Source organism: Staurois parvus, unplaced genomic scaffold, assembly GCF_062004578.1.
Source record: "Staurois parvus isolate SC_StPar_1 unplaced genomic scaffold, SC_StPar_1.0 ptg000449l, whole genome shotgun sequence".
NCBI lineage: Eukaryota > Metazoa > Chordata > Amphibia > Anura > Ranidae > Staurois > Staurois parvus.
Genome location: NW_028318245.1, coordinates 2,638,302 through 2,709,327, shown reverse-complemented (window position 1 = coordinate 2,709,327; position 71,026 = coordinate 2,638,302). Strand labels below are relative to the sequence as shown.

Below are 71,026 nucleotides of genomic sequence, written 5' to 3'. Positions count from 1 at the left end.
TTCACAGTGCCTTCACCTCACTTCCTGAAACCCAAGAGAAACATTGGCAAGAAGATCCTAGAAGTCACCCAGAAGATCATTGATCTGCTGACAGGAGAGGTGAGCGGTGCCGGGAATTCTGGGATATTCTCCAGTAACAGACAAGGGATGTGTCTGGATGGTGACTGTATCATTGTGTGTGTCAGGTTCCTATAAGGTGTCAGGGTGTCACTGTCTATTTCTCCATGGAGGAGTGGGAGTATTTAGGACACAAGGATCTCTACAAGGACGTCATGATGGACAATCAGCCGCCCCTCACATCACCGGGTAAGAGGAGACTTTATTGTAAAGGAGAGAGCAGTACGGAGGATCGACCTAGATCCCCCATCATCTGATAAACACATAGAAACAATGGATTCAGTCAGTGTCTGTGTTTCCTACAGATGGATCCAGTCATGGGAACCCACCAGAGAGATATCCCCGTCCTCTGTATTCCCGGGATTCCACACAGGAAGATCACACCATCCCTCACCATCATCAGGTAGATGGATCCAGTCATGGGAACCCACCAGAGAGATATCCCCGTCCTCTGTATTCCCGGGATTCCACACAGGAAGATCACACCATCCCTCACCATCATCAGGTAGGTGGGACTGAGCAACTAGAACTGAAATACATTGTAGAATTCTACGCTTCTGAGATAATATTCTTCTTAGTTCTCTCTTGTTTCTTTTTACAAATCCATTTTATCATATTTGGGGTTTAGGGTGAAGAACTGAGAGACATAAAAGTTGAGGTTAAAGTGGAAGAAGAGGAGATGTTTGGGGATCAGCAGTCTATGGAGAAGGGTGGAACTCTGTATTCCACACAGGAAGATCATACCATCCCTCACGATGATCAGGTAGATGGAGCAATTAGAGCTCTACTGTGTGAGATGATATTTTTCTATGTAATCTCTTGCTCCTTTTTGTAAATGTATTTGATCATCTTTGGAGTTTAGGGTGAGAGATGTCCCAGTCCTCTGTATTCCTGGGATTCCATACAGGAGGATCACACCATCCCACACCAGGATCAAGTAGGTGGGACAGGTCATGTAGACCTAAATATATATTCTGAACCATGAGAGGACATTCATCTATGTAGTTTCTTGTTTTAATCCTTCTATATCTGATGTTTCTAGCTCCTCTGAGCACCCTTTATTTTTTACCCCACCCCTGTTCTTCCAGGGAAGGGAGTGAATACTGAATGATTCAGTTCTGTTCTTTGTGTCTGTAAGCCCACCCTGGGGGGTGGGTGTGACAGTGGGTCCCTGGCTTCCTTGGCACACAGGAAATGGGCAGTATACCTGATTTATCTCTGCTTCAGCTCAGTAATACCTGCCGGTCTTGTCCCTCCCCCAGCCTGTGACTGGACAGTAAAAAGGGGAAGTGGGATACTGATGAAGTCATCTCTATCTGCCCTCTCCTGCTATCAGCATCTCCCTTAGAAGTTGCCCATCCCCCAGCCTGTGACTGGACAATGAAAGGAGAAGCAACAGACTGATGAGCTTATCTCTCTGTCACTGCTCTCCCCTCCTATCAGTATGTTCCTTTTTAGAAGTTCATAAGAGCTGATTGGCTCACTGTTCTGCTTCTCTCTCTCCCAGTCTGAGCTCTTACGTACAGGTACTGCAAGAGCCTGATACCGGGTCACAATCAGGTACTCGCACTACTTACATTTATCAAAAAAAAACCCACATATTATGATGTAGTAGGTAACGGAAAGCTGCTGTCATTTGTATCTTTTATATCTGCTAAGAGTTGACTTCAACCACTTCCCGTCCGTTTGCTGTTTATAAACGGCACCCGCATTTTCAAGCTGTGTATGCTCCCTGGGAGCATGCAGCACTGCGATCCGGTGCCCGCTGTGTCCTCTGGACACAGTGGAACACCGTTTGTCGTACGGGACTTCTGTGCGAGGTCCCAATCATGTGATCACTGATTGGCAAATCAGTGTCCACATGCAGAGTACTAAGCATGTCAATTCTGACATCATTGCTTACTACGTGGAAAATCTGTGAATGATCACATGGTACAGGGCTATTCACAACAGCCCTGTAGCATGTGACAAGCTGTGACCAATCACAGCTCACACAGCATTTCTCAATGGCTGCAGGAATGCAGCCAGAGAGGAGACATTATTTCTTTTACATCCTATATGGGTGTAAAAGCAATCAGTGTAAAAGAAAAAAAATCTTCATCACCCCCCACAAGTAGTACAGTGTCACCATGGTGACTCTGTACTGCTAGGGTGACAGTATGTAAAAAAAAAAAAACCATAATATAAAAAAATTAAAAATGTAAAACAATTTTAAAAAAATTATAAATGATAAATTTATGGGTATAAACTAATTTGGGTTATTTTTTTTTACTAAAAAGAAAACTGAATAAATTTTGGGCAAGATTTGATGAAATATTATTTGCAAAATTTTATAAGAAAAAAACTTTTTTTCAAAATTTTTGGACTTTTTCATTTATATAGCAAAAAAATAAAAATCCCAATGGTGAATAAATACCACCAAAATAAAGCTTTATCTGTCTAAAATAAAATGCTAAAACATGTCACATGGGTACAGTGTTGCATGACCGTGGAATTGTAATTCAAAGTGTGATAGCGCTGAAAGCTGAAAATTGGCCCGGACAGGAAGGGGGTGAAAGTGGCCAGACTGGAAGTGGTTAATAGATGTTTTCTATTATTTTGGGGTTTAGGGTGAAGAACGGATGAATATAAAATCTGAGGTTAAAGAGGAAGAAGTGGAGACGTCTGTGGGGGGGGATCAGCCGTCCATGGAGGAGGTCCGGATGATTTTGAAAAGTGAACAGGAAGAAATGTCTCCACCTATTGACACAAGTAAGTACATGCACTATGGAAGAAATAGGTCACAGTTTCAGTTTGAGGAAAAATGTTAGAAAATTATCAGATCTTCATATCATCCTCTAGGCAGGTCGAATATGTATTCGCCTAAAAAAAAGGGTTGCTGCGAGGGTTAACATTTCCACCCCCCACCCCATGCTTCCTACAATCCGATTTCTCATACTCATGGTATGCCATGGCCCGGGTCTGGACAGACCACGAGGGACAGAACAATTTTTACTCCCCTCTATTCTCCTATGGCAGGGGTAGGCAACCTGTGGTTCTATAGCTGTTGTGGAACTACATTTCCCATGAGGCATTGCAAAGATTACAAAACTGACAGTTACAGCTATGACTTGCAGAGGCATGATGGAACTTGTAGTCCTGCGGCTCTCAGGTTGCCTACCCCAGCCCTATGGAGATTCCTACCCCGAGGCAACAATTCATCTAGTGTTCATCCATACAATAAAGATTTGATATTTTTGTATAAAGACCAACATATACATTTTAAAACCACTTACAGTTCGTATGTATCCAGCACAGTGGATATTATTTGTTTCCAATATTGTCCTCCAAGACCGCATACGAGAGGGATAGGCCTTTCCAAGCAGGCACAGGGAATGCATCCCCAAAAACATCACTTTAAAAGGAAGTCCTCCTGCTAAGCACATCGTATATGGAGTTTCCCTCATTGCCCTTCAGGTCTGGGATAGATTTTAAGGAGAACCCCATGCCAAAAGTAAAAAAAATGGCGTGGGGTCCCCCCCAAAATCCATACCAGACCCTTATGCAGCCCCGGAAGGTCAGAAAATGGCATGGTTGAGGAGGGGGGAGTGCTCACTCATTTCCCATCCCCCCCTTCCTGAACCATGCCAGGCCACATGCCCTCAACATGGGGGGGTACTTTTGTGGCAGGTGGGGCTCCCCCCATATCGATGGGGACATAGGTCACTTCCTTACAACACTGCATGGTGGTTGTGGGAGTCTGCAGGCTTATTGGCATCTGGAAGCTCCTTTTATCAAGGAGGCCCCCCCGATCCTCATGTGAATGAATAATGGGGTATGCTTTACCCCTAATCATTCACCCAAAAAGTGTTAAAAACAAGTCCTTTTATTTAAAAATAAATAAAGTAGATCCAACATCGCGGTGAATGCCAGCCTCCAACCAAAACAAACAAAAAAAAGAAGAGGTCAATACCCAACGTTGGCTCCCGCCAACTGATAGCTCCCTCCACCTCCCGCCGCTAAATAAACTAATGGGCGGGGCCACCAACTGACATCATTGGCTGACCCTGCCCCCCTTTTTACATTATGACCAAGGGGCATGCCGAGCTGATGACATCATAAGGGGTGGAGTCACCCAGGTTTTTTGTTTTTACTCATTTTTAATAATATTTTGGTGAATGAGTAGAGGTAGAGTGTACCCCATATTTATTCACATGGGAGGGCGGGATCTGCGGCTTCCAGATTCTAATAAGACCCCCTTCCCAAAGACCCCCACAACCACCACCCAGGGTTGTAGGGAAGAGACCCTTGTCCCCATCAACATAGGGACAAGGTGCTTTGGGGGGGTTACGGTGTCCCTGATAACCGCCACACCAGTGCAGTGTTTCCTCAGCCTGCTGCCTGTACTAACCTTGGCCTGTTTATTGACCACATTTCTGCCTGCTGCCTGGACCGATCCTTTGCCTGTTTGCTGTCTATGCCTCTGCCTGCCTCCTGGATCGATCCTATGCCTGTTTGCTGACTATGCCTCTGCCTGCCGCCTGGACCGATCCTTTGCCTGTTGTTATTATTTTTACACAGGATTTATATAGCACCAACAGTTTACTCAGCGCTTTACAATATAACGGGAGACAATACAGCAACAATACAGTTCAATACAAGAGGGATATGAGGCCCTGCTCCTTGGAGCTTACAATCTAGGAGGGAGGGGCTAGTGGTACAAAAGGTAGTAACTGTGGGGGATGGAGTGGTTGGAAAAGTATAAGATTCCAGTATTAGCTGAGGCCAGGATAGGCTTCCCTGAAGAGAGAGGTTTTCAGAGATTGCCTAAAAGTGAGCAGAGTAGGCGATAGTCTGATAAATTGGGGTAGAGCGTTCCAGAGGATGGGGGAAGCTCTGGAGAAGTCCTGGAGACTAGCATGGGAGGAGGAGACAAGGAAGCTAGAAAGTAGGAGGTCTTGCGAGTAGCGGAGAGTACGGTTTGGGTGATATTTAGAGACAAGATCGTTGATGTAATTTGGGTCAGAGTGTTATGATCCGCCAGGTGGTGCCTCAGGCTGCCAACTGACAGACCTACTCAGAGCGTGGGGTCTAAGCCCGGGCTGTGCTTTCACCAGAGCCCCTGATGGTGGGGATGGACTTGAAACAGTCCCGGGCCAGGTCACGACCTCCGAGCAGGCCCACCAGTGGCCGAGGAGACCTTTGGGGACAGGTACCGGGAGAGCCAGATATGAAGAGGATGGCGGCCCCAGCAGGGTAGTAACGGATCGTGGGCCCGTGAGGGTAAGCGGGGTACAGAATCGGTAGGAGAAGAGTAGTCGGGTCACACGCAGGGTCAGCAGGGAAGTCAATCCGTAGAATGGTCAGGGCAATCCGGGTCAAACGCAGGAGCAGGCAGAGTAGTCAGGACAATCCGGGTCAATCACAGGAGCAGGCAGAATAGTCAGGACAATCCGGGTCAATCACAGAAGCAGGCAGCGTAGTCAGGGTCAATCAGGGTCACTAGACGGGTACAGGAACTCGGGATCACAGGAAGACCTTGCGGCAATCTGTGACAGTGCAGGGCATCTTTAAATAGTGCGCCCTGCACTGTCATTGGCCGGCTAGAACGCGCCCCCGGCTGTCATTGGGCGCCTGAGGCGCGCCCCCGGCACCTACTGCGCATGCGCGGCGTCCTGTCAGCCGCGGCTCGCCGGGACCTAGTGCCTGTGTCCCGGCGCGATCTGCCGCCAATGCGCATGCGCGGGGGACAGAGCCGCGATCGCGGAGCACGGAGCCGCGATCCCTGACACAGAGTTATAAATGGCTTTATACGTTATTGTTAATGTTTTGAATTTTATCCGTTGGGCAACGGGAAGCCAGTGGAGGGATTGGCAGAGAGGGGTGGAGGACACTGAGTGGAGGCCAGTGGAGGGATTGGCAGAGAGGGGTGGAGGATACTGAGTGGAGACCAGTGGAGGGATTGGCAGAGAGGGGTGGAGGACACTGAGTGGAGGTCAGTGGACAGATTGGGAGAGAGGGATGGCAGATACAGAACGATTAGTAAGGTGGATGAGCCTGGCAGCAGCATTCATGATAGACTGAAGAGGGGATAGCCTGCGATGAGGTCGGCTAATGAGGAGGGAGTTGCAATAGTCAAGGCGAGATATAACAAGGGAGTGAATAAGTTGCTTAGTGGTTTCCGAGGTTAAGAACGGCCGTATCTTGGAGATGTTGCCGTGGTGAAGTCTTCAAGATTTGGACAGTGATTGGATTTGGGCTGAAAGGACAGATGGGAGTCTAGGATTACACCTAGTACCCTGGCATGAAGGGAGGAACTGATGATTGTGTTATTGATCTTGATGGAGAAGTCAGGGGAGGGGGCACGGGCTGGAGGGAATACTAAGAGCTCGGTTTTGGAAAGATTGAGTTTGAGGAAGTGGAGTGACATCCATGCCGATATGTCACTTAGTAGGTTAGTAATGTGAGAGGAGACTGAAGGGGTGAGGTGAGGGGTAGAAAGATAGATTTGTATGTCAGCAGCATAGAGATGGTACTTAAAGCCATGGGAGTTTATCAAGTGACCAAGGGAGGAGGTGTAGATGGAGAAGAGAAAGGGCTCAAGGACAGAACCTTGAGGGACCCCTACAGAAAGGAGTGAAGAGGAGGAGGAAGCGTTATAGGGAACACTGAAGGAGCGCTGCGATAGGTAGGAGGAGAACCAGGAGAGAGCAGAGTCTCTGAGGCCAAGAGAGTGGTGTTTTTTGAGGAGGAAGGGATGGTCAACCGTATCAAAAGCCGCAGAGAGGTCAAGTAGTAAGAGTACGGAGTAGTGACCATTGGTTGGGATGAGTATGGTGTAGTGGCCATTGGTTGGGATGAGTACGGAGTGTCGCAAACGCGCGCATCAGAGAAGGACGCGGTTCAACCATTTTGGCTTCAACCTCCATCTTGGCAAAGAGATTAACCGTCCTAAAATATCTTTTTCCTTCATCCTCACCCTTCCTTTCTGTTCAACCACCATGACACCTGGTTGTGGGTCACTGGCAGGCTAGAGCAGCAGGGAGCCCAGAGCTAGAAAGCCCCCCTCAGGAGAGCTGGAGTCCCACTGTCCTGAGAACCTGTGTAATTTCACACCTCGTAAAAAGATAACTGAGCCTTCCCCAGAGTTCAAGGCATTCCCAAGAAGCCCACACCAGATAACATTTTTAAAAGATCAATTTTTCCTGTTTCATATCTTGGAATATGAGAGACTTACATAAAAACCAGATATCTCGTCAGATTGGCTAGGAGCAGGCGAACAGTTTGATGGGTCATTCGAATTATCTCGGACCATCAGGGGAGCCGAAACATAAAACTTGTGAACCGTGCAACATATAATTTCATAATTCATATCTAATCCTCAGACTTGTCTGCATAATGATATACCCGCGGGTGGAATGTCACTTGTGCAGCTGGAAAGTTATGGACCAGAATATGAATTATGAAAGATGTTGGCTCCAGTTTAGGGTTCCGCCTGACGATCCCTCCCTCAACAGGGGATTGTTTTTTTTACTTCAGAACCACCCCCTGCTGGGAAACTTTAAAGCACGCTGTCAAGCCTAAGGGGGTTGAGTTGAGGAATTCTCCCATTTTTCCATCGTAACATAGGGAGATCAAAGCACCCTCCTGCTTTGACTTGGATCTGCTAAACCCAGGACTTTGGCAAGTACTTCAACCCTTTCACCTCTCTCTGATATCTCTTTACTGTGCTATGGTTCTCTGTATATTTATATATATATATATATATATATATATATATCTTAGTTACATCTTCTCTGTAAATATTTTATTGCACCTGTTTGAACCTTTTAGTAATGAATCTCTCTTTCTGAAAGTGTTGAACTGTTTCTATAGTTCTTCATTGCAATTTACGAATCCCTGCCTTGGAAGAGAAGCTACTGTTTGTTTAAACCTCTGTATAACCGGTCTGCGGACCGTTTTATACAGACGATTATTTCAATCATTATAGTGTTATAACTGATAACGCGAGTTTTCTCTTTCTCTGTACAAAAAGGAGGTGGTGGCAGTATGGAGGGTTAGTTGCGTAATTAACCCGACCCAGTAACAATCGCTCAGGTTGCAGGTACATAGAATGTAGTCCATTAGCTGGAAAATCTTTGTGCAGGGTGCAGCTGGGCGTGGTATTGTTACGCACATCACATCGCAGTTTGGATTGGCCAGTCCTTCGGTCACGAGTTCGGTGAGAAGGTCTGGGGTCTGACGCCGCGATCGTGACATATTGGTGGCAGCGATTGTGAGATTGTCGCACGTTGGTGGCGGCGATCTTGCGATTGTGACACGGAGTAGTGGCCATTGGTTGGGATGAGCACCGAGTAGTCTCCATTGGTTGGGATGAGTACGGAGTAGTGGCCATTGGTTGGGATGAGTACGGAGTAGTGGCCATTGGTTTTAGCTGTTAGTAGATCATTAGTGAGTTTTAGTAGGGCAGTTTTCAGTGGAGTGTAGTGAATGAAAGCCAGACTGTAAAGGGTGGAGAAGGTTGTTGTCGGTGAGGTGGGAGCTCAGGCAATTGTAGACTAAGCGTTCTAGGAGTTTAGAGGTAAATGGCAGCAGGGAGATGGGTCTTAAGTTGTTCAGGTTGGTGGGGTCCAGGGAGGGCTTTTTAAGTATGGGAGTGATGTGTGCATGCTTTAGAGGGGAGGGGAAGGCACCTGTAGAGAGGGAGAGATTGAAGATGTGAGTGAGGGAGCATAGGATGGAAGAAGAGGGTGACCGTAGTAGTTGTGAGGGGACAGGATCCAGGGGGCAGGTAGTGAGACGGGCTTCTGAGAAAACCTTAGTGACCTCTTCAGTAGTAGCAAGGTCAAAAGAGGAAAGTGTTGAGTATAAGAAATGCTAAGTGGGATGGATGTCTGTGCAGTGGCGATGCCCCTATGAATTGCGTCTATCTTGTATTTGAAATGATCTGCAATCTCGTGAGCAGTGAGTGAGGTACTGGGTGGAGGTGGATAAAGTAGAGAGTTAAAAGTAGAGAAGAGACGACGAGGACTGGATGACAAGGTATTAAGAAGAGTGACAAAGTAGACTTGTTTGGCACCATGAAGGGAGGACTTGTATCTTAAGAAAGCAGATTTATATCGGGTGAATGCTTAGTGGGATTTGGTTTTACAACACAATCGCTCCAGCGCACGACTATGTCGTTTAAGATTTCTGGTGTGGTCAGTCTGCCAGGGTTGTAATGGTCGGGGCCTGATGCTTCATGTTGTTAGAGGAGCAAGTGAGTCTAATGCGGATGAAAGCGAACTGTTGTAGACAGCAGTGGCCAGGTCAGGGCAGGACAGGGGAGAGATTCTGCCATAGAGTTGGTCAGTTGCAGAGTGGAAAGGAGCAGGGTTCAAGTTGTGAAGGTTTCTGCGGTTAATTGTTTGCCGCTTGGAGAGATAGGTGTTTGAAGACAAGGAGACTGAAGGTGATGAGATTGTGATCAGAGAGAGGAAAGGGGGTGTTTGTGAGGTTGTAGGGAGTGCAAAGATTGGAGAAAACAAGGTCTAATGTATTCCCATCAGAGTGAGTGGAGGACTGTATACATTGTGCTAATGCAAAAGATGAGGTTAGGTTGAAGAGTTGGGAAGTAGCCGGGTTGTTGACATTAATGGGGATATTAAAATCTCTGAGAATGATAGCAGGGAGTTCAGAGAAGAGAAAGTAGGGTAGCCAGGCAGAGAAATTATCAAGAAAGTTTTGCTGACTATGCCTCTGCCTGCCGCCTGGACCTATCCTTTGTTTGCTATGCCTCTGCCTGCTGCCTGGATCGATGGTCAGGAAGGGGTGATGGTGCCCGGTGGGCAGGAAGAGAGTGTGTGGAGGCGGCTTATGTCATTGGTAGAAAGGTGCTGACGTTGGAGTCCATATATATTAAAGACTCCGGCATAGTTATCCATTAGAATCGGCAGATCATAGATGGATTCGGCGGGAACATTTTTTTCGGAGGAGCCAAGCTGTGAGATCGCCATTTCTATTTATTCCACTGATTGGGGGAGAAGCTAAAACTTTACTGGTTTTTGAACAACTGACATTTTACTTTTTTTTCCCCATTTCTCTCTATCAGATGGCGCTGATGTCAGGAATTCCTCGGAGAGACGTCTTCTATTACCTGCTGATTGGAAGTCAGAAGATAATGCCATCACACAGGATTCTCCAGGAGTGAATCCAAATACACCCAATATCCATCACAGACCTTCCTGTCCGGAGACATCAATGCATCCCTCTGATCAGGGGGAATCTTCTGACCAATCACATACTAGGAGTGCAAATGTCCATTTAGGATCTCACATTGCAGAGAGATCAACAGATCCATCTAATCCCGAGACAGCTTCCGCACCCCATGAAGGAGCTCACCGAGGGGACAATCTATTCTCATGTTCAGAGTGCGGGAAATGTTTCAATAAGAAAGGAAATTTAATTCAGCACCAGAGAGTTCACACGGGTGAGCGCCCCTATTCTTGTTCAGAGTGCGGGAAATCTTTCACCCAGAAAGGAAACCTGGTGCATCACAAGAAATTTCACACGGGGGAGCGCCCCTATTCATGTTCAGAGTGCGGGAAATCTTTCCATAAGAAAGATAATTTTCTTAGGCATCAGAGAATTCACACGGGTGAGCGTCCTTATTCATGTTCACAGTGCAGGAAAACTTTCACTCATAAAGAGGAACTTATGCAACATCATAAAATTCACAAGGGTGAGCGTCCCTATTCATGTTCAGTGTGCGGATATTCTTTTCTTAGGAAAAATCGTCTTGTTAGACATCAAAGAATACACACAGGTGAGCGTCCTTATTCATGTTCAGAGTGCGGGAAATCCTTCACTCAAAAAGGAGAACTTCTTAAGCATCAGAGAGTACACACAGGAGAGCGTCCTTATTCATGTTCAGAGTGCAGGAAATCTTTTCTTCGGAAAGGAGGCCTTGTTAGACATCAGCGAGTTCACACAGGGGAGCGTCCTTATTCATGTTCAGAGTGCGAAAAATCTTTCACTCAAAAAGCAGGCCTTCTTAAACATCAGAGGGTTCACACGGGTGAGCATCCTTATTTGTGTTCAGAGTGCGGGAAATCTTTCAGTCATAAAGAAAACCTGGTTAAACATCTGAGAATTCACATTGGCGAGCATCCTTTTTCATGTTTGCAGTGCGGGAAAGTTTTCACTCAGAAAGGGAACCTTGTACAGCATCAAAGATTTCACACAGGTGAGCATCCTTATTCATGCTCAGAGTGCGGGAAATCTTTCACTCAGAAAGGAGACCTTGTTAAACATCAGAGAATTCACACAGGTGAGCGTCCTTATTTATGTTCAGAGTGCGGGAAATCTTTCTCTTATAAAGGAGACCTTGTCCTGCATCAGAGAATCCACACTGGTAAACGACCTTATAGTTGTTCAGAGTGCGGGAAATCTTTCACCTGTAAAGGTGGCCTTGTTAAACACCAGAGAATTCATATGGGTGAACGTCCTTATTCATGCTCAGAGTGTGGGAAATGTTTCATTCATAAAGGAGACCTTGTTAAACATCAAAAAATTCACACGGGTGAGCATCCATATTCATGTTCAGAGTGCGGGAAATCTTTCTCTTATAAAGGAGACCTTGTCCTGCATCAGAGAATCCACACTGGTAAACGACCTTATAGTTGTTCAGAGTGCGGGAAATCTTTCACCTATAAAGGTGGCCTTGTTAAACACCAGAGAATTCACACAGGTGAACGTCCTTATTCATGTTCAGAGTGCAGGAAATCTTTTATTTGTAAAGGAGAGCTTGTTAAACATCAGAGAATTCACACGGGTGAGCGTCCTTATTCATGTTCAGAGTGCGGGAAATCTTTCACTCATAAAAGAGTCCTTGTTCAGCATCAAAGAATTCACACCGGTGAGCATCCTTACTCATGTTCAGAGTGTGGGAAATCTTTCACTCATAAAGGAGGCCTTGTTTTTCATCAGAGAATTCATACGGGTGAGCGTCCTTATTCATGTTCAGAGTGCGGGAAATCCTTCACTCATAAAGGAGACCTTATTAAACATCAGAGAATTCACACGGGTGAGCGTCCTTATTCATGTTCAGAGTGCGGGAAATCCTTCACTCATAAAAGAGGACTTGTTAAACATCAGAGAATTCACACAGGTGAACGTCCTTATTCATGTTCAGAGTGCGGGAAATCTTTCATTCAGAAAGGAGTCCTTGTTAAACATCAGAGAATTCACATGGGTGAACGTCCTTATTCATGTTCAGAGTGCGGGAAATCCTTCCTTAGGAAAGATAGTCTTATTGAACATCAGAGAATTCACACGGGTGAATATCCTTATTCATGTTTCAAGTGTGGGAAATCTTTCACTAGAAAAGGAAATCTTGTACAACACCAGAGAATTCACATGAGTGAGTGTCCATATTTATGTTCTTAGTGTGGGAAATCTTTCTATATGAAAGGTAATCTTGGTAAACACCAGAAAATGCAGTGTAGTGTGGGTGGTGGGGGGAGGAGAGCTGTCGGAGAATGTAGTGTGGATGGTGGGGGGAGCAGAGCTGTCGGAGAATGTAGTGTGGATGGTGGGGGGAGGAGAGCTGTCGGAGAATGTAGTGTGGATGGTGGGTGGAGGAGAGCTGTCGGAGAATGTAGTGTGGATGGTGAGGGGAGGAGAGCTGTCGGAGAATGTAGTGTGGATGGTGGGTGGAGGAGAGCTATCAGAGAATGTAGTGTGTATGGTGGGGAGGAGAGCTGTCGGAGAATGTAGTGTGGATGGTGGGGGGAGGAGAGCTGTCAGAGAATGTAGTGTGGATGGTGGAGGAGAGCTGTCAGAGAATGTAGTGTGGATGTTGGGGGGAGGAGAGCTGTCAGAGAATGTAGTGTGGATGTTGGGGGGAGGAGAGCTGTCGGAGAATGTAGTGTGGATGGTGGGGGGAGGAGAGCTGTCGGAGAATGTAGTGTGGATGGTGGGGGGAGGAGAGCTGTCGGAGAATGTAGTGTGGATGGTGGGGGGAGGAGAGCTGTCGGAGAATGTAGTGTGGATGGTGGAGGAGAGCTGTCAGAGAATGTAGTGTGGATGGTGGGGGGAGGAGAGCTGTCGGAGAATGTAGTGTGGATGGTGGGTGGAGGAGAGCTATCAGAGAATGTAGTGTGGATGGTGGTGGAAGGAGAGCTGTCGGAGAATGTAGTGTGGATGGTGGGGGGAGGAGAGCTGTCGGAGAATGTAGTGTGGATGGTGGAGGAGAGCTGTCAGAGAATGTAGTGTGGATGGTGGGAGGAGGAGAGCTGTCGGAGAATGTAGTGTGGATGGTGGGGGGAGGAGAGCTGTCGGAGAATGTAGTGTGGATGGTGAGGGGAGGAGAGCTGTCGGAGAATGTAGTGTGGATGGTGGGTGGAGGAGAGCTATCAGAGAATGTAGTGTGTATGGTGGGGAGGAGAGCTGTCGGAGAATGTAGTGTGGATGGTGGAGGAGATCTGTCAGAGAATGTAGTGTGGATGGTGGGGGAGGATGTAGAAATTATCCTGCCTATGTAACGCCCCTTGTTACCAGAAAAGGACAATTGTAATAGTAATGTGATCCTTATGTATCCATGTATATAAAAAATTCAAATGCATTGAATAAATACCAGTGATTTGGAAAGATGCTGAGTGTATCTTTTTGTGTCTGTTCCCTACTGCAGTAGTTAATAATTTGGAACCCACTAATGAAAATGAGGATAGGAGTTACCTATCTACACGGCTCAACAAAATGAAAGGCAGACTTTGTAATCTGAGTCTGGCATCAAGCCAATGACACTCCTGGGATATGGATCTGGTCATGTAAGTCGCAGAGGGGGTTGTTCCTCAGTTTCAGCTGCTTTGGTGTTCATGAAATTAACAAGTGCAATAGATGGGCAGCAATGAGACGACCCCCAAAACAGGAATGGTTTTACAGGTGGAGGTCACTGACATTTTTTTCCCTACTTATCTTTTCTGATTATTTTTCCCTCGTTTTGCATTTGGCTGGGGTCAGTGTCACTGCTGGTAGCATGAGGCCATACCCGGACCCTACAGAGGTCGCACAGGCAGTCCAACTCCTCCAGGGTGGCACATCAATATGTCCCTTTGCCAGAAGGTTTGCTGTGTCACCCAGCAGAGTCTCAAGAGCATGGAGGAGATTCCAGGAGACAGGCAGTTACTCTAGGAGAGTTGGACAGGGCTGTAGAAGGTCCTTAACCCATCAGCAGGACCAATATCTGCTCCTTTGTGCAAGGAGGAACAGAATGAGCCCTGCCAGAGCCCTACAAAATGACCTCCAGCAGGTCACTGGTGTGAATGTCTCTGACCAATCAGAAACAGACTTCATGAAGGTGGCCTGAGGGTTTGACCTCCTCTAGTGAGCCCTCTGCTCACTGCCCGGCAACATAGAGCTGGATTGGCATTTGCCATTGAACACCAGAATTGGCAGGTCCACCACTGGCACCCTGTGCTTTTCACAGATGAGAGCAGGTTCACTCTGAGCACATGTGACAGAAGTGAAAGGGTCTGGAGAAGCCGTGGAGAATGTTCTACTGCCTGTAACATGGTTCAGCATGACCGTTTTGGTGGTGGGAGGCATATCCATGGAGGGATGCACAGACCTCTATAGGCTAGACAATGGCACCCTGCCTGCCATTAGGTATCGGGATGAAATCCTTGGACCCATTGTCAGACCCTTTGCTGGTGCGGTGGGTCCTAGGCTCCTCCTGGTGCAGTGGGTTCTAGGTTCCTCCTGGTGCGGTGAGTCCTGGGTTCCTCCTGGTGCAGTGGGTTCTAGGTTCCTCCTGGTGTGGTGAGTCCTGGGTTCCTCCTGGTACGGTGGGTCCCAGGTTCCTCCTGGTGCAGACAATGCCCAGCCTCATGTGGGGAGAGTATGCAGGCAGTTCCTGGAGGATAAGGAATTTATAACATTGAATGGCCCCCACGCTCGCCTGACCTAAATCCAATAGAACTCCTCTGGGATGTCATGTTTCAGTCCATCTGACGCTGCCAGGTTGCACCTCGACTGTCCAGGAGCTCAGTGATGCCCTGGTCCAGATCTGGGAGGAAATCCCCCAGGACACCATCCATGGTCTCATTAGGAGCCTCCCCCGACGTTGTCAGGCATGCATACAAGCACGTGGGGGCCATACAAACTACTGAGGACCATTCTGAATTACTGCAATGACATTTCAGCCAAATGGACTCGTCTTCTGCATCATTTCTTCACTTTGATTTTCGGGGTGTCTTTGAATTCAGTCCTCTGTAGGTCGATCATTTTCATTTCCATCAAAAGATGGGGCGCCCTTACATTCCTCACCCATCACCCCGTCCATGTCAGTATAGAGATCCAGCAGGAGATTCCTACCCATTGAGATCTGATGGGTTTTCCGTCTTCCTTACATTGTTTTGAGCCATGTATATTGAGTGGAACAAAAAGACAATTCATGGTGAGACAGGAAGAGCCTGAGTGTGCAGATACAGTAAGTGAGCCTATAAATGGGGAGGAAGTAGTGTCAGGTGCAGGCAGGAAGTGAGGTCACTTAGAAACAGGAAGTGATGTCAGGTATAAATTGGAAGTTCTGGATGAGAGGTGAGTCCTGAGGAAGTAGAGAGGAGATATTGTTGGAACTGGCAGCAGAGGAGGTAATAAGATTATTATTATTATTATTACTACGAGTTTATATAGCGCCAAAGGGTTTGCTCAGCGCTGTACAATAGGGGGGACAATACATGTATCTCTAACAGATGCAGATATACACATATATACTGAATATAATATACAATAATCAATACAGAGATAGGGATGTACTAATCTGCATATTGGGATGATTCGCTGCAATGCTCCCTAGAAATATCACCTATATACTGTACAAAGATATAGATTCCCCTCTATGGAAGCTGGATGTCTCCATAAATAGAACTCCAATAACCTAACAATAATGTTCAATAGAAAATAATTAAAAAACATTATTGAAAAACATACATAAAAGTGTTTTATGTTTTGCCTTTTTACAGTTTTGGGTATTGAATTTTGTTTTTTTAGTTTTTCAGGCACTTGTGGGTTTCGTATTCATTAACACAACACAGACACGGATGTAAACCTTCCTCACTTTTGGGCGGAGGGTTTAAAATGAATCTCTGAATATTGTCCATGAATTATAATGACCAGAGAAGGTGCTATATGATCTGTCTACAGAGATCAGGGTCTATCCAACTGTCCATCCAGAACCTCTGGTTTATAGACAGGATATGTCCTAAATATAGAACCATTTATCCAACCGTCCATCCAGAGCCTCTGGTTTATAGACCGGATACGTCCTAAATATAGAGCCATTTATCCAACCGTCCATCCAGAGCCTCTGGTTTATAGACCGGATACGTCCTAAATATAGAACCATTTATCCAACTGTCCATCCAGAGCCTCTGGTTTATAGACCGGATACCTCCTGTAGCAATATGTTATATGCTGTGTATGGCCTCTAGGGGTCTCACTACTTAGATACTGGTACAACTGTGTTATTGCCTCTCTTTGGTTGTAGTTCTAAGGCAGACACATGTATAATGGCAGCTAGGAGTACCTAATAAAATGTCTCCTACTAACTACAGTGTGTGAGCATCTGAGCAGGATCGACTAACAGAACGTGGTGGCAGCTGGGCACTGGACCTCTGAATAGCAAGTCTTCTGTCTACAAATACAGATTGTGTGACACTAGAACTGTACAGAGAATCAGCAACTGTAAGTACAGAGTCCCTATCAGACTGCACTATGGAGAGTGGCCTGAAACCCCCTCAGAGACTGGATGTCACTTCTTCCAATCTCTCACAGACATGGAGACACTGGAAGGAAGAGTTTACTTTGTATGTGGACCTGACAGTGGCACCCAGAGATGAGCAGAGGGAAGTAAAGCTGTTTTATTACTTGATTGGGGAAAAAGGCAGAGAACTATCAGAGACCCTGCTCACAGACAGCATGGCACTGACAGACATACTGCAAGCATTTGATAAGCACTGTGACCCCAAAAAGAATGAGACAGTGAAGAGATACAAGTTCTTCTCAAGGAATCAGGAGATTGGGGACAGTGTGGACAGATATGTGACAGAGCTGAGGAGACTGGCTGCAACCTGTGGATTTGGGGACATCAGGGACTCCCTTATCCAAGACAGGATAGTGTGTGGCATCAGAGACTCTCACCTCAGAGAAAGATTACTGAGGGAGGAAGAGCTGGCTTTGGAGAAATGTATACAGACCTGCACAGCGGAAGATAAAACTCTACAGATCCTAAAGACTGTCATCTTGAAGGGATGGCCAAAACACAAGCAGCATGCTCCAATGGAGGTTTCTCCATTTTTTCATATAAGAGATGAACTCTCTGTGCAGCATGGAATCATCTTTAAAGGAGAAAGGGCTGTCATACCACAATCCCTTAGAAGAGACATTATAGAAAGATTGCACTCGACTCACTTAGGTGTAGAAGGATGTCTACGTCGTGCACGAGAATATGTTTATTGGCCTGGAATGAATGACCACATAAAAAACTTTATAGCACAGTGTGAAATATGTGCATCGTGCAATGATAAGCAACCGAAAGAGACATTGCAACCACATACAATTCCAAACAGACCATGGTCAAAAGTAGGAACAGATCTGTTCACGTGGAACGACAAGGAATATCTGGTAACTGTGGACTATTTTTCCAACTTCTGGGAGATAGATTACTTACAGGACACAAGGGCCAAAACAGTAATTAAAAAACTCAAGGCCCATTTTGCCAGATATGGCATTCCGGATATTGTGTTCTCTGACAACGCCGCTCAATTTACATCGGAAGAATTCAAAAAATTCAGGGAGAGGTGGGAATTTGAGCACCAGACATCATCTCCTGGATATCCACAGAGTAATGGTAAAGCCGAGTCAGCAGTAAAAACAGCCAAAAGACTCATGCAAAAGGCAAAACAGGCAGGTACAGAGATATACCTGTCTATACTGGACCACAGAAACACACCCACACAAGGCCTAGACACCAGTCCAGCACAGCGGCTTATGAGTAGACGTACAAGGATTCTCTTACCAACTGCAGGTCAACTACTAAAGCCAAAGCTTGTGAGCAATGTTAAAGCCAAACTAACGAAGAATGAAGATAGGCAAGCTTTCTATTATAATAAATCTGCAAAAGATCTGCCTGTTCTCCAGAGCAATGAAATGTACGGATTCAGCCAATAGGCAAATATGACAAACACTGGAAAAAAGCGAAGGTTGTACAGAAATTGGGACCACGGTCCTATGAAATTATAACAGAGGAAGGAAGAAGATGGAGGAGAAATCGGAGACATCTGAGAAAAACACAAGAAGGAGATGATACAGGGCCCTGGGAACAGTATATGGACACTCAAAGCGATGAGACTATGAATACCAGCAACAAAGAAACAGGGACTGCTGAGGAGCATAGGGAGGTCTCTAGGCAGAGAGAGACAGTCCCAGAAAATAGACTGCCAGAATCAGAAGAACACCAAGATTTCTGTGAAGAAACCTCATATATTACGCGAGCTGGCAGAACAATCAGAAAGCCGGCCCACCTCAAGGATTATATTTAACTTATAGCTATGTTCTACTTCACCATTTTGTGTTTGTTATATTTCATTGTCCTTTTATTTAAAAGAGAAAGGATGTAGCAATATGTTATATGCTGTGCATGGCCTCTAGGGGTCTCACTACTTAGATACTGGTACAACTGTGTTATTGCCTCTCTTTGGTTGTAGTTCTAAGGCAGACACATGTATAATGGCAGCTAGGAGTACCTAATAAAATGTCTCCTACTAACTACAGTGTGTGAGCATCTGAGCAGGATCGACTAACAGAACACCTCCTAAATATAGAACCATTTATCCAACCATCTATCCAGAGCCTCTGGTTTATAGACTGGGTGAGGAGGTGAGAAGTATTCTGGGAGGTCACATGACATTAGTGTTGTTCTTTCAATGCAGAGTTTTCCTCTGGTGAAGTCTTGAGGCCATTTCACTATTACAGTGCATTTACCTAGTTTCCGGAACCCTGAGAATATCAATGACAAGAAGATTCCAGAAGACTCCAACAAAATCTGTGTACTGCTGACAGGAGAGGTGAGCGGTGCCAGGAATTCTGGGACATTCTCCAGTAACAGACAAGGGATGTGTCTGGATGGTGACTGTATCATTGTGTGTGTCAGGTTCCTATAAGGTGTCAGGATGTCACTGTCTATTTCTCCATGGAGGAGTGGGAGTATTTAGAAGGACACAAGGACCTCTACAAGGACGTCATGATGGACAATCAGCCACCCCTCACATCACCGGGTAAGAGGAGACTTTATTGGAAAGGAGAGAGCAGTACGGAGGGTCCACCTAGATCCCCCATCATCTGATAAACACATAGAAACAATGGATTCAGTCAGTGTGTGTGTTTCCTACAGATGGATCCAGTCATGAGAACCCACCAGAGAGATGTCCCCGTCCTCTGTATTCCCGGGATTCCACACAGGAAGGTCACACCATCCCTCACCATCATCAGGTAGATGGGACTGAGGATCTAGATCTCAAATACATTGTAGAATTCTATGCTGTGAGATAATATTCTTCTATGTCATCTCTTGCGCCATTTTATAAATCCATTCTATTCATTTTATCATATATGCGCTCTAGGGTGAAAAACTGAAAGTTGAGGTTAAAGTGGAAAAAGAGATGTTTGGAGATCAGCAGTCTATGGAGGAGGGTGGTCCTCTGTATTCCCAGGATTCCACACTGAAAGGTCACACCATCCCTCACCATCATCAGGTAGACGGATCCAGTAATGGGAACCCACCAGAGAGATGCCCCCGTCCTCTGTATTCCTGGGATTCCACACAGGAAGGTCACACCATCCCTCACCATCATCAGGTAGGTTGGACTGAGCAATTAGAACTCAAATGTATTCTAAGCTATGAGATAATACATTTCTATGTAATCTCTTGCGCCATTTTATAAATATATTTTATCATCCTTGGAATTTAGGGTGAGAGATGTTTCTGGGATTCCATACAGGAGGATCACACCATCCCTCACAAAGATCAGGTAGGTGGGACTGGGCATAAGGACCTAAATATGTATTCTAAGCTATGAGATTACATCCTTTTATGTAGTTTCAATGCTTACCTCTACATCTGACGTTTCTAGCTCTTGAACACCCTACATTTTTCACACCCCATTTTTGTTTTTTTATCAATATATATTCATTTCCTCTGTGGCTCCTCTTCCTCTTTGTGTTTTTCCACCAAAAGGAGTGCATAGTGAATAACGTTGTATAGTTCCTAGCTCCCGTAAGTCCAGGCCGACATGATGATTTGCCAGTAGGGGATGGGTCATTGGCTTCCTCAGTACACAGGAAATGGGCAGTAGACCTGATTTAGCTCTGCTTTAGGTCAGTAACACCTGCCGGTTTTGCCCCACCCCCAGCCTGTGACTGGACAGTGAAAAGAGAAGCAGTAGACTGATGAGCTCATCTCTCTGTCACTCTGCTCTCTCCTCCTATCAGCATGTTCCTTGTTAGAACTGCAGCAAAGCTGATTGGCTCACTGTTCTGCTCCTCCCTCTCCCAGTCTGAGCTCTTATGTACAGGTACTGCAAGAGCCTGATGCCAGGTCACATTTAGGTACTTACACTGCTTACAGTTATCTAAAAGACATGATGTAGTAGGGAATGTAGAGCTGCTGCCATTTATGTCTTCATTTATCTGCCTTGAGCTCACTTTATTAGATGTTTTCTATTATTTTGGGGTTTAGGGTGAAGAACGGATTAATATAAAATCTGAGGTTAAAAAGGAAGAAGAGGAGACGTATGTGGAAGGTGGTCAGCCATACACGAAGGCGGTCGGGATGGTTATGAAGAGTGAACAGGAAGAAATGTCTCTACCTATCCACACAGGTAAGTACAGGCACTATGGAAGAAACAGGTCACAATCTCATTTTACTTCTGAGTAGAAGCTTAAGTAAAAATGTTTGATAATTTTCAGATCTTCACATCGTCCTGGAGGAAGGTGCTAAAAGGATTAAATATATGTTTGCCTAATAAAGGGCTAATGTGTGGTGTTTCAAGAGGTAACACTTAGTGCTGTGATGTACCTTCCCCCACAAGTGTCACTTCCTGCTCCTGATGGGATATATGTAGGAGGAGCCTGGACCTCCTGATCTATCAAAGTTTCCCCTTAGCTGGACTCCAGGATGGGTTCTGAGGCTCGGACATTTGATGCTATTTACTGGGATGCCGCTTGAGCTATAAAAAGGTATGAAGAGTGCCACCCAGCACAGCCAAATCCAGTACAACGATTAGAGAGAGAGTGGAAATGCAATCGCATTTTCTGTATCTTGCCCAAAATGTCCTTCTATAGAGTCTGTACAGAACTGTAACTATAACTTTATTCAGTAAATAACGTGGTTAAGAATCTGAAGCCGCTCCTTACCCTTTACATGTTATTTTATTTGAGGTGCTGAGGATTGCCTTTTATGCTAGCAGCTCTCTCTATGTTTTGCGCTCACTTACCTTTATTTTAACTTATATTTCCACCACCATGTTTCACAGTTGGGATGGTGTTCTTGGGGTCATAGGCAGCATTCCTCCTCCTCCAAACATGGCGAGTTGAGTTGATGCCAAAGAGCTGGATTTTGGTCTCATCTGACCACAACACTTTCCACCAGTCCTCCTCTGCATCATTCAGATGTTCAGTGGCAAACTTCAGATGGGCCTGGACATGTGCTTTCTTGAGCAGAGGGACCTTGCAGGCACTGCAGGATTTCAGTTCTTGTTGGCGTAGTGTGCTACCAATTGTTTTCTTGGTGACTGTGGTCCCAGCTGCCTGGAGATCATTGACAAGATCCTCACGTGTAGTTCTGGGATGATTCCTCACTGTTCTCATGATCATTGACACCTTACGAGGTGAGATCTTGCATGGTACACCAGACCTAGGGAGACTGACACTTGTTTGTGTTTCTTCCATTTGTGAATGATTGCACCAACTGTTGTCACCTTCTCACCAAGCTGCTTGGCCATAGTTTGGTAGCCCAGTCCAGCCTTGTGTAGGTCTACATCGTGGAGAGTTTGGAATCTGATGGTTTGATTGCTCCTGTGGACAGGTGTCTTTTATACAGGTAACAAAATGAGATTAGCAGCACTCCCTTTAAGAGACTGCTTCTAATCTCAGCTTGTTACCTGTATGAAAGACACCTGGTAGCCAGAAATCCTGCTGAATGATAGGTGATCAAATCCTTATTTCCCTCATGAACATGCAGATCAGTCATCATTTGTTGTTGCTATTCTGTCTCTCAGTATTACAATACACCAAACATTAGATTTTTAGACCGATCATTTCTTTGTGAGTGGGCGAACATTCAACATCAGCCGGGGAGCAAGTATGCATTTCCTTCACTGTATGTATATATAATATCTCTCTATCTATATAGCTAGAGGAGGGGGGGGGGGGGGGGTCCGGTATTGAGGTGGCTTATGTCATTGGTAGAAAGGGGCTGACGTTGGAGTCCATATATAATAAAGATTCCGTCATAGTTATCCATTAGAATCTGCAGATCATATGTGGACTCTGTGTGAACACTTTTCTGATCAATTTTGGAGGGACAACAGGAGCCCAGCTGTGAGATCGACATTTCCACATATTCCACTGACAGGTGGGGGGGTGAATTCTGAATGAATGTGAATTCTGACATTTCTTCCATTCCTCTCCATCAGATGGCGCTGATGTCAGGAATTCCTCGGAGAGACGTCTTCTATTATCTGCTGATTGGAAGTCACAAGATAATGCCATCACACAGGATTCTCCAGGAGTGAATCCAAATACACCCAATATCCATCACAGACCTTCCTGTCCGAAGACATCAATGGATCCCTCTGATCAGGGGGAATCTTCTGACCAATCACATACTAGGAGTGCAAATGTCCATTTAGGATCCCACACTGCAGATAGTTCAACAGATCCATCTAATCCCAAGGAATCTTCCGCACCCCATGAAGGAGCTCACCAAGGAGACAATCTATTCTCGTGTTCGGAGTGCGGGAAATGTTTCACTAAGAAAGGAAATTTAATTCAGCACCAGAAAATTCACACGGGTGAGCGCCCCTATTCTTGTTCAGAGTGCGGGAAATCTTTTATTCAAAGAAGAGACCTTGTTAAACATCAGAGAATTCACACGGGTGAGCGTCCTTATTCTTGTTCAGAGTGCGGGAAATCTTTTATTCAGAAAGGAGGTCTTGTTAGACATCAGACAGTTCACACAGGTGAGCGTCCTTATTCATGTTTGCAGTGCGGAAAATCTTTCACTCACAAAGGAAACCTTGTACAGCATCAAAAATGTCACATGAGTGAGCGTCTTTATTCATGTTCAGAGTGCGGAAAGTCTTTCACTCAAAGAAGAGACCTTTGTGAACACCTGAGAATTCACACGGGTGACCTTCCTTATTCATGTTCAGAGTGCGGGAAATCTTTCACTCATAAAGGAAACCTTGGTAAACATCAGAAAATTCATACAGGTGAACGTCCATATTCATGTTCAGAGTGCGGGAAATGTTTCTCTTATAAAGGAGAACTTGTTCTGCACCAGAGAATCCACACGGGTAAATGTCCTTATACTTGTTCAGAGTGCGGGAAATCCTTCACTCAAAAAGGAGAGATGGTTAAACATCAGAGAGTACACACAGGGGAGCGTCCTTATCCATGTTCAGAGTGTGGGAAATGTTTTATTCGGAAAGAAGGCCTTGTTCGACATCAGAGAGTTCACACAGGTGAGCGTCCTTATTCATGTTTGGAGTGCGGGAAATCTTTCACTCAGAAAGGAAACCTTGTACAGCATCAAAGAATTCACATGGGTGAGCGTCCGTATTCATGTTCAGAGTGTGGGAAATCTTTCACTCAAAGAAGAGACCTTGTTGAACACCAGAGAATTCACACGGGTGAGCTTCCATATTCATGTTCGGAGTGTGGGAAATCTTTCACTCATAAAGGAAAACTTGCTAAACATCAGAAAATTCATACGGGTGTGCGTTCTTATACGTGTTCAGTGTGCGGGAAATGTTTCTCTTATAAAGGAGACCTTGTTCTGCATCAGAGAATCCACACGGGTAAACGTCCTTATACTTGTTCAGAGTGCGGGAAATCTTTCACTCAAAAAGGAGTCCTTGTTAAACATCAGAAAATTCACACAGGTGATCGTCCTTATCCATGTTCAGAGTGCGGGAAATCTTTTATTTGTAAAGCAGAACTTGTTAAACACCAGAGAATTCACACGGGTGAGCGTCCTTATCCATGTTCAGAGTGTGGGAAATCTTACATTTGTAAAGGAGACCTTGTCCAACATCAGAGAATTCACACAGGTGAGAATCCTTATTCATGTTCAGAGTGCGGGAAATCTTTCACTCATAAAGGAGTTCTTGTTATACATCAGAGAGTTCACACAGGTGAGCGTCCTTATGCATGTTCAGAGTGCGGGAAACCCTTCTCTGATAAAGGAGGCCTTCTTAAACATCAAAGAATTCACACAGGTGAACGTCCTTATTCATGTTCAGAGTGCAGGAAATCCTTCACTGATAAAGGAGACCTTCTTAAACATCAAAGAATTCACACAGGTGAGCGTCCTTTTTTATGTTCAGAGTGTGGGAAATCCTTCACTGATAAAGGAGGCCTTGTTAAACATCAAAGAATTCACACAGGTGAACGTCCTTATTCATGTTCAGATTGTGGGAAATCCTTCACTGATAAAGGAGACCTTCTTAAACATCAAATAATTCACACAGGTGAGCGTCCTTTTTTATGTTCAGAGTGCGGGAAATCTTTCACTAGAAAAGGAAACCTAGTGCAACACTACAGAATTCACATGCGTGAGCGTCCATATATATGTTCTTAGTGTGGGAAATCTTCCTATACAAAGGGTAATCTTGGTAAACACCAGAAAGTCCAGTGTAATGTGGATGGTGGGGGGAGGAGAGCTGCTGGAGAATGTAGTGTGGATGGTGGGGGGAGTAGAGCTGCCGGAGAATGTAGTGTGGATGGTGGAGGGAGGAGAGCTGCCGGAGAATGTAGTGTGGATGGTAGGGGGAGGAGAGCTGTCAGAGAATGTAGTGTGGATGGTTGGAGTTGGAGAGCTGTCGGAGAATGTAGTGTGGATGGTGGGGGAGGAGAGCTGTCAGAGAATGTAGTGTGGATGGTGGGGGAGGAGAGCTGTCAGAGAATGTAGTGTGGATGGGGGGGGGGGGGGGGGAAGCTGTAGGAGAATGTAGTGTGGATGGTGGGGGAGCTGTAGGAGAATGTAGTGTGGATGGTGGGGGGGGGGAGAGCTGTAGGAGAATGTAGTGTGGATGGTGGGAGGAGAGCTGTCAGAGAATGTATTGTGGGTGGCAAAGCAGGGTGAAAAAACAGCCAGATCTCTTAGTAAAAGCAGCACATATTACACTTGGTAGGCACACACTTAACCCCTTGATGGTCACTTCTACCAAGCCAGTGTCAGTAGCACAGTGACAATGTACAGTATTATATATGGTCACTGTAGTTTCACTAGTGTCAGTTTCAGTTATTGTACCTCCCATTGAGGGTCTGAAGTGAAGTTACTGTACTCCTCCTACTTTTAGTACCACTCTGTATTGTGTACAAAATGTAGCACAATTTATTAGCCCGGAGTGCACTAATACACAACCCCACATTCCACAGATGAGGCAGTAACAATGTCATAGACAACAGCCAACCACGGCACAGTGGCTGGAGAGTATAAAAGCAAATTGATTTGGGCCTTTGGCAGCAATCTAAGCAGGAGGGAGTGTTCAATTTTTTAGATTCTGAAATAATAAGCAGTCAGTGTTTTTTCAAAGACAGCAGCCATTAATATTGTGTAGACCCGCTGCCTATTCTGCAGGCAATTTGTACTTAGTCACTATAAGACATGTTATTCTGAAACAAAAAAAATCTGTTTTTAATATCAGAGTCAAGAGCCAGAAATATTTCACAGACTTGCTGCACGCCATGTAAGTGATGTTTAAATTCTGTATAAAATCGTATTCTATTTTGTATGCTTTGCCTTTGTATTGTACGCTGCACTTTTTGTACACACGGCACTAATAATATTTTGATTACGTTTGCATTCCTTCAAGTCCCGGTTGGAAATTAGCCTGTCTACGTAACGCCCCTTGTTATCACAAAAGTACCATTGTAATATTAATGTGATACCTGTGTATTAAAAAAAAATGTCAAATGCGTCGAATAAACTTGTGATTTGGAAAGATGCTGAGTGTGTCTTTTTGTGTCTGTTCCCTATTGCAGTAGTTATTAATTTGGACAATTGAATCAAAAGCTGTTTCCTGGCCAGATGTGGGCTACTCCTTCGTTATTTTTTCATCAATTAAGCAGGTAAAAGGTCTGGAGTTGATTCTAAGTGTGGGATTTGCATTTGGAATCTATTGCTGTGAACCTACATCATGCATTCAAAGGAGCTGTCCGTGCAAGTGAAACAGGCCATTGAAAGGATTCAAAGGTGAAACAAGTCCATCAAAGAGATCACAGCGACATTAGGAGCTGCCAAATCAACAGTTTGGTCTATTATGAGGAAAGGAAAAACGCACTGGTAAGCTCAGCAACATAAAAAGGCATGGATGTCCACAGAAGACAACAGTGGTGGATGATCGCAGGATCCTCTATGGCAGTGATGGCGAACCTTTTTGAGCCCGAGTGCCCAAACTGCAACCCAAAACCAACTTATTTCTTTCAAAGTGCCAACACTGCAATGAAACCTGAATATCGAGCTTTTGGTTTAGAAAAAACAACTCGTACAGTAGTGCAAACTAATTAACAGTACAGGGATGACCAGAGACTGCGGACACAGTACAGGGATGACCAGAGACTGCGGACACAGTACAGGGATGACCAGAGACTGCGGACACAGTACAGGGATGACCAGAGACTGCGGACACAGTACAGGGATGACCAGAGACTGCGGACACAGTACAGGGATGACCAGAACTGCGGACAGTACAGGGATGACCAGAGACTGCGGACACAGTACAGGGATGACCAGAGACTGCGGACACAGTACAGGGATGACCAGAGACTGCGGACACAGCACAGGGATGACCAGAGACTGCGGACACAGCACAGGAGATGACCAGAGACTGGGGACACAGCACAGGAGATGACCAGAGACTGGGGACACAGCACAGGAGATGACCAGAGACTGGGGACACAGCACAGGGATGACCAGAGACTGGGGACACAGCACAGGGATGACCAGAGACTGGGGACACAGCACAGGGATGACTGCTGACCTTTGGGGAGGGAGGGGGAGCGGGTACCTGAATTTGACAGGTACCCGCTCTTACTTCCGCAGAGTTTTTTTTTTTATCTTACCTGTTCCTCGATCCAGCCGCGCGCTGTCTTCCCGGCTTCTGTAGTGTGGGCGCTCGTCGGACAGCCGGATGCCCAGTGCGCATGCGCGAGAAGCGCTGCGCTTTGTGATTGGTCCGGCGGCTTCTGGGATCTGTCATGTGTCCCAGGTACCGCCTTACCATTCACAAGGAGCACTGCTTCTTGTGCATGCGCACTTGGGACCCGGCTGTCACGCACACTACAGCCGGGAAGACAGCGCGCCGCTGGATTCTCCTGGCGTGCCCACAGATAAGGCTTGGCGTGCCGGCTGTGGCACGCGTGCCACGGGTTCGCCACCACTGCTCTATGGTAAAGAAAAACCCATTCACAGCATCCAGACAAGTGAATGACGCTCTCCAGGAGGTGGGCTTATCATTGTCAGAGTCTACAATCAAGAGAAGACTTCACGAGAGCAAATACAGAAGGTTCACCACAAGGTGCAAACCATTCATGAGCCTGAAGAATAGAAAAGCCAGATTAGATTTTGCCAAAAAACATCTAAAAAAGCCGGACCAGTTCTGGAAAAGCATTCTTTGGACGGATGAAACTAAGATGAATCTGTACATAATGACGGGAAGAAAAAAGTGTGGAGAAGGCTTGGAACAGCTCATGATTTACATAACCGATCTTATCTCTAAATATCACCCAAATGTACACTCCGCTCCTTGCAAGACCCCTTACTCTCTAGCTCCCTTATCTCATCCTTCCATGCTCATCTCCCAAGACTTCTCCAGGGCGTCACCCATCCTCTGGAACTTCCTACCCCAATCTATCAGACTATCACCTACTCTACTTGCCTTTAGGCAATCACTGAAAACCTCTCTCTTCAGGGAAGCCTATCCCGTCCTCTGCTAATTCTGGAATCCTCTACTCTTCCAACCACTCCATCCCCCACAGTGACTACCTACTGTACCATACACCCTTCCCTCCTAGATTGTAAGCTCCCAGGATCAGGGCCCTCAAATCCCTCTTGTATTGAACTGTATTGTTACTGTATTGTCTCCCACTCTAATGTAAAGCGCTGAGCAAACTGTTGGCGTTATATAAATCCTGTATAATAATAATAATAATAATAATAATGATCCAAAGCACCAGGACTTAAGTTTTTTTTCACTTTTCAACCCTTTTTGTTTTCCTGTTGCATTATTTTATTAATACAAGTACTTATATAGCGCCTGCTGTGGCTCACTTGCTCTGTGGGCTGCAGTACCAGCTCCTACCAGAGGGTGCTTTCAGCAGCCAGGGTCTCACTCCTGCAATCAAGCTATTACCTGAGGCTGATTGCAGGAGGTGTATTTAAGCAGGACCAGGCCTGCAATCAATGCCTTGGTGTTGTTCCCCCTGAGCCCTTGTGCCTGATATTCCTGCCTGATCCTGACTCTGCCAGAACTCTGCCTGCACCGACCCCGGCTATTCCTGACCTTTCTCCTGCCTGCTCCTTTGTACCTTGTCTACCCGATAGTTACCGACCCGGCCTGCCTGACTACGCTTGTGTTCCCACACATATTGAGACTAGTTTAAGGTTTGATTTTGCACCGTATGTTCTGTGTATTGTGTAACCTTAAATAAATTATATTACTTTTACACCATACTTGAAGCCTGCGTTTCCCTGTGTCAATCCACACATCTCTGGTCATACCTGGATCCCTGACATAACACCAAGGCCAATCCTTGCCAGAAGTGGCTGCACAGGGAAGACATCTTGGCTTGTTGTTGGGGAAGGATGCATCTGGGGGAAGTTGTGTACTTGTCTCTGCTAGCAATAGAAGACAGAGCGTACTGTTGTCAGATTCTGAATAAGCATGCCAGGGATCAGCTGCTAGAGTGCATGCAAGTTGCTCATTCACTAGTAGATCAGGGCACGGAGTTTTCTGAGGTGCAGCCATTGATCCAGGCTTGTGCTGAGTTGGCTTTATCTAGCACCCCTGAAAGCAGGGATTACTTTTTTTCTGCCATTTAGTGCAGACCAAGTAGAGTCATTGGTATGGTTGTTGGAGGATGATCCAGATTGCTTCCTTGAGCATTATTCAGCTTGTCCATCACATGTGATTGTGGATTGTATAAACGCAGTGCAGTCTTTGGTCAGACAGGCTATGTGTAAGCTGAGCTTTGTTCAACCGGTATTACAGACATGGTCAGATTTGTTACACCCAGCCTCAGTCAGCTTGCAAAAACCCAGTCCTGCTTCTAATCCATTTTTTCAAAACTCTATTCCTGCATTCCCAACAGCACCCCCAGTTCCAGCCCAGTATAACCTGCTATCAACCACATGTCCGTACCCTGTTCCCACACGCTGCACCTATCCTACCTTTAACCCTGTAAAAAAGCCCTCTGTAGCAACTGTTCCCTCCTCTGTTCCATCCTCCAGCTCTTCTCTGTCTTCAGCTGCTCCCTCCATTTACAGACCTGCATTTACTTACAGTGCTTCAGTAACTAAACCCAAGAAGAAGCAAAAATTCTTTCCAACCAGTACCATCCTGCCAGTATTCAAATCGGTCAGCCTGCCGTCTGAGAACCCGCCTTCTGTTATCCAGCCTGATGACCCGATCCAGCCTGATGACCTGATCCAGCCTGTGCGCCCCGGCGCCCGTGGTCCAGCCTGGCGCCCGTAATCCAGCCTGATGCCCCGTATCCCACTGTCGAGGCAGATGACCAAGTGCCCGTGGTCCAGCCTAACGCCCCGGAGCCCGCTGTCGAGCCAGATGCCTCGGTGCCCACTGTTCAGCCTGATGCCCTGATAACCCAGCGTACGCTACCCAGCCTGATGATCCTATCCAGCCTGATGATCTGGTGCCCGGTACCCAGCCTAATGATCCTATCCAGCCTGATGACCCAATGCCCGTTATCCAGCATGATGACCCGGTGCCCGCTGTCCAGCCTGAGGAACCGATGTCGGCTATCCAGCCTGATGAACCGGTGCCCGCTGTCCTGTATGATGACCCAGTGCCCGCTGTCTTGTCTGTCCTGCCTGATGACCTGGTGCCCGCTGTCCTGCCTGATGACCTGGTGCCCGCTGTCTTGTCTGTCCTGCCTGATGACCCGGTGCCCGCTGTCCTGTCTGATGACCCAGTGCCCGCTGTCTTGTCTGTCCTGCCTGATGACCCGGTGCCCGCTGTCCTGCCTGACGACCCGGTGACAGCTGTCTTGTCTGTCCTGCCTGATGACCCGGTGCCCGCTGTCCTGCCTGACGACCCGGTGCCCGCTGCCCAGCCTGACGTGCCTTTGTCCGCTGCCCAGCCTGACGTGCCTCTCTGTCCGTTGCCCAGCCTGCTTCTGGAGATCCTCTGTCCAACAACCTGCCTTCCTGCGGTCTCCTGCAAAAAGATAGGTCTATCAGCAGGAGACCCAGCCAGTCGCTTGACTCCGGCAGTGGGATATTCAGCCAGTTACCTGACCCAGGCAGTGGAACATTTTTGCTATTAAGGACTGTGGGGGGGGGTACTGTCAGGAATGGAGTCACCACTGGTGGTGCTGTGGCTCACTTGCTCTGTGGGCTGCAGTACCAGCTCCTACCAGAGGGTGCTTTCAGCAGCCAGGGTCTCACTCCTGCAATCAAGCCATCACCTGAGGCTGATTGCAGGAGGTGTATTTAGGCAGGACCAGGCCTGCAATCAGTGCCTTGGTGTTGTTCCCCATGAGCCCCTGTACCTGCATCCTGTCTGCTTCCTGCCTGATCCTGACTCTGCCAGAACTCTGCCTGCACCGACCCCGGCTATTCCTGACCTTTCTCCTGCCTGCTCCTTTGTACCTTGTCTACCCGATAGTTACCGACCCGGCCTGCCTGACTACGCTTGTGTTCCCGCACATATTGAGACTAGTTTAAGGTTTGGTTTTGCACTGTGCGTTCTGTGTATTGTGTAACCTTAAATAAATTATATTACTTTTACACCATACTTGAAGCCTGCGTTTCCCTGTGTCACTCCACACATCTCTGGTCATACCTGGATCCCTGACACAGAGCCTCTGGTTTATAGACCGGATACGTCCTAAATATAGAACCATTTATCCAACCGTCCTTCCAGAGCCTCTGGTTTATAGACCAATTACATCCTAAATATAGAACCATTTATCCACCTGTAGCCTACAGTGGACTGAATTTAAAGACACCCCAAAAATCAAAGTGAAGAAATGATGCAGCAGGCAAATCCATATTGCTGAAATGTCATTGCAGCAACTCAGAATGGTCCTCAGTAGTTTGTATGGCCCCCACGTGCTTGTATGCATGCCTGACAACATCGGGGGAGACTCCAAATGAGACCACAGATGGTGTCCTAGGGGATTTCTTCCCAGATCTGGACCAGGGCATCACTGAGCTCCTGGACAATCTGAGGTACAACCTGGCAGCGTCAGATGGACCAAAACATGACATCCCGGAGGGGTTCTATTCAATTTAGGTTAGGCGAGCATGGGGGGGCCATTCAATGGCATCAATTCCTTCATCCTCCAGGAACTGCCTGCATACTCTCGCCACATGAGGCTGGGCATTGTCGTGCACCAGGAGGAACCTAGGACCCACTGAACCAGTGTAGCATCTGACAAAGGATCCAAGTATTTCATCCCGATACCTAATGGCAGTCAGGGTGCCATTGTCTAGCCTGTAGAGGTCTGTGCGTCCCTCCATGGATATGCTCCCCAGACCATCACTGACCGACCACCAAAACTGTCATGCTGAACCATGTCCCTGGCAGCAGAACGTTCTCCACGGCTTCTCCAGACCCTTTCACGTCTGTCACGTGCTCAGGGTGAACCTGCTCGCATCTGTGAAAAGTACAGGGTGCCAGTGGTGGACCTGCCAATTCTGGTGGTCAATGGCAAATGCCAATCCAGCTCTATGGTGCCGGGCAGTGAGCACAGGGCCCATTAGATGACGTCGGGCCCTCAGGCCACCATCATGAAGTCTGTTTCTGATTGGTCATAGACCATCACACCAGTGGCCTGCTGGAGGTAATTTTGTAGGGTTTTAGCAGGGCTCCTCCTGTTCTTCCTTGCACAAAGGAGCAGATACCAGTCCTTCTGATGTGTTAAGGACCTTCTACGGCCCTGTCCAGCTCTCTTAGAGGAACTGCCTGTCTCCTGGAATCTCCTCCATGCTCTTGAGACTGTGCTGGGAGACACAGCAAACCTTCTGGCAATGGAATGTATTGATGTGCCATCCTGGAGGAGTTGGACTGCCTGTGCGACCTCTGTAGGGTCCAGGTATGGCCTCATGGTACCAGTAGTGACACTGACCCTAGCCAAATGCAAAACAAGTGAAAAACAGTCAGAAAAGATGAGGAGGGAAAAAAATGTCAGTGGCCTCCATCTGTAAAACCATTCCTGTTTTGGGGGTCATCTCATTGTTGCCCATCGAGTCCCCCTGTTGTTAATTTCATTAACACCAAAGCAGCTGAAACTGATGAACAACCCCCTCTGCTACTTAACTGATCAGATCCATATCCCAGGAGTGTCATGGACGTGATGCTAGGACTCATTTTACAAAGTCTGCCTTTCTTTTTTTGAGCAGTGTATATTGAGTGGAACAAAAAGACGAATCTCTGGGACATGCAGAGAGTAAGAGCCTGATTGTACAGACACGGGAAGTGATACCACAAATGGAGAGGAAGTGGTGTCAGGTGCCAACAGGAAGTGATATACAGACAGGAAGGGCGGTAACTTAAGAACAGGAAGTGAGTCGGAAGGAAGTAGAGAGGAGACCTTGCTGGAACTGGCAGCAGAGGAGGTAATAAGATGACGTCTGTGACATCTTTTATTTCTAACAGATGCGGATATACACATATATACTGAATATTATATACAATTATCAATACAGAGATAGAGACGTACTAATCTGCATATTGGGATGATTCGCTGAAATGTGCCCTAGAAATATCACCTATATACTGTACAAAGATATAGATTCCCCTCTATGGAAGTTGGATGTCTCCATAAATAGAACTCTGCACTAATGTAACAATGTTCAATAGAACATATTTTTAAAACATTATTGAAAAACATACATAAAAGTGTTTTAATTTTTGCCTTTTTACAGTTTTGTGTATTGAATTTTGTTTTTAGTTTTTTAGCCCCTCTTGGATTTCATGTTCATTAACACAACACAGACACGGATGTAAACCTCCCTCACTTTTGGGCGGAGGGTTTAAAATTAATCTCTGAATCTTGTCCATGAGTTATAATGACCAGAGAGGGCGCTATATGATCTGTCTACAGAGAGCAGAGTCTTGTATGGATCACATCAGTGGGGATGGACAAGGTGTATGCCGTGCTCTATGTGTAGTCGGGTGTAAACAGACTCCGTTTTCCGTGCAGACCTGATTGCCCTTCGATGTCACCCACCTAGCCAGAGCCTTCCAATTTCTGTGGATTGGAGGCAGATGGTTGTAAAAGTCCAATTACACCTGCCGGTCCATAGGGATACATGGACTATCCATTCATGTCCGTCTGAAAACTGATGGGTGGATCTGATTGGATTGCCTGTGTGAAAAGGACCACATAGAACAGATGCAATCTGAATGTGAAGCTATTTATCCAACCGTCCATCCAGAGCCTCTGGTTTATAGACCGGATACATCCTAAATATAGAATCATTTATCCAACCGTCCATCCAGAGCCTCTGGTTTATAGACCGGATACATCCTAAATATAGAACCATTTATCCAACCTTCCATCCAGAGCCTCTGGTTTATAGACCGGATACATCCTAAATATAGAACCATTTATCCAACGGTCCATCCAGAGCCTCTGGTTTATAGACCAGATACGTCCTAAATATAGAACCATTTATCCAACCGTCCATCCAGAGCCTCTGGTTTATAGACCGGATACGTCCTAAATATAGAGCCATTTATCCAACCGTCCATCCAGAGCCTCTGGTTTATAGACTGGATACGTCCTAAATATAGAACCATTTATCCAACCGTCCATCCAGAGCCTCTGGTTTATAGACTAGAGGTAATCTAGTTTATAAACAAGAGGTCAGTATGGACCATTTACCTGAGTGTACATCCACAGCTGCTGGTTTATAGACCAGACACATCCTAAAAATAGGGCCATGTATTCACCATCTACCTTCTGACCGGGGAGGTAAGGAGGATTCTGGGAGGTCACATGAATGTTGTTCTTTCAATGCAGAGTCTTCCTCTGGTGAAGACTTGTGGCCTTTCACCTAATTTCTGGAACCCCTAGAGAATCAATGACAAGAAGATTCCAGAAGACACCAATAAATCTGTGAACTGCTGACAAGAGAGGTGAGCGGTGTTGGGAATTCTGGGACATTCTCCAGTAACAGACAAGGGATGTGTCTGGGTGGTGACTGTATCATTGTGTGTGTCAGGTTCCTATAAGGTGTCGGGGTGTCACTGTCTATTTCTCCATGGAGGAGTGGGAGCATTTAGAAGGACACAAGGACCTCTACAAGGACGTCATGATGGACAATCGGCCACCCCTCACATCACCGGGTAAGAGGAGACTTTATTGGAAAGGAGAGAGCAGTATGGAGGGTCCACCTAGATCCCCCATCATCTGATAAACACATTGAAACAATGGATTCAGTCAGTGTGTGTGTTTCCTACAGATGGATCCAGTCATGGGAACCCACCAGAGAGATGTCCCCGTCCTCTGTATTCCCGGGACTCCACACAGGAAGATCACACCATCCCTCACCATCATCAGGTAGATGGGACTGAGGATCTAGATCTCAAATACATTGTAGAATTCTATGCTGTGAGATAATATTCTTCTATGTCTTCTCGTTTTCTTTTATAAATCCATTCTATTCATTTTATCATATATGCACTCTAGGGTGAAGAACTGAAAGTTGAGGTTAAAGTGGAAAAAGAAGTGTTTGGTGATCAGCAGTCTATGGAGGAGGGTGGTCCTCTGTATTCCCGGGATTCCACACAGAAAGGTCACGCCATCCATCATCAGGTAGGTGGGACTGAACAATAAGAACTCAAATATGTTGTAGAATTCTACACTTTGAGATGAAAATCTTCTCTATCATGTTGTTTCCTTTTTCAAATATGTTCTATTGTATTTGCACTTTAGGGTGAAGAACTGAATGAGATCAAAGTTGAGGTTAAAGTTGAAAAAGAAGAGATGTTTGGAGATCAGCAGTCTATGGAGGAAGGTGGTCCTCTGTATTCCCGGGATTCCACACAGGAAGATCCCACCATCCCTCACCATCATCAGATAGATGGATCCAGTAATGGGAACCCACCAGAGAGATGCCCCCGTCCTCTGTATTCCTGGGATTCCACACAGGAAGGTCACACCATCCCTCACCATCATCAGGTAGGTGGGACTGAGCAATTAGAACTCAAATGTATTCTAAGCTATGAGATGATATTTATTCTATGTAATCTCTTGCGCCATTTTGTAAATGTATTTTGTCATCTTTGAAATTTAGGGTGAGAAATGTTTCTGGGATTCCATACAGGAAGATCACACCATCCCTCACAAAGATCAGGTAGGTGGGACTGGGCATGTAGACCTAAATATTTCTTCTAAGCAACAGTATGATATGACATTCTTCTATAAATTTTCTCGATTTAATCCTTGCTCCTACATCGGCCATTTCTAGCTCTTGAGCACCCTACATTTTTCACACCCCATTTTTGTTTTGTTAATCAATATATATTCCTTTCCTCTGTGAGTCCTCTTCCTCTGGTTTTTTTCCACCAAAGGGAGTGCATAGTGAATGACGTTGTGCAGTTCCTTGCTCCTGTAAGTCCAGGCCGACATTGGCTTCCTTAGCACACAGGAAATGGGCAGTAGACCTGATTTATCTACTATATGCTTTACATAGTTAGTCTGGCTGAAAAAAGACAACAGTCCATCCAGTTCAACCATTGATCCTGCGGAAGGCAAAAACACCCAGCAAAGCATACTCCAATTTGCTCCTGCAGGGAAAAAATTCCTTCCTGATCCCCTGAGAGACAATTGGATATTCCCTGGATCAACTTTCCCTATAAATGTTATATCCAGTTATATTCTGTGTATCCAAGAAAGAATCCAGGACTTTCCTACAGCAATCCACTGAGCTAGCCACAACCAACTCTTGAGGGAGTCTATTCCCTGACATTTAGCTCAGTAACACCTGCCGGTCTTGCCCATCCCCCAGCCTGTGACTAGACAGTTAAATGAGAAGCAGCAGACTGATGAGCTCATCTCTGTCACTCTGCTCTCTCCTCCTATCAGCATGTACCTTTTTAAAAGTTCAGAAGAGCTGATTGGCCTACTGTTCTGCTTCTCCCTCTCCCAGTCTGAGCTCTTATGTACAGATACTGCAAGAGCCTGATGCCAGGTTACATTTAGGTACTTACACTGCTTACATTTTTCTAAAAAAAAAAAAAAAAAACACATATTATGATGTAGTAGGGAATGCAGAGCTCCTGTCATTTATGACTTCTTTATCTGCCTTGATCACACTTTAATAGATGTTTTCTATTATTTTGGGGTTTAGGGTGAAGAAGGGACTAATATAAAAGCGGAGGTTAAAGAGGAAGAAGAGGAGACGTATGTGGGGGGGAATCAGCCGTCCATGGAGGAGGTTGGGACGATGATGAAGAATGAACAGGACGAAATTCCTCTACCTACCAACACATGTAAGTACAGACACTGTGGAGGAAACGGGTCACAGTCGATAATTCTCAGATCTTCACATCATCCTGTAGGCAGGTGCTAAATGGTTAAATATAAGTTTGCCTAATAAAGGGTTAATCTGTGGTGTTGCAAGGTGTAAGGTACATGTGACATAAATGTATAGATTTGAGTAGATAAGATGTAGTTTCAGTCTTTGTCATTAAAGAAATATTCAGTCCTTGTCATTGGGGAAATGAGGTACTCAGACACAGTGGCTCATCAATTAGGGTCTGAAAAGCCGGCTTCCTCTGGATGTGATGCCTATGTACTAATGAGGTCTTGTCACCTTCTGGTGAAACTGGTTTAAAGAAAATGGCTCCGGACATTTCTGCTTCATGACAGCAGGGGGTCTCTGATCTGTCTGGGGAGCTAAAAGTGTTTACATACATCAAAGGGGTATGTTTAATCTCTCATAAAAGTTAAGATATTAGTTGAAGAGAGATGGAAATGCTCCCTTCTTATAGGGCATTCTGTGCGCCACACCGACACCTAAAAATCATATTTGTAGCTTAGGTAGAAAGCTTAGGTAGAAGGCCGGAAAAATGCAGGAAATGGTTAGGTGGCGCTGGATCGTGACAGTCGAACAGTGTTTGGTACTGTCGCGATCGGACTGATGCGCTGGTGTTGGAAATCCAATCCCCAACTTGGTGTTTCAAGCCAGTCTTGGCCCGATTGAACTTGGGCAGGTCAGCACCCAGAACATCCTGTGGGCGGGTGCAGGAGCAGCCCCCAGAGTCAATTGGCCGAAGACTAATGTCCTGCCTATGTCCATATCCTCATAAATGGAGTACCCGGACATTGGGATATTGTGATTCGTATGGAGCTGGTTGATCGACCAACGGATTGCTGACTTTTCTGACTTGCTCTAGTCGCAGGGTAAATCCTGGTAAAGTTTTTTTCTGTCTTTTATTCCCTTTTATTTTATAGTGAATAGTTATTTGTGTGTCTTCTTGTATTTTTTGTATTTTCTGTAACTTTTTATATTTTGTACATATTTTATGCACTGCCCACTTTTGGGAAATTAAATCTTAAAATTAATTAGTGAACTGTGTATTTAAGCACGGGCTCATATGTTCGGAGAGATTAGATTGGATAGATTAGATTGTATTGTATTTTAGTGCCTTTAAACGCTCTGTCAAGCTCATTGCCAATCTGTATGCAATTGCACTGCATGTGGGCAGATTGCGTGCAGATTGTAAACGGTAACAGAATTACGAGACGGAGATCTGTGTGTGGGGTGTCTCAGCAGACCGTTCTGCGGATAAACTGTTGGGTGGTGGCAGGCTAACTTTTGTGGTGTGTCTGGTGCGGGAGGTTTATGGACAGTGGAAGGGTGATTAACACCGGAGTTCAAGCTGTAGGATAGCTGGAAATATTTTATTGAAATAAAATCTTGCAACCAGCTTACATTTTATACAAAAATACAAAAAAGAATACATACAGTATTCAATTATCTGGAAACATAAGCAAAAACAAGAACAGGATACATCTCCCTAAATCAGATATATACTTTCCACTGAATAACAACAGCCTTTATGGCTTTAAAAACACTACTTATCTACTCAACCAAAGCGTAGGAATCCAGACTTTAAGGTGCACATAGCCTTTCTTCAAAAAGACTTCTAACCAAAATCTAGGGGAGTGAATGAAGAGGAAAAACAGGAAAGCAACCTCACCAAGAGATCAACAGATTGCAGCTACAGGCCTGATGTTCCTCCACGCCTCTATCCAGGCCTTTCGCCGCAACCTGCCTTTCGCTAGACCCCGAATCTTCCCTACCTCACCAAGGATGTCACACACCACCACCTGAACAGGAAGGACCTTCTGCCGCAGGGAAACCTGACACCGTGTATTCCAGGTGTAGTAACGGGTCACTAGACAAACTAGAAAAAGAGTGTTCAAATCAAAACCAGTATGACTTTCCAATGCCCCATATACCCACTCTGCATAAGACATGCAGTGCAGGAAGGGGATGTTTAGAGCCCTCCCCACCTCTTTATACACCTCTATGTTGAAGGGACACTGAAGCAAGAAGTGGTCCATAGATTCCACCTCGCCCCCACACTCCGTCCTCGGACAACCACGGTTATCTAGAGAACGGTACTTCAGGTTTCCCCTCACATAGAGCCTGCCATGGAACGCAAGCCAGGCCTGGTCCCTAAACCTCAAGGGAATCCTTTCCATATTTAACAAACGTAGCCCCTCCCACAAAATATGGCCTGGGCAATCCTTCAAGGCCAATGGTGCATGAAATGCAGAGGCCACGACCCTCTCCCTCAAGAGTCTCCCAGGGAGTGATCTCACCTCTTCCTCAGTCATACACCACCGCCCCAGTATCTTCAAGCATGGAGCGACATAAGCCTGGAGCTTACCATGCCTGACTCTCAAGCTTCTCACTGGCTCGCCTCTCTCCCAACAGTTCAGAAAAGGCTTAAACCAGACTTGGAAAAGGCCTACCCATGCAGGCGGTCTCTCTTTTAACATGCTAGCAAGATTATGTTTAATAAACATCAGAGAGAAGCAAACAACTGGGTTGACCATACCTAGGCCACCCTCCCGTCTGGATCGATGTCACATCCCGCCTCACAAGGTTCAGTCTGTTCCCCCATAATAGCTGGAAGAAGCAGCTGTAAACCCTCGTGTAGAGATACTCTGGCAAGAGACAAACGAAACTGACGTATAAGAAAACAGGGACCAAGTAAGTTTTGATTAGGTCAACCCTTTCCCTTAGGGACAGCCGCCACCCCTTCCAACATCTCACTTTAACATCAGCATCTGCCAACCTGGACTCCCAATTTGTTTTGCTGTAGTCATCAGGGCCAAATTCGATGCCTAGCACTTTTACCTTCTGTCAGGGTTCAGGGAAGGCATCCAGAAGCTCGAAGCCTTCACCTTCCCTGCCCATCCAGAAAACTTCACACTTGTCATGATTAATCTTGGAACCTGATGCCTCCGCATACTGCTCCATCACCGAGACCACCTCCTGCGCCTCACCGGTCCCAGAGTTGAATACAGATACGTCATTGGCATAAGCCACGACCCTCAAAGGTGGCTCACCAGTAGTACCCACCGGCACCCCGCCCAACTCCCTGCCATCTAGCCTTCTAATGAAGGGGTCAATGGCAAAGGCATAGAGCAGACGGCTCAGCGGACACCCCCAGCGCACCCCCGAACCGACCTTAAAGGGCCGCCCAATCCAACCATTGATCAACATTAAGCTCTCAGCCCCTCTGTACAAAACCTGAAGCCATCCAATGAACCTCCTCTCCAGGCCATACCTGTCAAGGAGATGCCAGAGGTACTTGTGGTCAACCCGATCAAAAGCCTTAGCTTGATCCAACGCCAGCAAGTACTTCCCACAGCCGTCAGCCCTGCACCGCTCCAGAGCCTTCCGGACAGCTAACACCGCTGAAAAAGTATTCCTGCCCTGAACCGAGCAGTGCTGCTGCTGTGAAAGTAGACAGTCTGCCACTGACGACAAGCGCCAGAAAAGAATCTTGGCCAGGATCTTTCTATTGACATTGAGCAGGCCAATGGGGGGCCAATTCTCAATCATCGTAGGGTCCTTACCTTTTGACAGCAAGATCACAGCTGACTTCCTCATGGAGGGAGGGAGCGAACCCTCATCCAGACAGCAGTTAAACACCTCCGCTAGGTGAGATGCCAAGCTAGATTTGAAATTCTTAAAAAACTCTGCTGTCAACCCATCTGGCCCTGGTGTCTTTTTAATGGCCAGACTGTCTATTGCTTTGGCAACCTCTTCAGCTGTGATCTCACTTGTCAAACTTGTGGATGGGTTATTATTCTACAAACCTGGTGTAGAGTCCAGGAAGCTTGACATCCCTGCCCGGTCAAGGTGCTTCTCTGTCAAAAGATTCTCAAAAAAAGTCCTTGAGACCTCCAAGATCCCTGACCTGGATTTCGTCAGGGATCCCGTACTATCCCTCAGACTGCTGATCGTCTTAATTGCTATGCTCCGTTTACAATTCTGGTAAGGGTCGGGTGAATGGTACTTCCCGTAGTCCCTCTCCAGAACTAAAGAGGCATGCCGATCATACTGATACTTCTTCAAGAGAAGCTTAACCTCCGAGATTGCCCCAGAATCTCGACCCTCTGAGACAAGGCGGTCAAGCTTTCTCCGTAACTGCTGGTAGGCAATGTATTTCTCAAGTTGTTTCCTCTTAACTAGGGCCTTGAAAAACCTGCCAATCCACATTTTGGTAAGCTCCCACCACTCCGACTTACTGCCGCAGAAATCCAGGATGGTCTCCTGTGCTTGAAGAAACTCCTCAAAGGATCGTCTCACCTCTTCGTCCTCCAGCAGAGCCAAATTCATCCTCCAGACACCCCTTCCCTTCAGCGGCGTATCTGAGGCATTCAAAATCACAGTTAACAAAAGGTGGTCAGAAAACTCCACCGCCCGACACTCAGGTGCTGAGAAAGCAGAGTCCCCCTTTAAAACAAAAAAAAAAAACCCTATCTATTCTACTCTCACTTCTACCTCGCCTAAAAGTGAATCCCATGCTGTCCGGGCTGCGCTTAATTAAGGCATCCTCCAGACCTGCCTCTCTAACTATCGCATTTAAAAAAACGCTGTCATACTCCAGCCTGTTATTGGAGCTCTTCCTGTCCTTGAGCCTAGTGACAGTATTAAAGTCTCCTCCAAAGACAACTTGCCGGGACGTAAAAAGGAAAGGCTTAATCCTTGTAAAGAGGCATTTCCTAGCCCACGTAGACTGGGGACTGTAGATGTTAATGAGCCTTAGCTCTTGCCCCTTCACAAGGACGTCCAAGACCATACACCTTCCAATCTCTACCTCAATGACCCGCCGACACGTTACCATGCCAGAAAACAGTACCGCAACTCTGCTGTAAGGCTCAGCCGTGAGAGACCAAAAGGAAGGACCACACCTCCACTCCCTTTTGCTAGATGGACATCAGCTAGGCTGTTAAGCCTGGTCTCTTGCAAAAACAAAATGTCAGCTCCAATACTGCTGAGCAAAAATCAGGCTGTACTTCTTGCACTTACAGCCTTTATGCTGGCAACATTAATGGTTGCCACCTTTATCGGAGCGGGAACTGCCATTAAGGTAGTTGAGATGAGCGTTTCTTAACTTTTGGTTTTCTCAGCTTTAGCTGGGGATTCTAGTCCTTTTAAGGGACCCTCCAGCCTCTTCCTCCTCCATGGGGGATAGAGACTCTCCAGTGTCTCCCTCTTCCCCTGAAATAACCCCAAACTTGTTTTCAGCAGATATAACCTCAACCTCTAGTGAGGAAATTGAAGAAGAAGGGGACAGCACTGCCCTATTTCTACCTCCCTTCCCCACTAAAGACCACACACCCTCCCTATTCTCTTTAGCTCTTTAGCTGTTCCATCCTTCCCAGGGACTAAGCTCTCCTGCCCAGCCTTCACCTGACCTTTAGATGCCGCCGAGTCCCCTGTCCGACCTCTGCGATGCTGCGGGAGCAAAACTGACGGGGGGACCACAAATAGTTTACACACCCCTGCCCCCTTAGCCGCCTCACCCAACTTGGAACTAACAGGGGGGGACACACGAGGGGCAGACAACACTTGGGGGGACACAGACAGGGGAAGACACCACAACAGGGGGGGGTTACAGGCACACTAGTGGTTACACACGGTGCACCTGGCACCAGGGTATCTGGAGCAGTTGCCCCATCAGGTGTTGGGCCTGCACCTGCCTCCTCTGCATCCATCCTGGCCAACTCCTCAGCAATACCAGATAGATTATGTAATGCCTCAGGGCACTGGTTGTAGGAATGCCCCAATACCTGACAGAGGTTACACCGAATTTGGTTACAATCACGAGCTACATGACCCTGGCATAACGAGCATTTCAAAACCTCACAACTTGAGGCGAAGTGCCCCTTGTTGCCACACCGGTGGCAGACTTTCGCTGCCCGGCGTAAAAGACTATTAGTCTATCCTTCCCAAGGAAGGTCGAAGAAGGGAGATGCTTTACCATGTTATTCTCCACCTGCAGCCTTACGGTTGCCGACCATCCCCCAGTCCAGATCCCACGATCATCCAAGATTTTCCTAAGGGAGGCTAACACTTCCCCAAACCAATTTAGCCATACTATAATGTCTGCCGAGGGGATCAACTCATTCCTGACCAGGATTGTAATGGTTTTGACAAGGTGCTGCATAGAAACCACTTTTGGGGTAAGGCCCTCCCACCTGGGGGTCCCCTTCCACTCATTCTCATATTTTTGCCAGAACAAGTCTAGGCACTCCGGCTTCACAAATGATACGTCATATTCCCCGGTCCCCACCGGGGCTATAAAAGCAAATATGCCTACTGCTTTGAAGCCCATATCCAGAATTCTGTCAACAACCTCCCTTTTATTTGGGGGGGCTTCCTCCTTCCCATTTTAGCTGGACAACGTTTCTTCTTTTGATGGTTGGTGGTGATCCCCCTGCCTGACCCTCCAGTGGTCTTGTTACCCCCTGTCTATTTTTTAAAGCCGCTGAATAGCTCAGGGCTCCCTTGGCAACTGGGGCTGAGACGGGGCCCGCAGCTGGGGGCTGAGACGGGGCCCGCAGCTGGGGATGGGGCTATGCTGGCCGCAGCAGACACTGCACCAACCAAATTGGCCTCACACAAAGAACCCATATTATTCATATTTGCATTTGCTGCAGATTTGTCACAAACAACCAAACAAGTGTCCGACACATCACTTACAGTCCCCGCAGCCAGAGAGGCTTTCAACTGCGGCTGCACTGCCTTGCCCTCCTGCGATTTGCAACTGTTTTCCAGCTTGCTGGGAAGTTTTTCCCGCTTTACAAAAAACGATTTCTCAGTCTTTTTTGGCTTAAGTGGCCTAGGGCACTTGTCTGCCTCATCACCAGTGTCATCAGATGAAAATGCGAACTGCCATCCGTGCAGGGGGGACTCTAATGCAGTCACGAATTCCATGGCACCAACCTCCACCTGGGATCCCAAATCTAGCCGCTGTTGCTGAGGGGGGGATGGCTTCCGACTCACCCTCCACTTTCAAACATTCTCCAGCACGCTGAGAAGTAACTTTGCTCACTTCTCCAACCACACCTGGGGGGTCTGACAGTTCCCCGGATGACACCGCCTCTCCAGTCTGGCCCCTCGCGGCAGCTAACGATCGGTCACGGGCCTGCCTGAAACGCTCCTCGTTTATGTATTTCTCCCGCATGAACCCGCTGGATGCTTTCAGGGCCTCCACTAGATCACATTGCTTGTGCACTGCCTGCTCCATACGCTCAAGCTCAGGCTTCATAGCCTGCCGCTTTGTGCTCCACACACGATCGTACGATGACTTGAACTTCCGTAGGTCATTTCTCATTCTGACCAGCTTGTCTTCCTCCTTCCCGATCCTTGCCACATGGGCCACCACACAGCCCCGATAAGCCGCATACGATTCCCCTCCTTTAGGGCCTTTTCCCAGGTCCTCAATAGCTGGCATGTCAGGACCGGTACTAGGAGCCCCAGGGGTCCCCCCTCCTCCTCCCGGATCCTGGCCGGGCTCTGCCATCCTCTCCTGCGTAGTGCCAGAAATTTAGTCCCTGGCTCAGACTGAGGCCTAGCAGGACCTCGCACAGCACACACTATCTGTGCAGCAGCCACGCCCACTTCCTTCTAATGAGGCTCAGCTGTAGGAATCCTAGAAGGGTGTACAATTACTAAACTGGTCCTCAACTCTAATCAGTGCACCAGATTATATATAAGATTTGTATCTGCCAGTGTGTGGTCGACCAGCTGGATTGGAGTGGAGTCTCCATCTGGTGGTGGCCAAAAAGTAGTGCGGGCTGTAGAAGTGTATCATGGCTGATCATATATACGGTTTTATATATTCAACATTAAGTCCCCTTTATCCCCTCTCTACCTCCCTGTCACAGCCGCACGTGTGCGCCTTGGTTAGCTAGTCAATGTGGGTGTGGCGTGCGGGGGATCCGTGACACAAGGGTTAACACTTGGTGCTGTGATGTGCCTTCCCCTGCACATGTCACTTCTTGCTTCTGATGGGATATACACTATATTGCCCCAAGTCTGGCCTTTCCACACACATGACCTTTTAATGGCCCCCCAGTCTTAGTCTGTAGGGTTCAGTATTGAGTTGGCCCCGCCCTGTGCAGCTATAACAGCTTCAACTCTTCTGGGAAGGCCGTCCACAAGGTTTAGGAGGGTGTCTATGGGAAGGTTGGACCATTCCCAAAGGCAAACATGGGAACCACCACAGGTACTTAGCGAGGCCTTGCGGACTGTGGTTCCAAGCAGGTGCCTTGGAGGGTTCTGTTCTACAGTAGGCCCTAACTTAGGGGCCCAGCCATGTGATACGCTACCCTTACCTGTAGAACCTCTGTCACCGGCCACCACCAATCTCTCTCCCTCACAGACAGACCACAAGGTCTGGTCTCCTCCTACATACACTATATTTCCAAAAGTATTGGGCCTGCCCACCAAATCATGTGATTCAGGTGTTCTAATTCCCTCCCAATCATGTGATTCAGGTGTTCCAATCCCCTCCATGGACACAGGTGTATACAATCAAGCCCATAGGCATGCAGACTGCTTCTACAAACATTGGTGAAAGAATGGGTCGCTCTCAGGAGCTCAGTGACTCCAAGCGTGGTCCCGTGATAGGTGGCCACCTGTGCAATAAGTCCATCCGTGACATTTGCTGGCTATTAAATATTCCATGCTCAACTGTTAGTGGGATTATAACAAAGTGGAAGCAACTGGGAACAACAGCCACTCAGCCACCAAGTGGTAGGCCACGTCACATGACAGGGCGGGGTCAGCGCATGCTGAAGTGCTCAGTACGCAGAAGTCGCCAACTGTCTGTAGAGTCAATAGCTAAAGACCTTCAAACTTGGTGTGGCCTTCAGATGAGCCCAACAACAGTGCATAGAAAGCTTCATGGAATGGATTTCCATGGCCGAGCAGCTGCATCCAAGCCTTTCATAACCAAGTGCAATGCAAAGCGTCGGATGCCGTGGTGTAAAGCACGCCGCCACTGAACACTAGAAGCACGCTTCTTTGTCTGGCAATCTGATGGACGTGTCTGGGTTTGGCGGTGGCCAGGAGAACGGTAGTTGCCTGACTGCATTGTGCCAAGTGTAAAGTTTGGTGGAGGGGAGATTATGATGGGGGGGTGACATTTTGGACAATTTCATGCCCCCAACTTTGTGGGAAGAGTTTGGGGATGGCCCCTTCCTGTTCCAACATGACTGCCCACCAGTGCACAAAGCAAGGTCCATAAAGACATGGAGGAGCCAGTTTGGGGTGGAGGAACTTGACTGGCCTGCACAGAGTTCTGACCTCAACCCCATAGAACACCTTTGGGATGAATTAGAGCGGAGACTGCGAGCCAGGCCTCCTGTCCCGACATCAGTGCCTGACCTGACAAATATGTTTCTGGAAGAATGGTCCAACCTTCCCATAGATACCCTCCTAAACCTTGTGGACAGCCTTCCCAGAAGAGTTGAAGCTGTTATAGCTGCAAAGGGCGGGGCCAACTCAATATTGAACCCTACAGACTAAGACTGGGGGGCCATTAAAGGTCATGTGCGTGGAAAGACCGGCGGCCCAATACTATGGGCAATATAGTGTATGTGTGTGTGTTATTTGTGAATTCTGACATTTCTTCCATTCCTCTCCATCAGATGGCGCTGATGTCAGGAATTCCTCGGAGAGACGTCTTCTATTATCTGCTGATTGGAAGTCAGAAGATAATGCCATCACACAGGATTCTCCAGGAGTGAATCCAAATAGACCAAATATCCATCACAGACCTTCCTGTCCGGAGACATCAATGGATCCCTCTGATCAGGAGGAATCTTCTGACCAATCACATACTAGGAGTGCAAATGTCCATTTAGGATCTCACACTGCAGAGAGATCAACAGATCCACCTAATCCCAAAGATTCTTCCGCACCCCATGTAAGGGTTCACAGAGGTGGAAATATATTCTCATGTTCAGAGTGCAGGAAATCTTTCAATAAGAAAGGAAATTTAATTCAGCACCAGAGAGTTCACACGGGTGAGCGCCCCTATTCATGTTCAGAGTGCGGGAAATCTTTCGCCCAGAAAGGAAACCTTATGCAACACCAGAAATTTCACACGGGTGAACGTTCCTTTTCATGTTCAGAGTGCGGGAAATCTTTCCACAAGAAAGATAATCTTGTTAGACACCATAAAATTCACACAGGTGAGCGTCTCTATTCATGTTCAGTGTGCGGGAAATCATTCACTCATAGAGGAGACCTTGTTAGGCATCAGAGAATTCACACGGGTGAACGTCCCTTTTCATGTTCAGAGTGCGGGAAATCTTTCCTTAAGAAAGATAATCTTCTGAAACATCAAAAAATTCACACAGGTGAGCGTCCCTATTCATGTTTAGAGTGCAGGAAATTTTTCACTCATAAAGAAGACCTTGTTATACATCAAAGAATTCACAAGGGTGAACGTCCCTATTTGTGTTCAGAGTGTGGGAAAGCCTTCACTCATAAAGGAGAGCTTGTTAAACATCAAAGAGTACATACGGGGGAGCGTCCTTATTCGTGTTCAGAGTGTGGGAAATCTTTTATTGGGAAAGGTGCCCTTGTTAGACATCAGAGAGTCCACACAGGAGAACGTCCTTATTCATGTTCAGCATGCGGGAAATCATTCACTCAAAAATCAGGTCTTTATAAACATCAGAGAGTTCACACGGGTGAACGTCCTTATTCATGTTCAGAGTGCGGGAAATCTTTCAATCATAAAGAAAACCTTGTTAAACATCAGAGAATTCACATTGGTGAGCGTCCTTATTCATGTTCGGAGTGCAGTAAATCTTTCACTCAGAAAGGTAACCTTGTGCAACACCAACGATTTCACATGGGTGAGCGTCCTTATTCATGTTCAGTGTGCGGGAATTCTTTTCTTAGGAAAGATCGCCTTGTTAGACATCAGAGAATTCACACAGGTGAGCGCCCGTATTCATGCTCAGAGTGTGGGAAATCTTTCACACGTAAAAGAGGCCTTGTTGAACATCATAGAATTCACACGGGTGAGCGTCCTTATTCATGTTCAGAATGCGAGAGATCCTTCACTCATAAAGGAGACCTTGTTAAACATCAAAGAATTCACACGGGTGAGCGTCCTTATTCATGCTTAGAGTGCGGGAAATCTTTCACTCATAAAAGAGGCCTTGCTAAACATCAGATAATTCACACGGGTAAGCGCCCCTATTCCTGTTCAGAGTGCGAGAAATCTTTCATTCAGAAAGGAGACCTTGTTCTGCATCAAAGAATCCACACGGGTAAACGTCCTTATCTTTGTTCAGAGTGCGGGAAATCTTTCACTCATAAAGGAGACCTTGTTATACATCAGAGAATTCACACGGGTGAGCGTCCTTATTCATGTTTGGAATGCGGGAAATCTTTTATTTGTAAAGGAGAGCTTGTTAAACATGAGAGAACTCACACGGGTGAGCTTCCCTATTCCTGTTCAGAGTGCGGGAAATCTTTCACTCGTAAAGGAGGCCTTGTTATACATCAGAGGATTCACACTGGTGAGAATCCTTTTTCATGTTCAGAGTGTGGGAAATCATTCAAGCATAAAGAGTACCTTGTAAAACATCTGAGAATTCACACAGGTGAGCGTCCCTTTTCATGTTCACAGTGTGAAAAAACCTTCATTCAGAAAGGAGACCTTCTTAAACACAACAGAATTCACAAGGGTGAGCGTCGTTAATCATTCTCAGAGTGCGGGAAATTTTTCTATAGAAAGGATAATCTTGTTAAACACCAGAAAATACAGTGTGGTGGAGGGAGGAGATTTGTCAGAGAATGTAGTGTGGATGGTGGGGGGAGGAGATCTGTCAGAGAATGTAGAGTGGATGGTGGGGGAGGAGAGCTGTCAGAGAATGTAGTGTGGATGGTGGGGGGAGAGCTGTCAGAGAATGTAGTGTGGATGGTGGAGGAGAGCTGTCAGGGAATGTAGTGTTGATGGTGGGGGGAGGAGAGCTGTCAAAGAATGTAGTGTGGATGGTGGGGGGGGGAGCTGTCAGAGAATGTAGTGTGGATGGTGGAGGAGAGCTGTCAGAGAATGTAGTGTGGATGGTGGAGAAGAGCTGTCAGAGAATGTAGTGTGGATGGTGGAGAAGAGCTGTCAGAGAATGTAATGTAGATGGTGGGGGGAGGAGAGCTGTCAGAGAATGTAATGTGGATGGTGGGGGGAGGAGAGCTGTCAGAGAATGTAGTGTGGATGGTGGAGGAGAGCTGTCTGAGAATGTATTGTGGATGTTGGGGGGAGGAGATCTGTCAGAGAGTGTAGTGTGGATGGTGGAGGAGAGCTGTCAGAGAATGTAGTGTGGATGGTGGGGGGAGGAGAGCTGTCAGAGAATGTAGTGTGGATGGTGGGGGGAGGAGAGCTGTCAGAGAATGTAGTGTGGATGGTGGGGGGAGGAGAGCTGTCAGAGAATGTAGTATGGATAGTGGGGGGAGGAGAGCTGTCAGAGAATGTAGTGTGGATGGTGGAGAAGAGCTGTCTGAGAATGTAGTGTGGATGGTGGAGGAGAGCTGTAAGAGAATGTAGTGTGGATGGTGGGACGAGGAGAGCTGTCAGAGAATGTAGTGTGGATGGTGAAGGAGAGCTGTCAGAGAATGTAGTGTGGATAGTGGAGGAGAGCTGTCAGATAATGTAGTGTGGATGGTGGGGGGGAGAGCTGTCAGAGAATGTAGTGTGGATGGTGGAGGAGAGCTGTCAAGGAATGTAGTGTGGATGGTGGGGGGAGGAGAGCTGTCAGAGAATGTAGTGTGTATGGTCGAGGAGAGCTGTCAGAGAATGTAGTGTGGAGCGTGGAGGAGAGCTGTCAGAGAATGTAGTGTGGATGGTGGGAGGAGAGCTGTCAGAGAATGTAGTGTGGATGGTGGGAGGAGAGCTGTCAGAGAATGTAGTGTGGATGGTGGGACGAGGAGAGCTGTCAGAGAATGTAGTGTAGATGGTGGGAGGAGAGCTGTCAGAGAATGTAGTGTGGATGGTGGGGGGAGAGCTGTCAAAGAATGTATTGTGGATGGTGGAGGAGAGCTGTCGGAGAATGTAGTGTGGATGGTGGGGGGAGGAGAGCTGTCGGAGAATGTAGTGTGGATGGTGGAGAAGAGCTGTCGGAGAATGTAGTGTGGATGGTGGAGGAGAGCTGTCAGAGAATGTAATGTGGATGGTGGGGGGAGGAGAGCTGTCAGAGAATGTAGTGTGGATGGTGGAGTAGAGCTGTCAGAGAATGTAGTGTGGATTTCCTGGGAAATTCCTGCAGCTTAACATCTCCACCTCTAGGACCTCTGGCGGTACTTTTGACTTTGCACCTCGGGCTTTCTTTTGGCTCTCTCCATCACTAATCAAGCAAGAATGCTGAGCTCTCTGTCTACTCTTTGGCTTTTGTCACGGACTGCCCAGCTGGTACCACTAAGTCCTGTTCAGCCACTCTGCCCCCTACTGGGAGTGGATTCCTGATCTCTGAAGGTGTGGATGGGAGGAGCTCCTGGAGAATGTAGTATGGACATTGAGAGAAGAGATCCAACATCGGGGTGCAGAGAGTGTTTAGTGATGTGGACTCGGCTGAGAGAACAATGGGTGGTGGGGATGTAGACTCTGATGACCAAGGAATGCCCCTACCAGGGTGCAGCGCTGAGTACTTTTCTGAATTTCAGTGTAAATCTCCAGGAGGGACGGGATCCTTTCCGAGTCCATTCATTCCTGGTGATAGGTCCTCCAGCACTGTACGTCGGGCTAATTACTCAGATTTGGGCTCTGCTCTATACACTGAACACTTTCGGGGAAGACGTGATGGAATCTCTGATGGAAAGCAGAAAATCCGATATCTTTTGATAAAACTGGGAAGATCTATTATCCATTAGATGATGTAACTCTGCCACAATAACTTCCAGTGATGTCAGATGTCAGTCTGCTATGAAGGGACATGGACCATAATAATTAGATCCAGTCCTGTGCATATTGGTAACCATCTTAATTCTCTGTTAAAAATGCAAATGTTTATACCATTAACGTGTGTACTTTATAAATTTCTGCACCAAATTCAGTTTTTCCGTCTTTTTTTTACCATAATTATAAATAATTCTGAGCCGAACGTACCCGGGTTTGATTCGACATAGCTTACTGAACTTTTAATCCTGAAGTCGAACCTTAGAAACCAGCAATGGCCATTTAAGTCTTTGAGCAGGCTTGTTGTATCTGTAAAGAAAAAAAATGTCTGCTTGTTTCAAATGTAAAAGAAAAAAAAATGATTTAGATTTGTACCACATCTCTGAAGCCTTTATTGGATAGGCAGCAATTTTTGAGGGAGAGAGCAAGCACATTGCATCAAGAAACAAAAATGTGTGCCTTATGAAAATGAGTATAGGAAAATGTTAGATATTTACCCCATTTAAGAGTAGAAGGTGAAGAGCCGGAAACTCGTTCTCCCAATAAAAGTACTTTATTTATAACGGGTACAGTGCGTAAATTACAGCAACTTACGCGTTTCAGTAAAAAACGTAATTCGTGGCCATTTACTCCACATAGAGCAAGCCTGGAACAGAAAAGTAGTTTTATGTGTCAAATATCAAATTTAACAGATTGAACAGAACTGCACCACACTGTCAAGTCTTCATTGGAATAGGGTGCAATTTCTTAGGGAGATTGTAAATAGATTGCATCCTGCAAATGGTTTCCTTTTTCACTGGCTGAATAAAGAAAAATGGACAGATTTACTACAAAGCTTATAATCACTTTTGGCAAAGCTGAAAATTGGAATGTATTTCTAGTTTTTCCACAAATGAGACAAGTTACAGACCTACTGCCAACTGTACAGCGACTACCCACCTACTGCACACTGTACGCCGACTACCTGCCTACTGCCTACTGTACGCCGACTACCTGCCTACTGCATACTGTACGCCTACTGTACGCCGACTACCTGCCTACTGCATACTGTACGCCGACTACCTGCCTACTACGCACTGTACGCTGAATATCCACCTACTGCATACTGTAAGCCAACTACCTGCCTAATGCACACTGTACGCCGACTACCCACCTACTGCACACTGTATGCCGACTACCTGCCTACTGCATACTGTACGCCGACTACCTGCCTACTGCTTACTGTACGCCGACTACCTGCCTACTGCATACTGAATGCCGACTGCCTGCCTACTGCGTACTGTACGCTGCCTACTGCATACTGAACGCTGACTACCTGCCTACTGCACACTGTACGCCGACTACCTGAATACTGTACGCCGACTACCTGCCTACTGCACATTGTACACTGACTACCTGCCTACTGCACACTGTACGCCGACTACCTGGCTACTGCATACTGTACGCCGACTACCTGCCTACTGCTTACTGTACGCTACTTGCCTACTGCACATTGTACACTGACTACCTGCCTACTGCATACTGTACGCTGACTACCTGCCTACTGCACGCCGACTACCTGCCTCACTGCACACTGTATGCCGACTACCTGCCTCACTGCACACTGTCTACCTGCCTACTGCATACTGAACGCTGACTACCTGCATACTGTATGCCGACTACCTGCCTCACTGATGTTTTGCCTCCTCACTTTCCTCCTTTTCGATATCTTGCACCTATGTAAAGTTGGAGACCTCATCATCAAGCCCCCCGAGCCTACCTCTACACATTGCCTCCTTTGTGTAACAAACATTATTTTACTGTCGGTGCTGGCTGATTTACCACTTTCCCCCAAACCATAAAATATATGCATCCCTATAGGAGAGGAATTACATTGGGTTATGGTGAATGAAAGTACACCTCTTCACCCGCAATCATTCACAATACAGTCTGATAGTTTCCCTCTCTGTGCCCTGAATAGCTGGCGGTACAGGCTCAGTCTACAATAAACAGAAACATCCTAAATATAGAGCCATTTATCCGACTGTCCATCTGGAGCCTCTGGTTTATAGACCGGATACGTCCTAAATATAGAGCCATTTATCCAACCGTCCATCCGGAGCCTCTGGTTTATAGTCCGGATACATCCTAAATATAGAACCATTTATCCAACCGTCCAACCAGAGCCTCTGCTTTATAGAGCGGATACGTCCTAAATATAGAACCATTTATCCAACAGTCCATCCAGAGCCTCTGCTTTATAGAGCGGATACGTCCTAAATATAGAACCATTTATCCAACCGTCCATCCAGAGCCTCTGGTTTACAGAGCGGATACGTCCTAAATAGAGAGCCATTTATCCAACCGTCCATCCGGAGCCTCTGGTTTATAGGCCGGATACGTCCTAAATATAGAACCATTTATCCAACCGTCCATCCAGAGCCTCTGGTTTATAGACCGGATACGTCCTAAATATAGAACCATTTATCCAACCGTCCATCCAGAGCCTCTGGTTTATAGACTGGATACGTCCTAAATATAGAACCATTTATGCAACCGTCCATCCAGAGCCTCTGGTTTATAGACCGGATACATCCTAAATATAGAACCATTTATTCAACTGTCCATCTTTCCCTATTATATCAAGTGGAAAACGGAGACAGGAAGCGTGCAATTGTACAGACATAGGAAGTGATACCACAAATGGGGAGGAAGTGATGTCAGATGCAGACAGGAAGTGAGATGCACATGAACAGGAAGTGATGTAGAGGTTGAAAAAGGAAGTTCTGGGCGAGAGGTGAGTTGGTAGGAAGTGGATAGAAGACGTTTGAAGTGGCAGCAGAGGAGGTAATAAAATTGTGCTCTCCCCCCATCCCAATGAGAGAGCGAAAGAGTTCAGTGATCATGTGTGTATATATATGATCATTGAACTCTCTTTCTCAGGATTATAGATATTTCAATGATCATATATATTTCAATGATTTTCGATGAATTGCAAATTGTTCAACTGTAACGTGGCAATCAATGTTTAGCAGCATTCCTCCCTCCCTTAGCACACATCCTCCAACCCGCCCCCCCCCCCCCCCAAGCTCAAACATTCCTCCGAATCCCACATCCTGGGTCAAATTCCCCAGACCCTCCTACTAGCGCATATTCCCCCCAATCTTATCAAATACCACCCCCCCAATACCCATTATATTTCCTAGAAAAGGTGGAGAGGAAAGAGCCGGGAGGAGGTGCGGGCTATGTTGTGCTCTCCCTTCTGTCAGAACAGCGCTTGTCCATGCAGCACAGGAGAAAGGATCACTGATAGATCGTATGGGACTGTACACACACACATATTATGATTTACCCCTACCTTCTCCAAGGGCTGCTCGTCTCTGGGCAGCAAGAAATGCTGTGTGTGTACAGTCTCATACAATTGGTGATCCTGTCTCATGCGCTGCATAGATGAACGCTGTTCTGACAGGAGGGAGATCCTGGAGAACACAACACAGCCCACACCTCCTCCCGGCTCTTTGTTTTCCGCCACTTCTCTCCCTGCTCCAGGCTTTCCCCTGGTTCTGGCTCTGAGTGCGGGCGGGGGAAGGAGCTTAGCAGCCACTCAGGAACACCAAGGCACCCTCTCCATCCGGCCAGGTCTCTCTCTTTCCAGCAGCAGAAAGCCAGCGGGAAGGAGAGGGGGAGTAACCGGCTTTCACCTGCTGGAGGGAGAGATACACAGTGCATCATTGTGCAACTGCCCTCCACCACCACTTGTTCCTCCTACTGTCCGGGCCACCTGCAGGACTACTAGTGGTACCCCTCTGATGGTGGCCCTGCATGGGTCAGTCCACCCCTGCTCACCAGGTCCCTTCTTTCAGGGGGAGGGGTGATGCCGCCCCCCCTAAACATTGCCGCCCTATGCAAACGCCTTGTTTGTCTTGCGTTTAATACACCGCTGCCAGTAACCCCCCCCCCCCCCATCAGATCTGCCCTCTTCCTTCTATAGTCACTGTGATGTCCGTCCTCTTCCTCCATAGACACTGTGATGTCTGTCCTCTTCCTCTACAGTCACTGTGATGTCCGTCCTCTTCCTCCACAGTCACTGTGACGTCCGTCCTCTTCCTCCACAGTCACTGTAACGTCCGTCCTCTTCCTCCACAGTCACTGTGACGTCCGTCCTCTTCCCCCACAGTCACTGTGACGTCCGTCCTCTTCCCCCACAGTCACTGTGACGTCCGTCCTCTTCCCCCACAGTCACTGTGACGTCCGTCCTCTTCCCCCACAGTCACTGTGACGTCCGTCCTCTTCCCCCACAGTCACTGTGACGTCCGTCCTCTTCCCCCACAGTCACTGTGACGTCCGTCCTCTTCCCCCACAGTCACTGTGACGTCCGTCCTCTTCCCCCACAGTCACTGTGACGTCCGTCCTCTTCCCCCACAGTCACTGTGACGTCCGTCCTCTTCCCCCACAGTCACTGTGACGTCCGTCCTCTTCCCCCACAGTCACTGTGACGTCCGTCCTCTTCCCCCACAGTCACTGTGACGTCCTTCCTCTTCCCCCACAGTCACTGTGACGTCCGTCCTCTTCCCCCACAGTCACTGTGACGTCTTTCCTCTCCAACAAAACTGATATACACACACACGACTGCATATGTATACTGTTTATATACGGCATATATTTATACTATAATCAATACAGACATATTACCTATATACTGTATAGAGCCATATATTCCAGTATATGAACGTAGAAAAAAAACTGCCTACCCGGCGCCCGGAACTTCATGTCCTGGGCGTCGAGCAATAGGACTCCAACATTCCTGTATAACACAGACCTGACCTGAGAGGTGAGGAGGATTCTGGGAGGTCACATGACATCACTCTCATCTCTATTAATAAAATACAGACCTGACCGGAGAGGTGAGGAGGATTCTGGGAGGTCACATGACATTAGTGTTGCTCTCTCAATGCAGAATTTTCCTCCGGTAAAGTCTGATGATTATTTAACATCAGTGTCTTAACTTCATTCCTTGAAACCCAAGAGAAACAATTGCAAGAAAGTTGTGGAAGTCACCAAGAAGATTGTTGATCTGCTGACAGGACAGCAAGGACATAAGGACCTCTACAAGGACGTCATGATGGACAATCAGCCGCCCCTCACATCACCGGGTAAGGGGAGACTTTATTGTAAAGGAGAGAGCAGTACGGAGGGTCCACCTAGATCCCCCATCATCTGATAAACACATAGAAACAATGGATTCAGTCAGTGTGTCTGTTTCCTACAGATGGATCCAGTCATGGGAACCCACCAGAGAGATGTCCCTGTCCTCTGTATTACTGGGATTCCACACAGGAAGGTCACCCCATCCCTCATCATCATCAGGTAGATGGATCCAGTACTGAGAACCCACCAGAGAGATGTCCCCGACCCCTGTATTCCTGGGATTCCGCACAGGAAGATCACACCATCCCTCACCATCATCAGGTAGATGGATCCAGTAATGGGAACCCACCAGAGGGATGTCCCCGTCCTCTGGATTTGCGGGATTCTTCACAGGAAGGTCACACCATCCCTCACCATCATCAGGTAGGTGGGACTGAGCAACCAGAACTCAAATACATTGTAGAATTCTGCACTTGGAGATGACATTCTTCTATGTCAACTCTTGTCCTATCATATTTGGGCTTTAGAGTGAAGAACTAAAATACATCAAAGTTGAGGTTAAAGAGGAAAAAGAAGAGATATTTGTGGATCAGCAGTCTATGGGAGAACGTGGTCCTCAGGATTCCCTGGATTCCACACAGAAAGGTCACACCATCCCTCACCATCATCAGGTAGGTGAGACTGAAGCTATGCGATGATATTTTTCTATTTAATCTCTTGCTCCATTTTCCAATCACATGTGAACAAATGCCAGTTATTGGCATTTCCTTTCCTCAGCGCTGTCACTATCTGAGGAAAGGAAAGCTGATAACCGGCTTTCCTTTGACAGGGAACATTTACATTGATCATTAGGACACTGATCAACAATGCCCTGATTATCAGTGCAGCATATACTGACACTATCATGTAGTAGGGAATGTAGAGATGATGTAATTTGTGTCTTTTATATCTGCTTAGAGTTGACTTTAATGGATGTTTTCTATTATTTTGGGGTTTAGGGTGAAGAACGGATTAATATAAAAGTTGAGGTTAAAGAGGAAGAAGTGGAGACGTATGTGGGTGGGGATCAGCCGTCCACGGAGGAGGTTGGGATGGTTATGAAAAGTGAACAGGAAGAAATGTTTTTACTTATCAACACAGGTAAGTACAGGCACTATGGAGGAAACTGGTCACAGTCCTATTTTTTCTGAGTAGAAGGTTTGTAGTGTAAGGAAAACTGCTCCATAATATGTAGATCTTCACATCATCCTGCAGGCAGGTACTGAAAGGTTAACCACTTGCCCGCCACCCTACAGCAGAAATACTGCTACAGGGCATCAGGGCTGTGCAAAATCATGTGTATATATACGTGATTTAGCATCTCCAAATAAGGGGCACGTGTGGGCCCTACCCACGCCACCATTGGTGGTTTCAGCTGTCGATCACTGGATCCCGGCGATCACCGAGTATCATTGACGTGGGAGAAGTCTGTATGTAAATAATATAGATCTCTCCCATGTCAGCTCCTGCAGAGTCATACAAAGCAGTGTGCTTACACAGTAAAACGGCACACAGGTAATCCTTTGATCTCCCCTCACATTAACCCCTTCCTGCCCAGTGCCATTGGTACAGTGTCAGTGGTTTTTATTAGCACCGGTCACTGTATTGTTGTCACTGGGATTGTCAGTGGCAGTCAGTTCCCCTGCAGTTTCAGAATGCCCGCTGCAATCCCGCTATAAGTCGCTGATATTCGCCATTACTAGTATTAAAAAAAAAAATTCCAGTATCTATACCGCCATTTGTAAATGTTATAACTTTCACACAAACCAATTAATTTACACGTATTGGGATTTTTTTAGCAAAGACATGAAGCGGAATACATTTTGGCCAAAATTTATGACGAAATTTTGATTTTTGGACATGTTTAATAGCAAAAAGTCAAAAATATTGTTTTTTTTCAAAATTGTCGGTCTTTTTTTGTTTATAGTGCAAATTAAAAACAGTGGCGATTGAATACTACCGTAAGAAAGCTCTATTTGTGGGGAAAAAAGGACATAAATTTAATTTGGGTGCAGTGTTGCATGACCGCGCTATTGTCAGTTAAAGTAACGCAGCGCCGTATCGCAAAAAATGTCCTGGTCAGGAAGGGGGAGAATCCTTTGGAGGGCGAGGGGTTAAATGTGTTTGCCTAATAAAGGGTTAATGACTGGTGTTTCAAGGGTTAACACTTGGTGCTTTGATGTGTCTTCCCCTGTCACTTCCTGCTTCTGAAGCGATCTATGCAGGAGGAGACCGGACTATGTGGTCTGTCCGTGTATGGGGGGTGATCAGTGAGGAAACTGCAAAGATGTGAACCAAACTGTATAGTGGAGTTTCTACTTGGCAGGATCTGGGGCGGGTTCTGATGACCGGACTTTTATTGCTCTTTATTGGGACGGAACTAAGTTTTAAAATGTTATGCCAAATCTCATTATTAGTGAGAGTGGAAATGCAGATGTGATTATATATATCGCAAAAGTGTACGTCTGTGGAATCTGTACTGAACTATGAATATAACTTTATTCAGTAAAGAATCTATTGGTTAGGAGTAACTGTCTGTGTTACGTTGGAAGAAAAGGTGCTTTACAGTGTAACATCTGACATGGAAATGAAATGTTTCATCTCCATTCTTCAATATAACGTCATGTTCCCCACAAATGAGGAGGAGATACTGGACACCATATGAAAGGTCCATCTCCATTCCTGCGATTTCATCCTGTTTCAATAAAATGATGTGGCAATTTTATTACTCAACGGAGTCATCATTAAATAAACTAAAGAAATGTTATGCAGTGTGTTTTTGGTGTTTATATCCTTTAATGGGTTTTTTTGTCATAATTTGATGTACTTGTAACCAGTTCAATGCCAGAGCTCTGTGAAACTCTTGACTATTAGACTTTTTTTATTGCTGATATTTCTTACAAATTATTCATGTTGGAGACCATAATGTGATCTGCAAACACTTCATAATTTAGAATACAATAGAGTAAAAAAACACAAATGTATTTTATCTAATGAAGACTTAGTTGTAGCCATTTATTGTTCAAGAATCTGCAGATCATATATGGACTCGGTGTGAACACTTTTGATATTTTGGAGGTAGAACAGGAGCCCAGCTCTGAGATCAGCATTTCACCTTAGTCCACTTATGGGGGGGGAGGAGCTAATTTCCAGTTATTTGAGAACTACTGACATTTTTTTTTTTTTAACTTCTTTCCATCAGATGGATGTTATGCCTGGAATTCCTCGGAGAGACGTCTTCTATTATCTGCTGATTGGAAGTCAGAAGATAATGCCATCACACAGGATTCTCCAGGAGTGAATCCAAATAGACCAAATATCCATCACAGACCTTCCTGTCCGGAGACATCAATGGATCCCTCTGACCAGGGGGAATCTTCTGACCAATCACATACTAGGAGTGCAAATGTCCATTTAGGATCTCACACTGCAGATAGATCAACAGATCCATCTAATCCCAAGGAATCTTCCTCACCCCATGAAGGAATTCACCAAGGTGAGAATCTATTCATATGTTCAGAGTGTGGGAAATCCTTCACTCAGAAAGGAAAACTTATTCAGCACCAGAGAGTTCACACGGGTGAGCGTCCTTATTCATGTTCAGAGTGCGGGAAATCTTTTACTGACAAAGGAGACCTTGTTAAACATCATAGAATTCACACAGGTGAGCGACCTTATTCATGTTCAGAGTGCGGGAAATCTTTCACTGACAAAGGAGACCTTGTTAAACATCATAGAATTCACACGGGTGAACGTCCTTATTCATGTTCAGAGTGTGGGAAATCTTTCACTCATAAAGGAGCCTTTGTTGAACATCAGAGAATTCACACGGGTGAGCGTCCTTACTCATGTTCAGAGTGCGGGAAATCTTTCACTCATAAAGGAGGCTTTGTTGAACATCAGAGAATTCACACAGGCGAGCGTCCTTATTCATGTTCAGAGTGCGGGAAATCTTTCACTCAGAAAGGGAACCTTGCAAAGCACCGAAGAATTCACACAGGCGAGCGTCCTTATTCATGTTCTGAGTGCGGGAAATCTCTCACTCAGAAAGAAGGCCTTGTTAAACACCAGAGAATTCACACGGGTGAGCGTCCTTATTCATGTTCAGAGTGTGGGAAATCTTTCATTCATAAAGGAGCCCTTGTTAAACACGAGAGAATTCATATGAGTGAGCGTCCTTATTCATGTTCTGAGTGCGGGAAATCTTTCACTCATAAAGGACACCTTGTTAAACATCATAGCATTCACACGGGTGAGCGTCCATTTTCATGTTCAGAGTGCGGGAAATCTTTCACTAGGAAAGGAAATCTAGAGCAACACCAGAGAATTCACATAGGCGAACTTCCTTCTATATGTTCAGAGCCTGGGAAATATTCCTATAGGAAAGACCATCTTGACAAATGCCAGGAAATACAGTGTAGTGTGGATGGTGGGAGGAGAGCTGTCAGAGAATGTAGTGTGGATGGTGGAGGAGAGCTGTCAGAGAATGCAGTGTGGATGGTGGAGGAGAGCTGTCAGAGAATGTAGTGTGGATGGTGGAGGAGAGCTGTCAGAGAATGTAGTGTGGATGGTGGAGGAGAGCTGTCAGAGAATTTAGTGTGGATGGTGTAGGAGAGCTGTCAGAGAATGTAGTGTGGGTGGTTGGGGGAGGAGAGCTGTCAGAGAATGTAGTGTGGGTGGTGGGGGAGGAGAGCTGTCAGAGAATGTAGTGTGGATGGTGGGAGGAGGGCTGTCAGAGAATGTAGTGTGGATGGTGGGAGGAGAACTGTAAGAGAATGTAGTGTGGATGGTGGGAGGAGAGCTGTCGAAGAATGTAGTGTGGATGGTGGGGGAGGAGAGCTGTCAGAGAATGTAGTGTGGATGGTGGGGGAGGAGAGCTGTCGGAGAATGTAGTGTGGATGTTGGAGGAGAGCTGTCGGAGAATGTAGTGTGGATGGTGGGGGAGGAGAGCTGTCGGAGAATGTAGTGTGGATGGTGGGGGAGGAGAGCTGTCGGAGAATGTAGTGTGAATGAGGGAGGAGAGCTGTCGGAGAATGTAGTGTGGATGGTGGGAGGAGAGCTGTCGAAGAATGTAGTGTGGATGGTGGGGGAGGAGAGCTGTCAGAGAATGTAGTGTGGATGGTGGGGGAGGAGAGCTGTCGGAGAATGTAGTGTGGATGGTGGGGGAGGAGAGCTGTCGGAGAATGTAGTGTGGATGGTGGGGGAGGAGAGCTGTCGGAGAATGTAGTGTGGATGGTGGGGGAGGAGAGCTGTCGGAGAATGTAGTGTGGATGGTGGGAGGAGAGCTGTCAGAGAATGTAGTGTGGATGGTGGAGGAGAGCTGTCAGAGAATGTAGTGTGGATGGTGGAGGAGATCTGTCAGAGAATGTAGTGTGGATGGTGGGAGGAGAGCTGTCAGAGAATGTAGTGTTGATGGTGGGGGAGGAGAGCTGCGGGAGATCATAGTATTGATGGTGGGAAGGGTCTGCTGCTGTGGAACACATTTCATGTATGGCGTCACACTCTCCTGTTCATGCTCCAGTTCCCGGTCATTTCCTCTCTGTTCAATCACCTGCTTCCTCCAGCACTGCAGCCTATCACAGAAGGGGCACTATCCTAAAGAGCCAACGTGTGGATTTCTCTCTTTGAGCAATAAGCCCACACACTAGCAGCGGGGCCCCCTGTGTTCCCCGGTGATTTGTCTAGTGTCTCCCAGTTCCTCCCGGTATTGTCTCAATGATCTCTCGTGTCCCTCCGGTCTGTATCAGCTCCTCTCTGTCTCAGTGGTCCCAGCGGTTCGCAATGTCATCAGTTCCTCCAGCCTTGTGATCCCTGTGTAGTCCATCCTGAGACCCCGAGCCTGCTGCTTTCATTGTGATGTTCCCCAATCTGTATCCCTCTCCAGGGACCCTGTGCTCTCCTTCCAGCTTATATTCTTCCTTCACCACCTCGTCTTCCTCTGCACTTCAGCCAGCTATCTGCTTCACTGCACCTGAGTTCCAGCCAGCCCCTCATTAACAGCACCAATGTATTCCCAGTCTGGGTTTCTCCTCTGCGTGTTCCCAGTCACTCCTAATGTGTTATCTCCTTCCTTGTGTATCCACCAACCCAGTGCTGCAAGAAGCTCGTTTATTTCCTGCATACTTCCCTTTTTGAAAAAAACCCATCAAGCTCCCAATAAAGAGATGGCATGAAGAATGCATCACATGTCACAGTGGAGTCCTGTGACCCCTTTGTCACAATCTGTGCACACAAGAGGCAGGCACGGCCCTCATTTTGTTAAGAATTCTTCATGTTATCCCCTCATTCCCCCTCCCTCAGGAATGCAATGGGTGTATGTGTGCTGAGGTCAAAAAACCTGAGCTCCCTGCCTTTACACAACCCTCTGCCCAAATAAGGCAATTGGGTTCTGTTGTAAGAAGACACCCTGTTGACATTGGTAGAAAAAAGGCTGTTATGCATGTGTGGGGGAGTGAAGAGAAAAGCCCTGCGTTTTTTAACATCACTAGCAGAGAAAGAAAGCAGAATCTCCTGCCATGTCCCAACGAAACTAGCAGTAGAGACAAGAAAGCAAATCATCCTGGAGCTCATAAGACTTGAAACTGCTTAACCCAAGGCTGATTGGCAAGTACTTTAACCCTTTAAACTTCTTTCTGTTGTCCTTTTTGCTGTGCTATGGTTCTCTGTATATTTATATATAACTTGGTTACATCTTTTTCTGTAAATATTTTTATTGCACCATTTTGACCTTTTAGTAATAAATCTTTCTGAAAGTGTTGAACTGTTTCTATAGCTCTTTAATGTAACTTACGGAGTCCTGCCTCTAAAAGAGCGCTACTGTGTTTGTTTAACCCTCTGTATAACCGGCCTGTGGTGACAGTGCTATATAGACGATTATCTCAACCATCGTAGTGTTATTGCGGATATTGCCGAGTTTCCTCTTTCTCTGTACAAAAAGGAGGTGGTGGCAGTGTGAAGCGTTAATTGCGTAATTAACCTGATCCATTAACAATCGCTCCCAGGCTGCCGGTACATCGATTGTGGTCCAATTAGCTGGAAAATCGGTGTGCAGGGTGCAGCTGGGCATGGCATTGTTACGCACGTGACATTGCGGTTTTAGATTGGCTAGTCCTTCGGTCACGAGTTTGGTGAGAAGGTCAGGGATCTGATGCCGTGATCGTCACACCCTTTACACAGTAGTATCCTCTGCCCCCCTTCACATCATCCCTCCCACAGTAATGGACTCTGCCCCCCGTAGTAGTGTCCTCTGCCCCCCTTCACATCATCCCCCCACAGTAATGCACTCTGCCCCCCCATAGTAGTGTCCTCTGCCCCCCTTCACATCATCCCCCCCACAGTAATGGACTCTGCCCCCCCCCACAGTAGTATCCTCTGCCCCCCTTCACATCATCCCCCCACAGTAATGGACTGTGCCCCCCCCCCACAGTAGTGTCCCCTGCCCCCCTTCACATCATCCCCCCCACAGTAATGGACTCTGCCCCCCCCACAGTAGTGTCCTCTGCCCCCCTTCACATCATCCCCCCACACTATTGGACTCTGCCCCCCCCCACAGTAGTATCTTCTGCCCCCCTTCACATCATCCCGCCACAGTAATGGACTCCGCCAACCCCCCCCCCCACAGTAGTGTCCTCTGCCCCCTTCACATCATCCCCCCCACAGTAATGGACTCTTCCCCCCCCCCCACAGTAGCGTCCTCTGCCCCCCTTCACATCATCCCCCCACAGTAATGGACTCTGCCCCCGCACAGTAGTGTCCTCTGCTCCCCTTTCCATCACCCCCCCCCCACAGTAATGGACTCTGCCCCCCCCCCACAGTATCCTCTGCCCCCCTTCACATCATCCCCCCCACAGTAATGGACTCTGCCCCCCCCCCACAGTAGTGTCCTCAGCCCCCCTTCACATCATCCCCCCACAGTAATGAACTCTACCCCCCCACAGTAGTATCCTCTGCCCCCCTTCACATCACCCCCCACAGTAATATACTCTGCCCCCCCACAGTAGTGTCCCCTGCCCCCCTTCACATCATCCCCCCCACAGTAATGGACTCTGCCCCCCCCCCTTAGTAGTGTCCTGTGCCTCCCTTCAAAATTATCCCCTTCTTCCACACTGTAGTGTCCCCTGCCCTCCCCTTCCCCCAAAGTAGTGTCGTTTGTCCCCTTCACATCAACCCCCCCCCCCCCCACACACACACACACACACACACACACACACACACACACACACACACACACACACAAAAACAAACCCACCAATGTTTAGGTAACACTCTCCAACCTTACATAGTTGTACTGCAGAGTGGAGAGTGATAGGGAGCACAGTACTGGATGAAAGGGCGAAGGGGGGGGGGAGCTGCTGGAATTAATTTTTCATATTAACAAGCTGGTGATTGGTTGTTAGGACCGCCTGGCTTCCTAGCAACCAAGCACCCAGCAACTAAAAAATATACCTGAGGCAGCTCCCGCTCCTGCCCTCCATCCAGTACTGTGCTGCCTCCCGCTTGTCACTCTTCAGTTGGGGGGGGAGTCACCACTAAAGTCCTCTTTGTTCACGGTCTACTGGTCACCTGTCTGTGGTCGATAGGTAGATCACGATCAATATCTTGGCAACCCCGTCCTAGAGAATGTAGTACTAACATTGAGAGAAGAGACACAACACCGGGGTGCAGAGAGTGTTTAGTGATATGGACTCTGCTGAGAGAACAATGGGTGGTAGGGATGTAGACACTGATGATCAAGGAATGTCCCAACTACAGAGCAACGCTGAGGACTTTTCTGCATTGTAATGCAAAAATGGAAAAGACTGGATCCGATAAGAGCTGCATCTTCTGGTGATAGATCCTCCAGCACTGTCGGTCGGGCTGATTTCTCAGATCTGGACTTTTCTCTGTACTGAGTACTTTCCGGAAACACAGGGCAGAATTCCAGATGAAAAGAGGAAATTCCAATATCGTTTGATAAAAATGGGAAGATGTATTATCCACGAAATAGAATTGCTATACCTTACAGCTATCTTACTATATACACTCACCGGCCACTTTGATACGTCCACCTGTTCAAGTGCCTGGCAACACAAATTGTTCATCAGCCAATCACAGGGCAGCAACTCGATGCATTTAGAGGTGGTGAAGACGACTTGCTGAAGCTCAAGCTTAGAATCAGAAAAGGCGTTTCTGACATGGTTGTTGGTGCCAGACGGGCTGGTCTGAGTATATCAAAAACTGATCTACTGGGATTTTCCCGCACAACCATCTCTAAGTTTTACAGAGAATGGTTAGAAAAAGGAAAAATATCCAGTGAGCGGCAGTTGTGTGGAGGAAAATGCCTTGTTGATATCAGAGGAGAATGGGCAGACTGGTTGGAGATGATAGAAAGGCAACAGTAACTCCAATAACCGATTGTTACAACCAAGGTATGGAGAATACCATCTCTGAATGCATAATACGTCCAACCTTGAAGAAGATGGGCTACAGCAGCGGAAGACCACACCAGGTGCCACTCCTGTCAGCTAAGACCACACCGGATGCCACTCCTGTCATCTAAGACCACACCCGGGTGCCACTCCTGTCATCTAAGACCACACCCGGCTGCCACTCCTGTCTGCATAAGACCACACCGGTTGCCACTCCTGTCAGCTAAGAACAGGAATCGGAGGATACAATTTGCGAAGGTTCAACAAAATTGGACAATAGAAGACTGGAAAAACATTGCCTGGTCTGATGAGTCTCAGTTTCAGCTGCGACATTCAGATGGTAAGGTCAGAATTTGGTGAAACAACATGAAAGCACGGATCCATCCTGCCTTGTATCAACGGTTCATGAATGTGCAGCCGACAAATCTGCAATCATGTCAATATGGACCAAAATCTCAGGGGAATGTTTCCAACACTTTATTGGATCTATGCCACGGAGAATGAAGGCAAAAGGGGGTCCAAGCCGGGACTGGCAAGGTGGACCTGATAAAGTGGCCTAATAGAGTGTATATACCATTACCTCTCTATCATTTCCAGGGATGTCAGTCGTGGTAATTTATTATGAAAGGACACGAATGATACTAAATAAATGAGCCCTGTGTATATTGGAAACCATTTTAAAACCTTATTAAAAATTTAATGTATTCATGCCAATATTGTGTGTACTTTATACAATTGTGCACCAGTTTCGGTTTTGTTTTAATTTTTTCTGTTTTGCTATAATTATAATTAGGGATGAGTCAAATGTACCTGGGTTTCATTCAGCGACCGTTTCTGAAGTTTGGATCCTGAAGCCGAACCTTCGATGCCAGTATTAGCCATTTACTGGGCTAATAGGCAAGAGATTGTCAAACACCCGGAGCTGGGCAGTGGCCTGAGGGATATGTACCAATGCTAAAAAAAAAAAAAAAAAATGTAAAATGATCATTCAGCAGGAAGAGGGTCTTTTCAGGCAGCCTAACGGTTAATAATAAAAAATAAAAAATCCTTTAATCTAAATGGCCAGATGCTGAATTGGTTGTGGCCAGCTCAGTGGATTGCTGTAGGAAAGTCCTGGATTCTTTCTTGAATACACAGAATATAACTGGATATAACATTTATAGGTAAAGTTGATCCAGGGAATATCCCATTGCCGCTCTGGGGATCAGGAAGGAATTTTCTTCTCTGCAGCAGCAAAGTGGATCATGCTTTACTGTTTTGTTTTTTTTTTTGCCTTCCTCTGGATCAACTGTGGGTGTAGGATTATAACTTTTTTTTTTTTTTATTTAATGGTTGAGCTGGATGGACTTTTGTCTATTTTCAGCTAGACTATGTAAATGCTTAGGGGATGCCTCAAAAATATATGTGGTTTCACAGAACGTTACAATTCTCAGGGAACAGCATCAGTGACAACATATTGTGGCATTAAATACAATTGCATACGTTGTCATTTTGTTGCCTTTTCTCTTTGGCTGTAAAACAGCAGTGGCCACCTAATATGGCTGATTTTCATTCCAAAAAAAGTCTTCATTGGGTAGTTTGTTTTTTTTTTTGTTTTTTTTTCAGCAATATTTTGTTGTAGTGTCATACCATAAGTGGGCACTGGAAATAGAAGTGACAATACAGACGCCAAATACTATACAAAAAAATATAGTTCATGCTATCACCTTTTACGCACATTGCCAAAGAGTGGCAAAGAAAGTCACATGTGATCTTAGTTTTAGTACCTCTCTGTATTCTGTACAAAGTTGCACAAAATTTGTCAGCCCATAAGGCATCAAAACACCAACCCACATTCCAGAGGTGAGGCCAAACTTAAAAACGTCATTGCCATGTTTTAGAGACAACAGCCAAACATGGCGCAGTGGCTGGAGAGTATGGAAGCAAATTGATTTGGAACTTGGGCAGCAATCCAAGAGGGAGAGATTATTCAGTGTTTGCTCCTGAAATAACAACTAGAGAATGTTTTTTTCAAAGAGAGGAGTCATTAATATTGTATAGACTTGCTTCCCATTATGCAAGCATTTGTACTTGGTAACTGAGGCGTATGTTTTGTATAAATAATTTTGCTTATTATGTCAGAATCAAGAGCCAGAAATATTTCTCGGACTCACTGCACACCATGTAAGTGTTGTTACTGGGCCACAATGTAAGATTGAGAGACGTGGCCAGCTTACATGTAACTAAAGGGTTATTTTCCAGAGACACATACAAGAAGAAGAGGACACGTGGTCCCAGAAGACAATGGGGCCATTCACAAAGTGCAGCACTTCTTGCCCATGCGCAGTGGGCACCCGGCTGTGAAGCTGCAAGCTGTCACAGCCAGGTGCCCACACTGAAGATGCTGGCACCAGGGAGAGAAGACGACCAGTGAAACCAGCTGTGGTGAGGACACCGCTGGACCAAGGGACAGGTAAGTGTCTGTATTTTAACAGTCAGCAGCTACAGTTTTTGTAGCTGCTGACTGTTATTTTATTTTTTTTTTAGGTGGAACTCCGCTTTAAGTCTTTTTGATAATCTGCTATTTCAAAAGAAGAGAGACGGCAAATTATATGTAAAATAAATAAATAAATAAAACTTGTCTTTTTTCTTGAATGGAAGATTTGCAGCACACCTTTTCATGGATAGTCCACAATTTTGCAGGGAGAGAGCAAGCACACTGCACTTAGAAATAAAAAAATAATCATGATAGAATTTGGGGTGCTTTTTAAATGAGTGTATTGATGTTGGAATTTTATTTAATAAAATAAAATCGGAGTATACAGAGAGCACTATTTTTGCTCCCATTTTGTATTTGCATGTACATTTGTTGGAGAGTGCAATAGTGCTAGCGGATAGCAAGAGCCTGAAGGAGGGCATATGCCTAATAGCCTAGGGCGGGGCCAAAAGCATGTTATGCCCTTAATCGCTTACCAACCGCTCTATAGCAGATATACTGCTACATGGCAGCTGCTCTGCACAAAATCACATACATATACGTGATTTTGCATTTCTGAGTAGGGATACACTCGCGCCGCATTAAGATCACTGCACACTGGTGGAGGACATCTAGGACAAAATTTGAAGACTGGACATTTTTGTTTATGTATTTGTATTATGCTACATATAAATGTATGAAATATGGTTTATAGACCGGATACATACTAAATATAGAGCCATTTATCCAACTGTCCATCCAGAGCCTCTGGTTTATAGACCGGATACGTCCTAAATATAGAGCCATTTATCCAACTGTCCATCCAGAGCCTCTAGTTTATAGACCGGATACGTCCTAAATATAGAACCATTTATCCAACCGTCCATCCGGAACCTCTGGTTTATAGACCGGATACATCCTAAATATAGAGCCATTTGTCCATCCGGAGCCTCTGGTTTATAGACCGGATACATCCTAAATCTAGAACCATTTATCCAACCGTCCATCCAGACCCTCTGGTTTATAGACCGGATACATCCTAAATATAGAACCATTTATCCAACCGTCCATCCAGAGCCTCTGGTTTATAGACCGGATACATCCTAAATATAGAACCATTTATCCAACCGTCCATCCGGAGCCTCTGGTTTATAGACCGGATACATCCTAAATATAGAACCATTTATCCAACTGTCCATCTAGAGCCTGTTATTTTATAATCACATGTTGATAATAGACGGGACTCCCCCTTTAATGACATTACTGTCAAGGTGGAGAACTTTCCTATTATAGAGCGGATGGGGACATATGGAGTGCAACACGGAGACAGGAATAGCCTGACTGTACCGACACAGGAAGTGATCCCACAAATGGGGAGGAAGTGGTGTCAGATGCAGACAGGAAGTGATGTAAGGGTCTAAAAAGGAAGTTTCCAGAGAGGTGAGTTAGTATGAAGTAGAGAGAAGGCAGCAGAGGAGGTGGTAAGAACTTATTTTATATTTACACCTAGTAACACCCATCATGTCTGTCCTCTTCCTCCATAGTCAGGTCCATCCTCTTTCTCTATAGGTACCGTGATGTCCATCCTCTTCCTCCATAGTCTCTGTGATGTCTGTCCTCTTCCTCCATAATCATGTTTGTCCTCTTCCTCCATAGTCACTGTGACATCTTTTATCTTCAAAAAAATTCTCCATCTTTCCTCTAAGCACCTAAATGAACTATTCTGGATAAAACAAAAGTGTGTGTGTATGTATGTATGTATATATATATATATATATATATATATATATATATATATATGAACGTTCTCTCAACCCACTTTGGTTCGGTCACATGATTCGGCTTCCATGTGTCCGGCTGCATCATGGGAGCCTACCAATAATGTCAGCTTCTGGCTTTTACAGACATTGTTGGTCTATTCTGCAGCTGAAGCCGGCTGAACATAGGTAAGTATATACATTTTTTCATGCAGGATAGTTGGTATAAGTGTTAAGAGGAACTAGGGAACTCTTTAAGACTAGTTAGGCTTTAGCTGGAATTCTACTTTAAACTTCACCCTGGAGATCATCTGCCAGCTGACCAGAGAGGTGAGGAGGATTCTGGGAGGTCACATGATATCACTCTTATCTCTATTAATAAAACACAGACCTGACCGGAGAGGTGAGGAGGATCTTGAGAGGTTAAATGACATTACTGGTTTTTTTCAATGCAGAGCAATCCTCTGGTGAAATCTGGTGACCATTTAATCATCACAGTGCCTTCACCTCATTCCCTGAAACCCAAGAGAAAGAATTGCAAGAAGATTCTAGAAGTCACCCAGAAGATCTTTGATCTGCTGACAGGAGAGGTGAGCGATGCCGGGAATTCTGGGATATTCTCCAGTAACAGACAAGGAATGTGTCTGGATGGTGACTGTATCATTGTGTGTGTCAGGTTCTTATAAGGTGTCAGGATGTCACTGTCTATTTCTCCATGGAGGAGTGGGAGTATTTAGAAGGACACAAGGACCTCTACAAGGACGTCATGATGGACAATCAGCCGCCCCTCACATCACCGGGTAAGAGGAGACTTTATTGTAAAGGAGAGAGCAGTACGGAGGGTCCACCTAGATGCCCCATCATCTGATAGACACATAGAAACAATGGATTCAGTCAGTGTGTGTGTTTCCTACAGATGGATCCAGTAATGGGAACCCACCAGAGAGATGTACCCATCCTCTGTATTCCCGGGATTCCACACAGGAAGATCACACCATCCCTCACCACCATCAGGTAGATGGATCCAGTAATGGGAACCCACCAGAGAGATGTCCCCGTCCTCTGTATTCCTGGGATTCCACACAGGAAGATCACACCATCCCTCACCACCATCAGGTAGATGGATCCAGTAATGGGAACCCACCAGAGAGATGTCCCCATCCTCTGTATTCCCAGGATTCC

General features: G+C 46.4%; 5 protein-coding genes across 5 annotated transcripts in view; all 5 read left to right on the top strand.

Moving 5' to 3' along the window:
- LOC149453309 (uncharacterized) overlaps positions 1-12,676 on the top strand; it is a 12,876-nt gene extending 200 nt beyond the window's left edge. Inside the window, exons 2-8 of the mRNA XM_089688198.1 lie at positions 8-99; positions 186-306; positions 423-622; positions 746-880; positions 980-1,054; positions 2,727-2,868; positions 10,187-12,676. Of these exons, the coding sequence (XP_089544324.1) occupies positions 8-99; positions 186-306; positions 423-622; positions 746-880; positions 980-1,054; positions 2,727-2,868; positions 10,187-12,522 (3,101 nt within the window). The 3' untranslated portion in view covers positions 12,523-12,676. The remainder of the gene's footprint in view (positions 1-7; positions 100-185; positions 307-422; positions 623-745; positions 881-979; positions 1,055-2,726; positions 2,869-10,186) is intronic.
- A 6,380-nt stretch (positions 12,677-19,056) lies between these two features.
- Positions 19,057-25,324, top strand: LOC149453308 (uncharacterized). The gene is made up of 6 exons (XM_089688229.1): positions 19,057-19,412; positions 19,529-19,626; positions 19,758-19,991; positions 20,106-20,165; positions 20,873-21,014; positions 22,830-25,324. The coding sequence occupies exons 1-6, from the start codon at positions 19,328-19,330 to the stop codon at positions 24,995-24,997; spliced, it is 2,787 nt and encodes a 928-aa protein (XP_089544355.1). The 5' UTR covers positions 19,057-19,327; the 3' UTR covers positions 24,998-25,324.
- A 7,840-nt stretch (positions 25,325-33,164) lies between these two features.
- On the top strand, positions 33,165-62,985 carry LOC149453307 (uncharacterized). The gene is made up of 10 exons (XM_089688570.1): positions 33,165-33,220; positions 34,630-34,745; positions 34,832-34,955; positions 35,072-35,169; positions 35,299-35,424; positions 35,545-35,790; positions 35,906-35,965; positions 36,962-37,103; positions 46,801-48,858; positions 59,722-62,985. Exons 3-10 carry the CDS (start codon positions 34,871-34,873, stop codon positions 60,750-60,752), a joined length of 3,846 nt encoding a protein of 1,281 aa, XP_089544696.1. The 5' UTR covers positions 33,165-33,220; positions 34,630-34,745; positions 34,832-34,870; the 3' UTR covers positions 60,753-62,985.
- A 4,542-nt stretch (positions 62,986-67,527) lies between these two features.
- LOC149453306 (gastrula zinc finger protein XlCGF66.1-like) lies at positions 67,528-70,727 on the top strand. The gene is made up of 4 exons (XM_089688624.1): positions 67,528-67,546; positions 70,234-70,247; positions 70,300-70,434; positions 70,521-70,727. The coding sequence occupies exons 1-4, from the start codon at positions 67,528-67,530 to the stop codon at positions 70,710-70,712; spliced, it is 360 nt and encodes a 119-aa protein (XP_089544750.1). The 3' UTR covers positions 70,713-70,727.
- Positions 70,728-70,760: 33 nt separating this feature from the next.
- LOC149453305 (uncharacterized) overlaps positions 70,761-71,026 on the top strand; it is an 11,008-nt gene continuing 10,742 nt past the window's right edge. The window contains exon 1 of the mRNA XM_089688267.1: positions 70,761-71,026. This exon is cut by the window's right edge and continues 36 nt beyond it. The gene's annotated coding sequence lies outside the window, so the exon portion shown is untranslated.

Bases quoted from the DNA above. Each gene is read 5' to 3' on its own strand.
- LOC149453306 (XM_089688624.1), top strand. The intron at 70,435-70,520 runs GTGAGCGATGCC...TGTGTGTGTCAG, and splicing joins TTGATCTGCTGACAGGAGAG to GTTCTTATAAGGTGTCAGGA.
- LOC149453308 (XM_089688229.1), top strand. From the start codon at position 19,328: ATGGAGGAGTGGGAGTATTTAGAAGGACACAAGGACCTCTACAAGGAC. The intron at 19,992-20,105 runs GTAGGTTGGACT...CTTGGAATTTAG, and splicing joins CCATCCCTCACCATCATCAG to GGTGAGAGATGTTTCTGGGA. The intron at 21,015-22,829 runs GTAAGTACAGGC...CCTCTCCATCAG, and splicing joins GTCTCTACCTATCCACACAG to ATGGCGCTGATGTCAGGAAT.
- LOC149453307 (XM_089688570.1), top strand. From the start codon at position 34,871: ATGGAGGAGTGGGAGCATTTAGAAGGACACAAGGACCTCTACAAGGAC. The intron at 35,170-35,298 runs GTAGATGGGACT...TATGCACTCTAG, and splicing joins CCATCCCTCACCATCATCAG to GGTGAAGAACTGAAAGTTGA. The intron at 35,791-35,905 runs GTAGGTGGGACT...TTTGAAATTTAG, and splicing joins CCATCCCTCACCATCATCAG to GGTGAGAAATGTTTCTGGGA.